At 36.1% G+C, this 72,089-nt stretch overlaps 1 protein-coding gene and 1 long non-coding RNA gene across 2 annotated transcripts; one reads left to right on the forward strand and one right to left on the reverse strand.

Annotated features, from left to right (window-relative positions):
* Positions 1-366: 366 nt before the first annotated feature.
* LOC125228255 lies at positions 367-4,579 on the reverse strand. Its single transcript, XR_007177269.1, has 6 exons — positions 3,784-4,579; positions 3,368-3,484; positions 2,943-3,064; positions 2,747-2,816; positions 2,210-2,284; positions 367-524 (listed from the first exon to the last, which is right to left on the reverse strand). It is a non-coding gene; the product is annotated as an uncharacterized LOC125228255 (long non-coding RNA).
* A 22,364-nt stretch (positions 4,580-26,943) lies between these two features.
* Positions 26,944-29,167, forward strand: LOC125228083 (catalase-like). Its single transcript, XM_048132532.1, has 2 exons — positions 26,944-26,973; positions 27,659-29,167. Exons 1-2 carry the CDS (start codon positions 26,944-26,946, stop codon positions 29,165-29,167), a joined length of 1,539 nt encoding a protein of 512 aa, XP_047988489.1.
* Positions 29,168-72,089: the final 42,922 nt, after the last annotated feature.

Here is a 72,089-nt window from a genome sequence, read left to right on the forward strand (position 1 = left end):
TCGAAGGGTTCTACTTATTCACGCTAGACGATCACAAGGCCAAATTTACGGGGTATATTTAAAGGAGGGGGGTTAGCTATACTGTTGGTTAGTCAAGTAAGTAAATAAGTAAGGAGAGCGGAGGTTTAGTTACATTTGGTGCCGTGACCAGGATCTAAGATGTGCTCTGTAGAACACATCTTGGATACCAAGGTTTATAAATAAATAATAGGAAGTAGCCGTTGCAAGGTTACTTTTGGTGCCGAGCAACCAGAATTTTAATAACCTTATTTTATTAGCCTTACCAGGCTACATTTGTTGTTGTGAAAACGAGTGGGTGTGCTGTATTTCTTGACTTATTTCATCTCTAAATAAAACTCATATACCTAATATTTTTATTCAATCGCTATTTCATAAAAACAAAAATAACTTTATTGTTAATAAACACGTCTGTAGTATTTTCTTCCATTGTTAATTCTTGCCGCGTTCCGAGCGAAGTCATGCATCAGTATAGAACCAATGATATTTTCGTTTTCCTTTGGTACCTGAAAAATAAAAAAAATAAAAATTAAAATAGCGTAGTAAACCTAGACAAAATCTATTTCCAGAAAATTAACTCATAATCGTAGTGGTTGAACTAAACATCGTCCCGATTTTACGGTGATTTCAGCACCATTCGGGTTGCATTGCTACGTAGCAATTGTTGGCATTGGCACATCTTGACGTTCCCTTGCGCCTATGCGTAGTACTATTATTTGTTTTGTGCCTTAACGTATGTTTTTCTAGCTATGGGATAGGCGGGGCTAGTACGTAAAATACTAGGTACTTATAGAAAAAATATCCATGTATCTAAAATAAAAGGAGGCGCGGAACTGTAACACTTTAGAAGAGTTTGCCACCTAGTGACCGGAATTGGAAACATAAGTGTGTACACAATGTACAATAGTAATAGAATTTCATGTTAAAACAAATAGTTCTCTATATGCCCAGTACATTTTCTTAGCAGGTACTGCCATTGTCAGGGTTATTTTGAAAGCTCACATCACGTTTGCACTTTACATTGGAGATCGGATAGCTTCGATGCTGTCTTATATAGTTCATGAACACTCTGATATGTATGTTCCTGGCAGGCGTCTGTTATTTATTGGCAGGATAACTACTAGTTAGGTCAGTAAGTAGGTCGCTAACATAGTCTAGATGTAAGATTATTTTCCTAAAATAACCTAGGATACCTAAGCCCTAGATTTAAGACCTAGTAATACAAGAAGATAGGCTCTAGTCTAATTGCTATGGGGGCGCAATTATTCATTGTCGCGCTGAAGTACAATATTATATGGGGCGTCCCGCCATTTTTCTATGAATACTGAATAGCTACACGCATGTGGTATTATGACAAGTACATCCTTCGATGGATGGCTTGTTTGCATTTCAGTTGTAACTCTATAATCTACAAATTGGCTCACAGGATTTCATACATCATACAATAATTTGGCATATTGTTTGTACGGTTTGTACCAAATATTGTCACTGTAGTGCAGCCGTGAGAAGAATAGGTTTCTGTCTGTTAAGATATAGGTATAAATCATATTAGGACTAATTTTAGTTCATTAGCTTATAAGTCATCATATATTTTCATATTACATCCGTAGTAAACAAGCATACGTCCCTCTTGATGGTGAGAGGTCACTGTAGCCTATATCTGCCAATTATTTCAATAAATTAAATGCACTGTACGAATTTCAACTTTCTATACGTATATATTTTTACTGTAGTAATACAAATAAGTATGTATGTATAAACAAGATTTTCAATAGCTTCATATGACATGAGTTCGTTATCTCACATGGTAAGCTGTAGGCTAGTCTAAAATAGTAAGTGTAAAACCATACAATTATTATGTTCGGTAGATTGGGTACACAGCTTTTATACAATATTACACAAGTCAGGAGTATGCCAACATACTGTACTTCATTACAACCATGTCAAACATATCCTACGAAATATTAGCATTACCAGCATCTGGGAGGTCGTACCTTGCCATACCTTAACTCCACCACTGCTTGATCATTGTCACAATTGCTTAATGAATTTCATGAAAATTGATTGAAATTTGTAATATTCCTGTTAAGTAGGCATAGATAATAAGCACTATTATCTTTATAAAACCATATTTTACTGAGGTTCAGAAATAGTATGTGGTATGTGGTACACATTAAGTATGTAAACTTACCTAACATGACCGGGTCCAGTCTGATTGTCGGATTACTTTGTTACTGGTAGTGCAGATTAGTGAGTCCTCAGTACACTGAAAGGAAATAGTCAGACATTAGAAATATTCATATAGATAGTGTAAGAAAGGGGTATTGTTTAGAGTAAGGTTCTGCCAAATAGGGTTCAATATTATTTCATTTATCTATTCACGGGGGCGCGTCGCTTAGTTTTGGAATTCTAAAACACGCCCGTGAGAAATATTGTGTCAGAAAAAACAACGCATACAACAAAATTTACAAAAGGGAAATTAAAAATAAAAAAGTTTGAGAACCCCTGCCTAGCAGTTCATATCTACATGAGCTAGGACATAAATTAGTAATAAGTTTGATTAGCCAATAAAATGATGATGAGTCAGTTAAGTTTGATTTTTATCCGGTCGCTCATGCCTCACCGCTTTGGTTTACGCTTCACTTCAATTTTCTAGATAATGATGCCATGAGCTGTTCACTTTTAAATTTAATAATTAGAACGTGTTATTATAATAAAACATAAGTACCTTTCATTTATATGAAGTCAGTAGATATATGGAAGACGGTCCAACTGAAGCGTGGCCTCTCGGGTAAAACCTGAAATTGTACATATTGAAAGATTAGTTAAAAAAGGGTGTATGTATGTTTAAGGAATCTTATTTATAAATACGTATCATTAAGATTGTTTATATTTATCTAGGGCAATCATGGTTAAGTACTTACTTGGGAATTGTGCTAAGACGGAGTACAGTCCATAAAAAGACACTCCGGAAAATTCCTCAGTCAACCTGCACATTGCCGACAGCTGGTTGATGTTCTTCAATGATGATAATCCATTTCATATACTGAAAATTGATACACACACTATTTAAACTCATTGTAACACAAACAAAATCTATGCTAAGTCTGGATTTTTAGTCTACATAATTTTATTTAAGTATACAAAAATACAAAATTAAAGTTTGGACAAGTTACAATGCCTATTTTTAAATGCCATAACATTCATTTGAGGTCCTACAAATATTGCTTTCCATAATCCATAAGCTTGAGAAATTTTATTGGTTGGAACGGAAACAACATTACAATTTCCAAGAACAGTTAGGTAGCCTAGATCAAATAAATTAGTCGAACATATTTTTAATGCTTACCGTTTAACCAAGGTATGTTCAGTTTCTATAAATATTGATTTCCATAAATTTGTGGCAGATGTGTAGAAATATCGGACATTGTAAACTTTCCAGAGAAATTCCAATTAGATGTTGAAACTGAAAAATCGAACAACCATGTAAACCTCATTGAAAGTAACAAATATATTTTGTTAGTTAGGACTATTTCACGTACATTTAGAATATTTAAGATCCTCTTAGGCAATGTGAAAGTCAGAAAGTACGAGTAACGTGGGGAAATTTACTATCAATAACTTATCTGACGACAGAACAATGAAATAAGCAACATTTCACCATATATATTCGGTCTAGTCGTTGTAGTTCGCAAGTATGTTCTGCTGGGTTTCGAAAACGACGACTTGTTTGAAAACACATCAAATAATAAAACAAAAGCTTACCTTTCATGCAAAACTGCTTTTGAAGTAGGCAATTAGTTCACTTTATCAATTGAGGCATAGCCCGATAAGACATCCTTTGCATGGGCTGTTTGCTCATTAGATCATGAGTATGAGCACTAGATTCTTCTATTATCTTGATGAGAAACACAACAAAACACATGTCCATTGCATTGCATTCACTAAATGTCATGTCAATTTCATAACCTCACTTTCGCTATCGGAAAATTACATTGCAATTGCAGTTCGGAGTTCAGTTTGATAAAACAAGATCACTTTGTCGGCATTCGGCAATATTATCTGAGAGTAACGCGTGTTTAGGGCAAATAATGTTTTGTTTGCATTTTCTTACTTAAAGGACAAATGACAAAATGGCGAATATGGACGGCTCATGCATGACCGGCGTCGGCGCAGAATTGCCTGTCGTATTGTTTAAGCAGATTAAAATGAAGCGAATATTTAAATAATTCTAATTGCAGATCACGTAATTAATAATGAGCTAAAGAAAACAAAACGGATCTGCCATTCTTTCGCGAATAGAGCGGTTTGGCGATAAACATGACATAGATTAGAGAAAATAATTTAACCACAGATAACATATATCTCCGCCAAAAGGTGTTCTATCGGTGACATTACACAAACTATCATTGTTTTTAAGTTGGTACGTTTGATCGGTCATACAAATTTTGACAAAAGATATTCAGTAATTCAGTAATTTATTGTCCGGTGTTGTCATTTACAAAACTTTACTTCACTTTTCTCTACTTCATTATAGTAAAATTAATACAATAGATGTATTTAAATACAAAAGACTTTGTTAATTTAATTTTCTATTGCTTAAATCACATCAAACTATTCAAGTTGTGTAGATTCTGAACGGTATTTTGTAAATAGGGCCTAACACATGTCCCCTTACAAGTGCGGTCCGACCGTCTGTTAGATCCTTAAAGAATCTCACAATATATTTTTAATCTGGTCACACTTTTGTAAACCGATGCGCACACGCAATTTCCTACGCATTAAAGCAAATCTACACGATAGTTTTCGTTCGATTTCATTAAATTATGAAAAAAAAATCAATTATATATTTCTAATAACTAGTCAAATATTTGAACATTATGATAGGCTAAATTTATGATATCAAATAATTGTTTTGTAAATAATAAAATACGCACAAATCAAACCTGGTTCAAATATATCTCCATTTAATGTTTGTGACTACACAAAACACTTTAGTGTGTTTACAATGAAAATACGCCCATGAGGACAATTGTAAAAGAAAAAAAAAACGGTTAAGGATGACAATATTGACAGTGACAGTTCCTTATGAAAAAAAAATCTGAGCGCGAAGTTATTAAATTTTATTTAAGAAAACGATTTCACAGAAATTACAGTGTTGTGTAGCTTCCAATAATTAGTATAGTTGATTGTGTAGAAGCACGTGTGATTTTTAGTGACGTCTTATTATCAGACGAAGAGAAATGTGAACTACGGTTTGAAACGAAGAGCTCTGTTAGTGAAAACATAGTAATTTCAATTAGTTTTAGGCCATAATTAGTTAGTTAAAAAAGGTGTTAGTGCAATAGTGCAAGACTTGAGTACATGGAGACAGAGTTAGCAACAGTTTGGACGCGAAAAACATGAAGTGAACATTGAGATATTTCGTGGGACGTTCGAGTTGAAGTACCCGGCTTTTGATGTCAACTAACGGAGGAGTAAGAGTTTTTGAGCCTGGTCTCATACCTGCTCATAGGACCAATGTGTTACTGAAGATTTTCAATATGATTATGTTGTTAGTAGTGCCATATTATGCCACACTAAACAGAAGAATGGAACAGAAAATGCCGATCAAGAAAAATACATATATGTAAGTGTTCAAAACCCCAGTTAATTTACCCTATTCTAGTTTTATTGAGCAAACAAGACGGAGTTTTATAGTCTGCAGTAATTTTTGAGTTAGAAAAATTAAAGTCACTTAGCGATCAGACATCATACTTGAGAAAAAAAAAAAATAATAATAATAATTGTAGGTGAACGTAAATGAGACGTACGTCTCATATGGTTAAAGTACCTAGATGGTCCTGCAACCTTAGTTGGCATATTTTTTTTGGAAAATATTTTAACGCTTGTGATTTTTATTTTATCTTTCCCTCTGTTTATTGGAAGTCTTTAACTTAACTTTAGTTTTAACCTAAGATAGATTCTTACCACAGCACTGTTCTGTCATTGAACATAGTGGATCAGCGAGGACGGTGGAGACATGCGGTGAAAACTTCAGTGTGTGTTTAAGTGCATGCTTAGTAACGCTAGTGAAATAACAAGTGTTTATGATATTCGATTTATGCAATATTTTATTTTTTGACCAATGATTGGACAAATAAGGACTGGCCAACTTTAGAGTTGAAGAAATATTCATTGGTTTCAAGTTACTTGCTGTGTTCAAAAATAAGTAACTGGATCTTTTGCGGTTATGCTGATTGTGATCAAGTGTGCAACGTGTCTTCGGAAGAGGTTTCATGGTGTCCTGGGTTATGACACCGACTGAGAAGAGAATAGTTTGGAAAATTTTGAAATATTACCAGGAGGCCAGCAGGATCTAATCATCATCATTAGCTACTCAAGAACTCATCATAGAACTAGCCAAGTATGAAAAGAAAAAAAAGGAAGAGAGACACTTTAACCAAGTTCCTCAGCCCATTGTCGTGTTTGTTAACAATTTGCAAAGTTTGCTGCAGTTGCAAATGTAATGAAGAAGGAATAAATTGCCCGAGGTTACAAAAGACTTTCGGGGCATGTTATACAATATTGAAGACATAGAATAGGACAATACAAGTTTTAAGCTCGTTTCAAGAAAAATTCATTATTTTGTTATATTATTATCCAATCAAATAAAAGTATTTTGAACCTACTTATGACATCATTTTGTATTTTATCATAAGGCAATTAAAACCAAAATAAAATTTTGCAGATAGTTTGAAAAAAAAAGGGAATATATTTTATCAAAACCACATCAAATTTGATGTTACATTATATTTTACAAAAAATATCAAAACCATATTTAAATAAATATATTTTGCGGAAAAAAATTGAAAATATGAAAACCACTTCAAAACTGCAATTACTTTTTTTTTTGCAAAATTGTATTATGCGTTTATTATGAACATTACATGATGTGTAATGTAAATTCTATGAGTACATTGGTTACAAGTCAATGACCTTTTAGTAAAAAGTTTTCTTTCATTGCGGCATACTTATGTGGAACATTATTATTTTTCTTTCTTATCATCATCATCATTATCATTATTTGAAATGTGTTATGAATTCTTGTAAATTTTATTGGGATTCAGTGTTATTATTATAGGGGTGGTAGAAGTCAAAATTTTGTCTGAAATTAATTTTATTTCTATAGTGATCTGTGTGGTAAAGGGCGTTATTGGCTAGCACATCGTATAGTCTCTCTGTCACTTAGTAGTTTTGTTCCTAGGATTATAAAATGGTGTATGGTGGTTGTAAATCTATAATACGGATTTTTTTAATTATCTAGATAAAGATGTCGGTTCATTATGTGGACAACAATTTTTTTTTTTATCTTTATTTTGTATGGAGAATGTATTGAACATTCATTGTATGGTTGGATTCTTTTAATATAACAATAAGTGGACATATAGTATCTAGTCTACCTGGGGTAGACATCAGAAAATTCAGAGCGGTGGATAAACTATTTTTCATTTTAGTTATTACAGTTAGCAGTGATATTTATTATTTATGCGTTATCATTTTTTTACATTATATAGGGTGGTATACTGTACAATATCGGTAATCACCAGTGCAGATCCTCGTTTCTTATCATAACTCGGTCAGTATTTTGTTCTACAAAGATCGGAGTAGGGAGGGCCACTATTTTGTTTAAGTGACTGTACTTACTTTTATAAATTTTTTGCATTTTATGCTATCAATTTTGCACTGAGGAATGTGATAATGAACAAAAGACAGGGAAATTGAAAACAGGGTAGAATCCTTACAGTGATTGACTGTGAAATAAAAGATGTTTACATAAAATGTAACATTTTGTCCGTACGAACATTTTATTTTTAGTATGTGCATCAAACAATTTTCACACATTGTCAAATTGTTTGCGGTTAGTAATTATTTTATAAAATTAAATATGGATGTATAAAATGAAACCTATCATAAATAAATTGAAATTTTCTTTGCCTTCGAGTCAGGGTAGAGTGGAGTAAAATGGGATACGTAAACTTTTGAAGTTATTGTGTAATTTTATTTCCATTTTTATTCGTTATTTTGATTACTTTTTAAAAGCGTTGGCTTTCTGTTGAGATCGAGTGAAAGAGCGAATGAGGAAGTAAGAATGGTTACATTGTGTGTGTGTGTGTGTGAATAATTTAGAGATGATGAATGTTTATAGATGTAAGAATGTTTTGAATGGGATGAATGACTGAATGATGTGTGTCTTGAATGATTTTTTTTATGGAATGAGTGGATTGATATAGACAGACAGCGCTGGAAAGTGGTCAAAACTAGTTTGGTCGGAATTTGCGGGGAATAAACAGCGGGGGGCCGAGGGAAACACATTAGCCATAAAAAGCTTATCGGTTAGGTTAAAATCCATTTGGATTCGACCCATTTCAAGGGTAGTTTTTCGTGGCTACTCACTCTACAAGGTAATAAGACCCACACTGAATCCACACACCTCATCTTGAATGGGATGTATTTGACAATCGACATATTTAAGGGCCGATATCGTCTAGTGAGAACGAGGCTCTTTTCAATATTTGTGTCCTTGTTATTTGTTCAAATATGTGAAGTTTAGTATCATCAAATCATTTCTTCATTTGATCAAGGATGTGGTACCAAGTTGAGGTACATGCTTATGTCATTTAAGGTTTGTTTTATAAAAAAAAAAAACACACTCAAATAAACTTTAAGTCTGTATATTTTATTCAAGTATGAGACATGCGCCAAAGCATGTGGCTGGGAGTGATTAGGTAGAGGAATTGGTTTGAGTTTCGACAATGGAGATTGAAGGCTCTGGACTTATAATGAGAGCTCTAAAGGTTTCTTCGTAATTGCGTGGGAAGTTATTGTGAACTCGTTGAAATTATTACGATAATTATTCCGGTCCAACAGTGTGGATGGAATGAATATTCGCCGCGACCGGGGAACGAGCTAGCAAGAACGGGTTAATAGGACCTATCAGATTCACAACCTGGTATCCCTGGCGATGCGTGGACTCTGAGAAAGGGGTTATCATGGTTCATTGTCGAGATTCTAATGAGCTGATTTCAAAACTGAGTCGCTAGCAGTTGCATAGTATTGGAATACACACCACACGATTAGAAATGGGGGATATTTCCGACTGATCTAGAAATATTTTTCTTTTATTCTTTTATTCAGTTTTATTGCTTCTTTTGCTAGATCAGATTGCAATTTTTTACAAAACTACTTTGTAATTTGTAAAAAATAGTCAATCTTGGGGGCGAGTTGTAACAGAACAAGCGTCTATGACGAGGAAATGGACTCGTTATTACATATAAAACTTACGGCGAATCAACTTTTCCTTGACCAACTTTTTGGTGCATATTTCCTTCGGGATTTCATTGAATATTTTAACAAATAATATCTTTGATGGTTAATCACATGTTTAGTTACGTCATCACTGATAAAATTCACTATTATTAAATGTAAAACAGGTTGGAAAAACATATTTATCAACAAACTACATTCACATGGACGGAATACTGACACTGACAGTTGTCAGCTGCGTAACGTTCCGATATTATGTCTGGATTTCATTTACAAGTCAAAGAAATAATAATGACTAATATTGGTTATTATGCTTCCTGAGTATATCATTCAATGTAACATTTAGTAACAGATAAAATATTTCATTGCGAAATTACTTACAAAATAAATAAGAATGTTCCACAAAATAATATTTACGTAAAAATATTTGCGAATCGCTCCACTATTGGACTACATAGGTATCAATATCAATAGCTCTGTCTCTCTCTAAAACACGTGTACTCGGCACGTGTTGATAAGCAAACATCCGTGTGTTAATCGTGAACTCTAATGCATAGGGCATAAGACTTAGTAAACAAAGCACACGATTGAGTAGCCATCTTGTCGGAAGTCCGATGTCAGAAGTCGGAAGTCGAATGTCAGAAGTCGGAAGTCGGATGTCAGAAGTCGGAAGTCGAATGTCAGAAGTCGGAAGTCGGATGTCGGAAGTCGGAAGTCGGAGATAGAATCTATAAAAGGGTCGGAGCGAGCCGACGCGCGTCATTCTTACAATATCCACAAGACTAACAGTGTCTCTGGCTTTCGTGTGTTATACTGGTGAGTGAAGTAGTTCTGCTATTATTTCTCTGTTTGTTTTTACTTGGAAATTATTCTAAGTGATTGTAAACTTTGAAATTGTGTCTCTGTTTGATTGTGCGGGGACAATATCGTCGTACAGTTGAACTTAGACCTGTGGTGGAATTGCTTTACCGTCAGTTGTGGGGTTATTTTAGTGTTCTATTTATAGTGTAGTGTTACATTTAAATTGATGTGTATAGTGAAGTTTTCTGTGCTTTGTTTCATGAGTGCCGTTAAGCAATATAAAGACTGGGTCGATGTATGGCTGGTGCTTGGAGATAAGTCTGTGTTTGGTTTTGTAGGGAGTAATTCTTGCAAAACTAAGCTTAGATTATAGCACGTAAAGGAAACTTCACTCGTTTGTTTAGTTGGTCAGTAAAATTGAATTTAGTAATTTTCTATGGGGTTATTTTATGAAAGTTATAAGCCAGATCATTGTTTGTGACAGACTGTTGTCCGGCTAAGCGCTTTATACCTTGCGGCTGTTAAACATAAGGCGTTTAGGGGTCTTTTTGTTCCAAGTGGGGGCTTGGACGCTTTTTTATACTTACAAAAGCGTATTTTCTCACCGGTCTCAAAGAGTCCAACTGTTAGATGGAAGTGAGGACTTTCACGATTGAAGAAAGGCATTAGGAGTAATCCTTGCTCACTGAAGTCGGCAGTATTTGAGGCTGGGGTCCTATATATATTTATATTTATTTACTCGGTGCTCTAGTCCATGCTGGCGTTGGTCGCTGGGGATTTCGGTTGTGATCGATCCACATCTAAGTAAAGTTGATCGCAGCTGGGTTTCCCATGTGGCTGGTACTGGTGTGTCCTAGAATACTGGATATATACACGGATAGGGCGATCTACTCTCTGCTACCCTAGCCCGCGGGCAAGAGCAGAGGGGGGGATAAGAACACAAGCCTATAGGTTGCCTATCTCAGCTTCGCTGGCTGAACTGTACAGCTTATGGTAGGGATACACTTGTGCATATTTTGAACACAAGATCTATGGTAAGTGACGGTCTGTGTTTCAGATATGCTAGAGTAGGAAAACGATAGGATTAGGGTAGAGTCACACACTATTTCTATGAAAGTAGAGTTCTTTTATGATTGGTCTTGGAATATAATTGGTCAACGTGTATTGTGGAGAAACAATTTAACTACTACTATTTATATGGTTTAAATGGACTTTAAATGTGGTGTTTACTATCTTAAAATATGTGGTAAAACTGGTAATTTATAAAATCTCTTATTGCTTAATTTGTTTGAGTGAAATTAATAATTGTGGTAGCAATTTCTGATTTTTCGGTGTGGCTGCGGGACACTTAGTGTTGCTAACTGGTTTTTCAAGGTAAATTCTATCAAGTTGGTTAGAGAAACAAACTATTCTTTGGAATAAAAAGCATAGGTTTGTTATAGGGCCCAGTGGCATGCGAGCGCCGTCCACTGATGGAAAGTCAAAAGCTTAGAAAAGTTAGTAGACTTGCTTAGTTCTTATAAAAGTTAGCGACTGCTCGGTGTTTCGATAAAACATTAGAAAGATCGAGAAGTTATGGTCTATTAGCAGTATTGGGGAAAGGGGGGTTTAGCTAGGGACAAGAAACAAAACAAAAAGGGGGTTAGTTTGTAGATAGATAGCCCTTCAGGCTTACTTGCTTAGGATCCTGATAAAGTGGTTTGATCAGGTCAGGGGTCCCATACCGTATCGCAAGCCCTTGCCCAAGCCGGGACCACTAATAAGGCGTAGCGGATGATTACCAAAATATTTTTTAATATTTATTTCATGTATGTTTCACTCACTAACTTTTATTCTAAAATTTCTTCATCACGTCATTAATTTTCTCACATATAACTTTCTAGGCCTAAATCTGATAAAACACTCTTCTATAACACTATCTTATTATGCTACACCAACCTTTATTCTTCTTTAAAATATAATTAAATAAAATTTTAAAAATTAGTCAAAAATACAGCTGATACTCATTAAAGGATCTAGGTTATCGCGGTTCACATCGAAGGGTTCTACTTATTCACGCTAGACGATCACAAGGCCAAATTTACGGGGTATATTTAAAGGAGGGGGGTTAGCTATACTGTTGGTTAGTCAAGTAAGTAAATAAGTAAGGAGAGCGGAGGTTTAGTTACACTATTCGACTGTGGAACTCTCTCCCAGTAGGCCTAGCACATGATGGCCGCGGGAGTATGTCGCCGCGAGATAGATGAGACGTCTTTGTCTAATTGTATTAATGACATAAAGACAGGTAGTCTATCTCGCGGCGACATACTCTCGCGGCCATCATGTGCTAGGGCTGCTGTTGAGTTAAGACGTTCTCAATCTATTGCCTCTTTTAAATCAAACCTTAAAGAATACTATCTTTCCCTTCCTTAGATTTTATGAATGACACTGTTGTTTGTTTCTCTATGAATATAAACCTTTTTATATATGTATTTATGTGTGTATGTTTATGTATGTTTATGGTTATACTTATTTATGTATGTCTATTTGAATGAGTGTTTTGTGTTGTTTGGTTGTATTTAAATTCTACTTCTCATAATTTTTAGAGCCACCTACCATATATTTTGATTATATTAACTCCAGTACCCAAAAGTTGTCTGGAAGAGATCGCTCTTAAGCGATAAGACCGCCTGTTGTTACCTCTGTTTAATTTGTTTTGTTTCTTGTGTGTTACTTGTAAACTATGTGAGATGTGCAATAAAGAGTATTGTATTGTATTGTATTGTATGTTTAGTAGTTCTCAATTAATTACCAAAAAAGAAACTACGTTGGAACCATGATAATAAAGAGCCTAATTAAAATAGTTCGTTAGACCCGTTTAACCTTTTTAAAGTCGTTCCGATAAAATCTGAGTGATCGACAAACTATAATTATATATACACAGACCAGAATGCAGACCAGAAACCTTTATTATGACACTGACAAATGTATAACAAAGTCATCAAATTCATAATTATTACTACAAATCATTGTCTAGAAAAGTCTCAAATAACACACACGCGCGTCAACACACACATTTCAAAAATCACACATACATATTACTCACACACACACGCGCGCACACACTCATCCTATTTTCTTGCATTTATATAAAATTTAACTTTAGTTATTGGTGATAAATATTTTTTCAAAATGTCTAAAATATTGTAACCTTACACCTGATTGTAAACGGGAAGAAACTGGCTCTTGAGACACAGGGAGACCTACTTTGAGAGCCAGGGACCGTTATTACAGTAAAAATATGATTCAAAATGTAGGTGCCATGATAAATATTACCAGCACCTTTCAAGTGCGTTAAACTTTGCACGAGCCACGGAAATTGCGTAATGCATATTTAAGTACCTACTCAATTAACGAATAAGTGCAAATAAGCTTTAAAACCTACTTTAGTATTTATTTTTGGACTTATTAAAAACATTTAAGTATTTAGGTACATTCTAAAAATTAAATGATGATACTTATTTCAATCCGATTATAAATAAATGAGTATTATAGGACATTTTTACATCTTAGATTGATTGAGTCCCACAGTAAGCTCAAGCTAGAGAAGGCTTGTGTTGTAGTTATTCAGGCCACGATATATATTAAATATTAAATAATTTTTAACCACTTATAACTCCTAAATATGTTTAAGAATCCATAAAGACTGTATCGTTAAGTATGAAGACAACTTTGAGTAGCCGTATTTATTTGCTATTATATTTTTTTCTTATAACAAGCCATGGGCTTAATAAGACACATAATAAGGTACACATTTTGTCCTAGAAACTCGACGTAAAGCATATGGTTTAGACAGTATTGACTTAATCCTCCCGAGTAACAATTACGATTCCGGACAAATGCTACTAGAAAATTCACAAAGTGCGTAAAAGACAATACGATTGCGAAAAAAAATTGTATGGTGCGAACCTCAACAACACATGATCCACAAAGCAGAATATCTGGACATAGTCTAGCCACTGTTATTTAAAAAAATATAGTTCAGGATCTGTGTATGGCGGCCATTTAGAGAATGTGGCATGGTGCTTACTCTAACTCCGACTTTGATGTCGAATTTGACTATCATACATTGTTTATATCGATCTGGTTTAAGCACTGTTCAAACACCATGAATGTCAATTAGACTTTGGCCTATGGCTAATTTTTTTATCTGTTTCTCTCATCCTGCTAGCATCAAAAATTTACGGCAATCTGGAACGTTGCTCAAAATTGCGTTTTTTTAAATTATATAAATTCGCCGCATTTATTCTACAAGTACCCAATTGGAAAAACCATGAAGAGGACTCTTAAAGAATATATTTTGGCAGCATATTAACCTTTGTTTGTTGAAATCGTACAAAGAGTCATTGAAATATTCTCAAATTAAGCCAGATAGGGGTTGTCCGAAATTTATTTGCTAGACCTTAATGAAAGTACCATAAAGTCCCTAAAATAAAAAAAATATCAGACCTTCTTATATCAAATAGTACTTATCAATACCTTAAGATCATACTCTCGGAACATAATAATACAAAATTATGCACATGTCAACATTTAGACGAGGTTTGTTTTGTCCTTATACTTAACGATACAGTCCTTAATAGTATAAATGGGAAAGTGTGTGTGTCTGTTTATTTGTCCGTCCTTCGCGGCTAAACGGAGCGCCGAATTGTCGTGATTTTTTAAGTGGAGATAGTTGAAGGGATGGAGAGTGACATAGGCTACTTTTTGTCTCTTTCTAACGCGAGCGAAGCCGCGGGCAATAGATAGTTCAAAATAAATACATACATCTACCAAGAGACCCTACAAAAAACATAACACAAGTCGAAGATCCGACTGGAATAACCCAGGAGCCTTTAAAATATGTTAAGTAGATAAGTGGTCGCAATCTCAGGCGTATTTTGATTTAAACGGTCCGCGCAAGAAGCTTCATTGTTTAAAACACGAAAAACATGTTCGGATTGACCAATAAACCATTCAGTAGTCAACGCCGTGACAGTGTGGGGTCCACCGGTCCAGTGTCAGCGAGTGTCAGGGTGACTTCCGCGTCGCAGACGATGCGTAAAATTGTTGTTTCATTACCAGAGATCGGACAACTGGGCGTCATTTAACAACATAAGGTTCATTATTCCGAAAACGTCATACAAATGACGCTCAACTGTCCGATCTCTGTTCATTACACATCATCGGGTAGGAACTCTGATAAAATGGCGCTTCGCTCCTCAATGCGCTGATACTTATGTAGATTAATTTATGACGTTCTCAACTAGGTGAACCATATTGTCGCTAAGCACTAGAAATTTACTCGTATCTTTGTAAGAGTTACCTGTTAGAAAGTCCTTATGCTTCAACAACAATGTGGTCCTTTTTGGTTAAGGACGGCACTGTTAGTGGCAACACTGGATTCTCAACTTGTCGTACTTAAACCTTAGTATAATAGATTACACGCTATAATAATATCATTCTCGTTTAAATGTTAAATGTGTTTTGAGATTAGAAAATTATAATTCAGGTAAATACCTAAATAATTAAATATGTTATCCTTGTGACATATTGCTTAAACTGCAATGATATAATATATAGTAGTTCATGCAAAATGTCCCAGCAGAGCTCTGTAAGATGAATCTTAAATCTATAAAAGAAGAGACTGACTGACTGACTGACATATCACCGCACAGCTGAAACCGCTGGTCCTAGAGATATCAAATTTGGCACGTAGGTTCCTTATAAGGTGTAGAGAAGCACTAAGAAAGGATTTTTCAAAATTTACCTCCTAAAGGGGTGAAATGGGAATTCAAATTTTGTATGGGAAAACAAGATTAAATTAGTACGCGGGCGAAATTAGGGGGAAAAATGTTAATGTTGATTGAAAAGTATTATATATTTTTCAATCAACATTAAAACATCTTTAGGTTGCATAAAAACAAGATATGAAGATTATGTGCTTGAACTTTTTTCCCGGTACCCGCCAACACTGAAGCCCCGCCCCGAACAATTGACAAACGCGCGGGCGCACGTAAATCAAACACCTTCGCCGCAAGGTGAGTGACGCTCGTGACTTGTCTCCTCGCTGATTCACGCACTGAGCGAATTCTGAGGATGTAACCCGACTGAATTTGCATGGACATCTGCTGCTCAACGTTTATTAAACAGTGAAAAATTCAAAATGGGATCATAGCGACCAAGCCCGCTGATTCAATCGCTTTTTCTTTCGTGTATGATATCTATTTCAGTTTACAACATTGAAAAAATTTGAGAAGGCACGGTAGAAAACTGCCAGTTTTATGAATAACATTTACTTTTTATGTAAAAATACATTCAAAAATAGTAAAAAAAAAAATTTTTTTGGCAAAATTTCCTCAACTGTATATTAGAAAAAACTCTTTCTTTTGGCCCCAGGAATGCGTGGTTTAATTACATATTTTCCTCATGGGCACCTTGTACTAATCCGCCTTGTCTTACTCGCATATTTTTAACCGCCGCCTCAAATCTCTCAAAAGAAGGTGGTTCTCTATTCGTCTGTATTTTTTTTTTATGTTTGTTCCTCGATAGCTCCGTCGTTACTGGACCGATTTTGAAAAATTTTTTTTTTTGTTGAATGTATATGCATACAGATTAGTCCCATTATTCTCAAAACCCAGTTCTGATGATGGGATCCTGGAGAAATCGAGGGAACTCCTCAAATCTGAAAGGCATACATATGGTGATTTTTGTGTTTTTAAAGGAACAGCATGCACGTACGGAACAGTGACATTTGGTGCAGTGGAAGTGCACGATGATGGTCAGATCCGAACTCCTCAAATCTGAACGGCACGCTTATAGTGACTTTGGTATTTTTATAAGAACAGCATGCATTTAAGTTCAGAACAGTAACATTTATTTAGTTATGTATGTTAAGCATATTGAGTTTTCAAGTCAAATTTTGTCAAGCTTCGATTTCTTATAATCGGATTCATGAGGAATTGAGGAAACTCCTCAAACCTTAACGGTATACGTATATTGATTTTTGTTGCCATCAAATAATTAAAGCATTAAAAGCAGTTTAAAAAAATACCTACACATTTCTACATAATCCAACATTCGCAAGTAGCTTTCACCAGAACCCCAAAGGCTGCGGTTTTTTTTTCTTAAAAATTATCTCTTAATGCGTCAGTTTGGAAATATAGACAGCACTATAAATGTTTGATTTTTTTATCCTTAGGTAGCATCCTAGTCAGCAAAAAAATGCACATCTCAATTTGGTCAGATTATAAACACTTTGCGAAGGGATGCCGAGTGCCAATGTCTCGTATTAAGCTATAAGGAAAATTGGCAATCCAAACCAGTGTTTGACACACATGCGACATTTTCAATGTCTTTTTCCATATGTTACTTTTGTATACAATACTTAAATAAAATATGGACTTTTAAGCAGTTGTATATTATTACGTTCAATATTCAATTGAAACGTCAAAAATATGAGTAAATATTTTATTGTAAACGTAAAGCTATAAACTATAGTAAATGGCCAATGTGTCAAACTTGTCAAAATTATACAATTTTATGTGAATAAGTCTGTACCAATGAATTATGGTCCTTCGAACCGGATTCAATCGACTTGTTTCAATACAATCGATTGTGTCGAAATACAAGCAGATAAGTTGTTTAAAATACACACAATACAATACAATATAGTACAAATATTCTTTATTGCTCACCAATATTATTAATTTTAAGTATAATATATCACACCTATACTTTTTATGAGTAATTTTGGCGGTACGATGGTAAACTTACCCTCAAATTCGTACATACAAACAGACATTCAAACACGTACAGTGTGCGTAACCGAATGCACAAACGCTCACTATAATACCTCTTTCATAGCTATCTACACATCTCTATCGCTCTTGCGTATTGGCGTGACCGAGCCAGACTACATTTTTGCGGCGTTTCGGTGGCGTTTCGCGTCGCAGGAATGCCATTCGGCAACCCCCCTGCCATCAAACAAAGTTATACTTATTTAGCTGTCAGATATGCACTAGCACTATAAGTATAATAGTACATTACGCTAAAAGTGCGGAAAAAAGTAACGTAACTCGTGTTGATTGAACACTCCCTTCGGTCGTACGTACTACGTAGCCAAAGTCACAAACGCTCACGATAATATATCTAGCTTTCTCTATCGCTCTTCAGTATTGGCGCGACAGAGCCAGACTCCGTTTCAATCGACGTCTAGCGTCAACGATTTTCATTTCAGCTAGGCGTGCAATTATCGCAAAAAAAGACAGACTTAGGCACGCCACAGATAATCTTAAAAATTCATAATCTTAGAAAAGATTTGTATGCAAACTGACACTGACAGATCTGTCAGTGTCAGTTTGAACTGTCAGTTTGCATACAAATCTTTTTTAAGATTATGAATTTTTCAGACTGTCTGTTGCCGGCCTTAGATTGTAAATATAAGACACATCAAGACAAAAAGTGGCCAAAATCGATAATAAAATGTCAATGCGCAACAAAACTGCTCATTTAAAAGGTCTTAAGTACAATCAATTCTCTAAATACACGTACATATTGCTGCCTATCTCTGTTGGAACAAGTTTCATATTTACATACATGTTTATATAATGCAAAATACAAGGTACTTTCCTAGATTACTGTGGGTAAATGTCAATATAATAAATGTGTACACGCGAATCGTTAACTACCTCCTTATCTACCTACACCTAGGGATAAGTGACCACAAATTACACTACTGGTATATTTTAGTGGGTTCCGTACTTCGAAAGGAAAAAGAACCCTTATAAGATCCCTTGCCTTTGTTGTCTGTCCGTCCGTCTATCTGTATGTCAAGACCCTTTTTAGGGTTCCGTAGTCAACTAGGAACCCTTATAGTTTCGCCATGTCTGTCTGTCCGTCCGTCCGTCCGTCCGTCCGTCCGTCCGTCCGTCCGTCCGTCCGTCCGCGGATAATCTCAGTAACCGTAAGCACTAGAAAGCTGAAATTTGGTACCAATACGTATATCAATCACGCCAACAAAGTGCAAAAATAAAAAATGGAAAAAAATGTTTTATTAGGGTACCCCCCCTACATGTAAAGTGGGGGCTGATATTTTTTTTCATTCCAACCCCAACGTGTGATATATTGTTGGATAGGTATTTAAAAATGAATAAGGGTTTACTAAGACCGTTTTTTGATAATATTAATATTTTCGGAAATAATCGCTCCTAAAGGAAAAAAAAGTGCGTCCCCCCCTCTAACTTTTGAACCATATGTTTAAAAAATATGAAAAAATTCACAAAAGTAGAACTTTATAAATACTTTCTAGAAATTTTGAACTTGATAGGTTCAGTAGTTTTTGAGAAAAATACGAAAAGCTACGGAACCCTACACTGAGCGTGGCCCGACACGCTCTTGGCCGGTTTTTTAAGAACGCATGGAGGTATCAAGCTGGAATGTATGGCCGGCAACAGACGAGTCTTAATTTTCATAATCTTAAAAAAAAATTGTATGCAAACTGACACTGACAGATCTGTCAGTGTCAGTTTGAACTGTCAATTTGCATACAATTTTTTTTTAAGATTATGAATTTTTAAGACTGTCTGTTGCCGGCCTATATCATATACTTAGGTCTCCTGTCCCTTGGAGCTGTGAAAAAAGCCAATGCAATCAAAAGACGTTTGTTTTATTTTTTTTAATTATCGACACTCGCAAGGGAATCAAAATATACCGGGTACTTCCCGTGAAGTCAGAATCTTAAAAATTTAGTACCTACGAACTATAAAATCTTATAAGTAACACAGATATAGGAAAAATTGCAAAAACCCTTTTTTTTTGTTAAATCATAGAATGAAAATATTTTTAATAATTTTAAACTTTTTACAGAACCCTCTGTGCCCAAGTCCGACTCGCAATTTTTTTGAGACATGATTAACGAGGTGTGATTTTAATGTTTATTTCATAAATGTCATCAAGTCAAGGTAGATCTAATTGTCTATTGTTATTGCATTCACAGATTACGGCTTGCCACAGACAGTCTTAAAAATTCATAATCTTAAAAAAAAATTGTATGCAAACTGACAGTTCAAACTGACACTGACAGATCTGTCAGTGTCAATTCATACAATTTTTTTTAAGATTATGAATTTTTAAGACTGTCTGTGGCAAGCCTACTTCTTAAATAGATATGTCATTGATGCATCAGGTGGCTTATTTACCATCTGTGCTTTTGATACGCATTTGGCTTGAGCCAAATGCAGAGTTTTGCAATATAGGGAACTTGACTGTAGTTAAAATAAAATATTTTATACCATGCACGAAATAAAGCATCAGATAATTATAAGAAAAACATGGACAGAAGTTATTTTTGAATCCAATGTCTATTTAATAAGTCAGGTATAAATATATAAAGTAACTGAGCTGACCGTGACGTCACTCAATTCGATTTCATATTAAGTAATGCCATATTAGCAAGACGTTGAAATTCGCTTTGACAGTTCTTTAAAATAAGCTGATTTGACTCGGATGCAATTAAGTAGCCTATTCTAGAATATATACTATCCCATCTAGACATTTTTAACCCCTGATGCAAAAACGACGGGGTTTTATAAGTTTGACGTGTCTGTCCTGCCTGTCTGTCTGTCTGTCTGTCTGTCTGTATGTGTGTCTGTCTGTGGCATCGTAGCTCCAGAACGGATGAACCGATTTAGTTTTTTCCCCTCACTAGCTCGGAAACACGTGTTTTGTCCTTTAATACCAGTGAGTAAAAATGCATTTTATCCACTAGTGAGTAAAGTAATTTGACCTTGAATAAAGTCAAATTAACTACTTTAAAATTGATAAAAGTAGTTGAATCTAGTAATAAAGATGATTTACCACCTGTGAAACTACTGAAGCAGTGATAAACGCAGTTTTTGCGTTGTAGTGTCCTCGCTATTGTGAGGAGAAAAGTTTTGTGTTACACTCGGGTGCAAATGTATTTTACTTCTCGTGTGTTTAAAAAACTCGCAAGTTCAGGATTCTCGCTTCGCTCGTGGTTCAACTATAGAATCTTTTCACTTGCTCGTTTTTCAATTCCACACTCGGCGTTAAAATACAACTTTGCCCCCTTGTATAACAAATAACTATTGTTTGAAAGCTGAATTAGTCGGGAGTGTTCTTAGCTATGTTTCACGAAAATCGGTCCACTATATCGGGGTTTTTTCAAAATTTTAATGTTGTGGTTAGGTTATGAAAATATTAGCGTGAGTGTATTGTATGTGTTATAAACTTATTAAATAAAACTCTGAAAACAAAGACATGATCTACAACCATTATTCATTAATACATGACAGTATTAGCTCGCGGAACAACATAATGTCACGGTCGCCGGCCAGTTTAGCTGACATTTGGTGTCACTCACGCCAGCGCCGATGATTAGGGGTTTTTTTGTTCATTTTCATAATAGATTCTGATATAAGTATTCTCACCACACCAACTGTTAAAGGCTTACTTTGCTATTCGAAAACAGATAGCAAAATTGCATTTTATCCACAAGAGTGCAAAGTAATTACATACAAAATTTAACTTGATGTCTTAAGCTGGCTGGTAGAATTTACTTATAAATGATGATTTTGAATCATAAATATTGAATAAATTGATGGATTTGATTTAATTTGATGTTTTATAGTTAGTATTTTGTTCGTGTTGGTGTGGTGAAAAATTTTGTGTTTCACTCGGTGGCAAAGCTTGTTTAACCTTCGTGCTTTAAAACCCTCGCAACGCTCAAGATTCCACTTTTTGAACCACTCGCTACGCTCGCAGTTCAATATTGGAATCTTTCGCTAGCTCGGGTATCAATATCGGCACGTGCGGTTAAACAACTACTTTGCCCCCTTGTAAAACAAATACATATTGTTCGCTAAGAATGCACCAATAATGCGACAGAAAGACTATGAAGTCTAATATTGTACTTATATTTATATTGTACCAATAATAAAACAGCAAGAATATCTTCCACTTTTGCCAATTTTCGCTTTAATTAGTCAAGGTTAATAATGGCTCTATCGCGTCTAAAATATATCGCGTAAAAAGTGTCAATTTCAAAAATTTGCAGGCAACACATTGATTACTTTCATGGATTTACTTTTTATTATTTATAATTTATTTTTAGCACTTATATTACTGTTTTTTATGGTTTCTTTCATTATTCTTTATAGATTATACGCTGTTAACTTTTACCGAAATTCATCCGAAATTCGTCAAAGTGACAGTAACACTAACAGAATATGACAAGAAGCAAGTTGCCGTTTAAAAAAACTACTGGGTTTAACTTTCATTAACCGATCACCAGACTCTAGGTACCTACATACATACATTGTAGGTGTTATACACCGTGTTTTTCTTGTTTTCCGTTAAATTCGACACGTTGTTAGGTTCATTATCAGGAACAATCCTGTATATCACTTTTAGTTAAATTCGCAAAAAAAATGTTTTCATCGTTTTCATACATAATAAATGAATTAATCAGTGTGAGAGACCTTAAGGACAACAATCAAGGTAGTGTCAAGAGATTGACGGCACATGTCAAAACAAATAACATTACAAAGTGGTAAAGGAATCGTTTTACTATAAGAGCCTGCTCCACCCATAATACTATGTATAGCTATACCGATATCTTTCATCAAAAGTAGGTATACTAGTTATGTAAACACGATTAGAAGTACTTTATAATTAAGTTTTTGCATGCATTTGTATCAAAAAAATAATTTTGTAACGTTTTGTACTTAAGTAACTTATGTTACACTAGCTTAAATTTATAACTTTGTGCATACTTTTATAATAAGTGTTACCTATTAGTGAAAACTTCATTGGCTTATGATCCACCTAAATGTACGATTTACAGATGTACTATATACTGCTGTTTGTTTTCCTTAATAAAGAAAAATAAAAATAAAAATAAAAGGCTGTCACACACATATTCAGTAATTATTTTTATTTTTTTAATAACTCGGTAACCGGTTAACTCGGTTTCTTAGACAAATTAATTGTATTTGTTCTAAAGAACCTTCCCTTAAAGTTAACGGAATTCAATAAAAACACGGTGTATAATAAACCTTACAAAAACAATTGAACACAGAAGTGAGAATAATTGCATGATTTAAATCATCAAACAGGAGCAAGAAGCGAGGAAATCGTCAATTTATTAAACGCATGTGTTGATAATTTAGTAGGGAAATCAACGCTGTCGATCGCTTATTTCCGATCACTGCTCATTTAAGTTGTGTAAATGTGCAACATAAAAATGGGCCAAGTTATAGACAGTCAACCAAATCTTGGCACAACAAAAACAAATTTGTGGCCAAAGAAGTGGCCCGCCGAGTTCCTTGCCGGTCCCATAGTGGATACCCCCCTCCCAACTGAGGCGGACTGAAATCTTCTCGAGGCGGAGGCGTAGGGTTAGAGCCGGCGTAGCTTTATTTGGCGTTCATATGCGCATCGTAATATGCCTACTTGAAAAATAAATATTTCATTTTCATTTTTTCAATTTCTATGGAAATTAAAATTTCGCCCTTACATTTTCAATCAATTTATAAGTGTTATGCCGTCGATGATTCAACCAACGTTAGGGTTTAAAGGCTAGTTTCCTATACTTAAAATAATAGTTATTTGTTATACAAGGGGGCAAAGTTGTATTTTAACGCCGAGTGTGGAATTGAAAAACGAGCAAGTGAAAGGATTCTATAGTTGAACCACGAGCGAAGCGAGTGGTTCGAGAATAGAATCCTGAACTTGCGAGTTTTTTAACACACGAGAAGGAAAATACATTTGCACCCGAGTGTAACACAAAACTTTTCCCCTCACTATAGCGAGGAAACTACAACGCAAAAAATGCGTTTATCACTGCTCAGTAGTTCAACAGGTGGTAAATCATCTTTATTACTAGATTCACCTACTTTTATCAATTTTAAAGCAGTTAATTTGACTTTATTCAAGGTCAAATTACTTTACCCACTAGTGGATAAAATGCGTTTTTACCCGCTGGTATTAAAGGACAAAACACGTGTTTCCGAGCTAGTGAGGGGAAAAATATTTTATGCAGTGCACGAAATAAAGCACCTCATAATTAGAAGAAAAATATGGACAGTAATTATTTTTAAACATAATTTCTATTTAATAAGTCAAAGAGAAAGATATAAAGTAAATGAATTGATTGTGGCGTCACACCCCAGTATTTCATAGTAATTCCATAGTTCATAGCTGAAATCGTTTGAGCCCTACATTTTTCAAACAGCCCCAAAATTCATCAATTCATCTGTAAAGAAGCAATGTTGATTTGAATTTCATGTCATAGGGTGGCTAGCCGAATGGCACAATCGCTAGAAACCTCACGAAACGAAGCGCTAGTAGGCGCCGTATTGGCGCGACAGAGCCAGCGGCGAGCGTCGGAGAAATGCCATTACATACTTTTCAAATTTGCAATGTTACGTAAGGGGATGCCTTTTTTAACCGCCGCCCCAAAATCTCAAGCAAGGTGGTTCTCAATTCATCTGTATGTTTTTTTTTAATGTTTGTTCCACGATATCTCCGTCGTTACTGGACCGATTTTGAATTTTTTTTTTATTGAATGTATATACATACAAATTGGTCCCATTTTTATCAAAACCCTGTTCTGATGGTGGGATCCTGGAGAAATCGAGGGAACCCCTCAAATCTGAAAGGCATACATATGGTGATTTTTGTGTTTTTATAAGAACAATATGCATTTATGTACGGAACAGTGACATTTGGTGCAATGGAACTGCTGATGATGGTCAGAACGGAACTCCTCAAATCTGAACGGCACACTTATAGTGACTTTGGTATTTTTATAAGAACAGCATGCACTTACGTCCAGAACAGTGACATTTTGTGCAGTGGAACTGCTGATAAAGATCAGAACGGAACTCCTTAAATCTGAACAGCACGCTTATGATGACTTTGGTATTTTTATAAGAACAGCATGCATTTTAAGTTCAGAACAGTCACATTTATTTGTTAGGAGATTTGTTCTGTTTGTTATGCTTACATGTTGAATTTTCAAATTTTGTCAAGCTCGATTTCTCGGATATCGGATTCATGAGGAATTGAGGAAACTCTTCAAACCTTAACGGTATACGTATATTCATTTGTGTTTCCATCAAATAATCAAAGATTTACATTAAAAACAGTTTTAAAAAATTCATACACATTTCTATATAATCCAACATTCAGAAGTACCTACCTTTCACCAGAACCACAAAAGCGGCGGTTTTTTTTCTTAAAAATTATTTTAGTGCCAAGATTAGGTTGACCGTATATTTTTGGCAGTAGGTAGTTGAACACTCAAAATCAAAAATATACTGTGCCGATCGGGTGATTCTGTGAGTGTGCCTCCAAAGCGAAAGCGGATTGTACTGAGGGACTCGAAGGTCACGGAGTCAAATCATTTTTATTCGCACCTGGGGTTGAAATGGTCAAAATTTTGGTAATTTTTATATGGCTGGTGGAAAAATCAGAACCCTTTTTTTTTGTGTAAATGTAAATAAGGGCTGGTTCAAATAATTTAATTTTAAAAACGTTTGTAAACTTTATTTACTTGTAAATAAATCCGGCAGCAAAAAATTTGCATAAATAATCCTGAAGGAACACCAATAGGTCACGTTGGCACATAATGTCAATATCCGCCATATCCTCTTTCTAACTTGGCCAGTCTCACTGCCATGCCTCTACATAAGTGTATGTAAAACTAAATATAAACAACAGGCCAAGTTTCCAATCATAAAGCCACAGCACAATGTGGCGAATAGTTCCATGTATTATTTACGTATTGGTACATAAAGTTGTTGCTATCAACTACCATAATGCCACCCTGGATCCCGCTTCGAGACAACTTCTGGACTTTAAATTGATGCATCCGGTATGTTTTATAATATTATTTATTTAGTAAAAATTATATGAAGTCATATAACGACGACGATAAGTGACGACCGGTCTGGCGCAGTCGGTAGTGACCCTGCCTGCTACGCCGCGGTCCCGGGTTCGAATCCCGGTAAGGGCATTTAATTGTGTGATGAGCACAGATATTTGCTCCTGAGTCATGGATGTTTTCTATGTATATAAGTATTTATACATTATATTATATATATCGTTGTCTGAGTACCCAAAACACAAGCCTTCTTGAGCTTACCGTGGGCCTCAGTCAATCTGTGTTAGAATGTCCTATATAATAACCAATGATGTGCACAGCGTTACGAAGCGCTGGTGGCCTAGCGGTAAGAGCGTGCGACTTTCAATCCAGAGGTCGCGGGTTCGAACCCCGGCTCGTACCAATGAGTTTTTCGGAACTTGTGTGCGAAATGTCATTTGATATTTGTCAGGTGCTTTTCGATGAAGGAAAACATCGTGAGGAAACCGGACTAATTCCAATAAGGCCTAGTTAACCTTTGGGTTGGAAGGTCAGATGGCAGTCGCTTTCGTAAAACTAGTACGCCAAATATTGGGATTAGTTGCCACAGCGGACCCCAGGCTCCCATGCCGGGATAACGCAAGGAGGATGATGATGTGCACAGCCTTACAATCGGTATTGCAAATAATCATGGTCGCACCTCTAGCGGATTTGATAGAAGAGCATCGCCCGCCTTTTTGCGCGTTTCATAGTAATTCCCCAAGATGTGTCTGTTTCTCTTAGTTTATTGTATTAAATCCTTGTATTTGATGATGATGATTGGTATTTTAGACTAACAGTAGCTTCGAGATGTAGTCTCGAGGATGTCGTAAAAGTCGACTGTGGGATATATTTAATTAAATCATAGAAGTAGGATGACAAAGAACAACGGTCGAATATCAAAAGTGAGACCAAAACTGGACATATGTAAAGTGTCATTGGGAATATTAAATTCAGAAATTATGTATGATAACGTTATGCTTTTCTAACTGTTTAATCCAAACGGAAATTACTCACTGTATCCTCTTAATACAATTTTTTGTACTGAAAAGTACGATTAATCCGTTAACTTAAATTGAGTAGGCTGCCTATCATCAAAAATGGTCACGTTTTTTCATTTGTAGTCTCCCTCTTTTGCACTCATAGGATGATCATATACGTGAAAGCTTCTCTTTTGCACACTTCAGCAGTCTTTAAGCGTAAGCGAAATGATAGGTCTGTGAGTTAAATAAATTGTGGCGTAGGCGAGAGGCGTGCAACCTGCCACTGCAGTATCACAATTTCATTTTCTTTCGACCCCTTAATTGTCAAGAGTGGCACTGAGACTTCATGTGCTTTGTCTACCCCTTTATGTCACAGGCGTGATTGTATATAGATGTATGTAGTTTCGGACGCAGGCCGATATTAAACCACGTGAAGCGCGTTCTCATGTCCAGCAATCCATGACCTACCGATATTCGACCCAAGAGCTTCATAGAAGGTACCCACTACTCCCACTAAGCCTATCTAATCGTCACTTAAAAAAATATAAAAATGACTAAGTACCTACTTTAGCGTTAAAATGTCTCACATATTTGGATAATATTTCAGCGGCCTATAGGATGGTGGCGAACGAGCGCGGGCTCTCTAGTGGAAGTGCGGGACTCCGTGACCCTGAACACGGACATTTTCCGCAGCCAGTACTTCTGGGACGAGCAGTCCAGCGCCGACCACGAGCGCGTTCCCGAGCGCGTCGTACACGCCCTCGGCATCGCCGCGCGCGGCTACTTCCAAGTCACCAACGACGTCTCTAAATACACCAGGGCCGACGTCTTCAACGGAATCGGAAAGACCACAGAGATACACGTCCGATTTTCCCGCCAGTCTCAAAACAGGGGCGGCGCTGACCTAGTCAGGGAAGCCGGAGGAATGGCTATCAAATTCTACACCGACGACGGAAACCTTGACATGCTATGCCGATCCCCCCCAATGTTCCCCTACCGAGCGGCAGGCGACTTCACAAAGGTCGCCCACGTCGGAGAAAGGAACCCAAAAACGAATCTCATGGATCCAAACTTACTTTTAGACCTCTTAACTAGAATGACTGATCCACTTAACGAATTTCTATATTTACAATCTGACTATGGCCTACAGAACGGATACAGAAAGATGGATGCGCACGCAATACAAACGTATGAAATTAAAAACAAGCACGGTGACAGGTATTTCGCAAGATTCCATTATATAACTGAGCAAGGATTAGAATTACTGACTAATGAGGCTGCGAGAGTCTTGCGCTCCAAGGATGCCGACTACGGCACAAGAGACCTCTACAATGCGATAGCCGTTGGAGACTACCCCTCCTGGAGGCTGGATATGGACGTCATGCCGATACACCGGGCCGAGAAGCTCGACTACAATCCATTCGATGTAACTAGAACATGGAAAAACGGAACTTATCACACCGTAACTATTGGACGCCTGGTTTTAAACAGAAACCTTGACAACTGGTTTACACAAGCAGAAGAAGCCATCTACAATCCCGGCAATTTGGTCCCGGGCATTCCCGGCCCGGTCGACGATATGTTCCAGGCACGAAGATTCGCATACCGAGACACGCAAACGCATCGTGCAGGTATAAACCACAACAGAATAGAAATTAATCAACCAAAGTATAGGCCTAAAAATTATGACCGTGACGGGACCCCACCCAGTTTAGACAATATGAAAGGTGCGCCTCATTACTACCCGAACTCGTTCCACGGCCCAATCCCACACGTGGATGAGACTCGGCCGCGGGAAAAAATAAAAATATATGACCGTAATGCGGTGGATCTGGAGCCGCTCTCAGAGTTCTATAATACTCGTGTTACAACAGAAGACCACAGGAGAAGAATGGCAGCGAATATTGCAGAATTGTTGGTGCAGTGTGTAGAGTTAGTTCAGAAGAACTTCCTGAGGCTACTGTATTTGGTGGACCAGGACTTGGGCCACCGCACGGAGCACGCGCTGGAGGTTGCTCGGAAGGAAGCCGTCAAACGGCGTCCGCAGCTCTTCGTGGCTAGCCCACACCCAAGGATCCTTGACATCCATGAAAATCGATGCCCTGCTCGCCATTAAAACATAAGCATTATTGGCTTAATGTCTTTCACATGTATTGGTACCTCTAAGTTCCAATCTACCCATGCTTGTTATTAGATATTCAATAAAAGGATTCTGTTCTAAAAAATCATTTCATTGTGTGTAAATAACGTTTTTTTTTTTAACTTTGTTCGACGTGATGTTAAAAGCCAACGTAAAATGCCGTAACACTGACGTAACACTCGTAACTTCATTAACACGCGGCGAGCGTACTCTTGTTTGTTCGCCTTTATAGCCTTTACCTGCTTTCAATTAAATTCAAGTATGGTACACTAGGCACAGTATAAGTAGCCAAGAATGTAATTCAATCTGCTATCGTTAACGATTCGCAGCGTATCTACCGTAGTTATCTCTCTCTGACGTTCGTCCGCCATAGGAGAAGAATGGCAGATGATGATCATAATGAGATGGTCGGATGCTGCGAAGAGGCTGGCTGGTGGCGGCATGCAGTGCGCAATACACATAGCGGATGGCCGCACGCTGCTGTGGAAACGCTGCATAGGTGGCGATCCTCAGCAATTTATTTACTTATTTTAAATAAATAAATAAATGAGGGACCGAAGAAGAAGAACGAACGTTCTTGATGAGTCGGAAACATTTCGCCACGGAAATTCATCATTCGCCATGGAGAGTCAACGATTGTACTCCTGGATAGAGGCCCCGGTACTCTTCGTGAGCGTATCGTATCGTAGCTTGCCCTCCTTACCGCTCTTCCATAGTGGCGTGACAGAGCCATCCATATCCAGAATGCAGTTCGATCGCCAACGCCACGTAGCGTCTAACTCCCTTATTCATAAACGTTCACTAAAGTTATCAAGCCGATAAGTTCGTTTGTCTCTTTCTATCACATCAATACGTCGGAAAGGGACAAACGAACTTTATCGGCTTGATAACTTTAGTGAATGTTTATGAATAAAGAAAGGTTATGAAAGACTGCAGCTTCGACTAGGCCAGGCCAGGACGAAAATATTAAATTCAATTCACATTTCCGGTAAGTATTCAATCGAACAGGTCAACTATTAATATGCACGCTCATGTGTATTCCTGTAGAATGGAACAGTAATGTAGTAACAGAGGTGTAAAGTTAAAGATAAATAAATTCAGAGGCTCCGTTTTGCTCCATTTTTGACTCCATTGTACGCGAATGCAAGCTAAGTGTGCCACCAATCTCGCGCGATGAGCGCATTCTGGCTTTAAAAAAAGCGGAAATTATAAAAGGGCTACATCGTAGTGTCGACCCGATTTCTCACAAATCGTCACTACTTTTAAAAAACTTGTATCTTCGTCTGTCAATGAAAAGAAAATTGAAGTAAGTATGTATGGAATACATATAGACTTACTGCGTTTTAACTTTGAGAAGCAGCGTTAGATACGAGATTTTTTCAAAGTAGTGACGAAATATTGATTTGAAAGGGATGGCACTACGATGTTGCCACTTTTTGATTGCTACTCTTTTTAGTCAGGCCATTTCGAACACTGGCGATCAAATATATGAAGGAGGCGCGTTCCTAGCAGTCCTAGCACACATTCTAAGCTCGTGTAGGTGAACGCGTACAGTCAAGTGCAAAAATACGTATCGAAATAATCGTCTCATAAATATGGTACTACGCTCTTATTACACCGGACTAAGATGCTATAGGACATATTTTTGAGTAAGCTGTGTACACCCATATTTTTACACTTGACTGTACCATGCTTGTATGAGTGAGATATGACAGGTCGACTGTTCGCGTTTTTGACAGGCGGTAACTGTGAGGTAACCGAGAGAGAACTGTGAGAGAATCACTTGCAGCGGGGAGCGGGAGTGGCCATACTGTACGATAGTAATCTTTATTATACTGTGGCCAGGCTGTAGAGTGTAGATACTTAATAGTCATCCCAATCTTATTGTAGCATTCCATCGAGACGCATCATTCGCATCAATCAAAAATATTCAGTTGGAAATTATACCTATGAATTACCTTGTAAAGCTCCCAATTAACCTCTGGAATGCTCATGTCCAAAGTCTTATACGGAATTGATAACGTTAGAATTTCCAAATAAAGTCCAAATTGTCTGTGACGGATACGGGACTAGGCATTCGACGGTTAATTTATTAAATAAGAGGCTTTTCTTACAAAAATACCAAAGTCACTATGAGTGTGCCGTTCAGGTTTGAGGAGTTTGGTTCTGGCCATCATCAGCAGTTCCACTGCACCAAATGTCACTGTTCTGGACGAAAGTGCATGCTGTTCTTATAAAAATACCAAAGTCACTATAAGCGTGCCGTTCAGATTTGAGGAGTTCGGTTCTGACCATTATCAGAAATTCCACTGCACCAAATGTCACTGTTCTGGACGAAAGTGCATGCTGTTCTTATAAAAATGGCAAAGTCACTATAAGCGTGCCTTTCAGATTTGAGGAGTTTGGTTCTGGCCATCATCAGCAGTTCCACTGCACCAAATGTCACTGTTCTGGACGAAAGTGCATGCTGTTCTTATAAAAATACCAAAGTCACTATAAGCGTGCCGTTCAGATTTGAGGAGTTCGGTTCTGACCATCATCAGAAATTCCACTGCACCAAATGTCACTGTTCTGGACGAAAGTGCATGCTGTTCGTATAAAAATACCAAAGTCACTGTAAGCGTGCCGTTCAGATTTGAAGAGTTCCGTTCTGGCCATCATCAGCAGTTCCACTGCACCAAATGTCACTGTTCCGTACCTAAATGCATGCTGTTCCTTTAAAAACACAAAAATCACCATATGTATGCCTTTCAGATTCGAGGAGTTCCCTCGATTTCTCCAGGATCCCATCATCAGAACTGGGTTCTGAGAAAAATGGGACCAATCTGTATGCATATAAATTCAATCAAAAAAAAATTTTCAAAATCGGTCAAGTAACGACGGAGATATCGAGGAACAAACATAAAAAATAAAAAAATAAAAAAAAAAAAACATACAGGCGACTTGATAACCGTCCTTCTTGAGATATGAGGCGACGGTTAAAAAGAAGAAGCTGACTGACTGACTGACTGACTGACTGACTGACTGACTGACATATCAACGCACAGCCGAAACCGCTGGTCCTAGAGATTTCAAATTTGGCACGTAGGTTCCCTATATAGTGTAGAGCAGTGTTTTTCAAAGTGTGGGTCGCGACCCCCAGGGGGGTCGCGGCATCTATCCAGGGGGGTCGCGAAGTTCAACTTTATGATAAACTGGTTACGTTTTTTTTTTAACCTTAAAAAACTATTTTTATGATAAATAAATAAATTGTGTTTATTTGTTGAAGACGTCAGCTCGCATAAATATGAAGTAGCAAATGGAATCAAAACTTTAAGGGCTTCTTTTACTAAATGCAGCCATTCTTTTAACCCAGAACGCATCAATTGAAATGGTGCTTCTTTCACCGAGGCGTTGAGATCGGCCAGCTCAACGGACTTAATATTTAAAAAAATATTCAAAATCCAACTTTCCATCACCAATCAATGTTTCAGTTGAGAAATAACTTTGGAGTTGGTTTTTTAAACTTTGCAAGCTCTCCACCATATCTGATGATATTTCTCGAATGATTTTAGCCATGCAAGGGAAATAATCAAACTGCATACGCATACGCAAACTGCATGCTGTGTTAAAATGTAGTCCACAACTCAATTTTTGCTAGAAATCCGTTAACTTTATCTTTTTCTCTAATTATGTTTTCGTCCCTTTCTTTGCAGACTTGCGATCATACCATTTAAGTGGTCAAAGATACCGGCAAGATATGCTACTTTCAATATCGTAACATACTCAACAACAATAATGTAAAAATATTAATAATTCTGATTGAAGCTCTATAACGCGTGTCAAAACCCTTCCTCTCGAAAGCCATCTCACCCCTGAGTTATAAGTGATAAAGTACACCCATATCTACGCATACTATTCGCAATAGACGAGTTTGCGAACTTTTATTTATAAAAGTTGTAAATTCGATTCGATTCGATGTGCTGAAAGATGTATGAATAGTAGGTACATTACGATACAAGTGCGTAAGAAGGAAGCTCGAAACGAGTGGCGATAAATTAAAACACGACCGAAGGGAGTGTTTTAAATCGACACGAGTTACGAATTTCCTTTTCGCACGTGTATCGTGCTACGTTTTTCAGTACAGATGAGCCTCCGAAGTTTCGACCTGGCATATAATGAACCACTTCTCGAACTAATGCGTAAAAAAACGACCATCTGTACTGAAATAGTACATTACGATACAAGTGCGTAAAAAAGGAAGTTCGAAACGAGTAGCGATAAATTAAAACACGACCGAAGGGAGTGTTTTAAATCGACACGAGTTACGAATTTCCTTTTCGCACGAGTATCGTTCGACGTTTTTCAGTACAGATGAGCTTCCGAAGTTTCGACCTGGCATATAATGAACCACTTCTCGCACTAGTGCGTAAAAAAAACACCATCTGTACTGAAAAATTGATTACATCGTTTAGCAGTAAGTTATGGGTAATATTAGAAACGAGGTATGGGGGTCGCGAAAAAATTTGAGAGGTCATAATGGGCCGTGGCACCATAAAGTTTGAAAAACACTGGTGTAGAGGAGCACTAAGAAAGGATTTTCCAAAATTCACCTCCTAAGGAGGTCAAATGGGGGTTCAAAGTTTGTATGGGGAAACAAGATTAGTTTGACTAATTTATTCGAAACTTCACAGGAAGATTCCTTAAGACATATGACTGAATACGTGTTTCAGGTTTTTTGAAAATTTAACCCCTAAAAGGGTGAAAAGGGGGTGATAAAGTCAAAAAATCAATATGGGTATCGTTTTTATGGTTTATCGGGTCGCTGATCACGATAAATACAACGTTTTTAAAATCTAACGAGGCGGAAGTGAAATACCTTCTCCCCTGTAGTGGTGCAATGGGGTTTAAATATCAAAAAAATATATAAAAGAGGATATTGACTGACTGACCGACATATCAACGCACAGCCGAAACCGCTGGTCCTAGAGACGTCAAATTTGTCAAGTAGGTTCCTTATATAGTGTAGAGGAGCACTAAGAAAGAATTTTCCAAAATTCACTTCCTAAGGGGGTCAAATGGGGGTTCAAAGTTTGTATGGGGAAACAAGATTAGTTTGACTATTTTATTCGAAACTTCACAGAAAGATTCCTTAAGACATATGGCTGACTACGTGTTTCAGGTTTTTTGAAAATTTAACCCCTAAAAGGGTGAAAAGGGGGTGATAAAGTCAAAAAATCAATATGGGTATCGTTTTTATGGTTTATCGGGTCGCTGATCACGATAAACACAACGTTTTTAAAATCTAACGAGGCGGAAGTGAAATACCTTCTCCCCTGTTGTGGTGCAATGGGGTTTAAATATATAAAAGAAGATATTGACTGACTGATTGACATATCAACACACAGCCGAAACTGTTGGTCCTAGAGATTTCAAATTTGGCACAAAGGTTCCTTATATGGCGTAGAGGAGCACTAAGAAAGGATTTTTCAAAATTCTCCTCTTAAAAGGGTGAAATGGGGGTTCAAAGTTTGTATGGGGAAACAAGATTAGTTTGACTATTTTATTCGAAACTTCACAGGAGGATTTCTAAAGAAATTTGACCCCTAAAGGGGTGCAAAGGGGGTAAAGTCAAAAGCACAATATGGGTATCGTTTTTATGGTTTATCGGGTCGCTGATCACGATAAATACAACGATTTTAAAATTTAATGAGGTGGAAAAGAAATATTCTCCCCTGTTGTTGTGCAATGAGGTTAAAATATCCAAAATAGCCATAAGTATAGCTTTAGTTTTTATCTTTACTTCTGGTTCAAGAGATTTCAAATTAACACGGAAGTTCCTTAGAGGAGCACTAAGAAAGGATTTTTTATAGTTCACCTCCTAGCATGATAATTTGACAGGGGCAAGGACAGGGACAGGGACAGGGACAGGGACAGGGACAGGGACAGGGACAGGGACAGGGACAGGGACAGGGACGGAACGGGATAGGGTTAGGGATAGGGATAGGGATAGAAATAGGGGACGGGGACGGGGATAAAATGCAGGTGGCTCAGTGGGAAGGTATTAGTAAGTAGGCATCGGCGAGTATCCTGCATCCGTAATAACTATTACATTCAATGTGCTGTAAGAAGATCGTTGTTTGCTTGCCTTTTATATGTTTACGTTTGCTTATGTATAAGCAAAATGGAAAAAATTGTAAGCGATAATGCAAGGAAGTACTTTCTACCCTACCGACCATAGCGTCGAGATACTGGCTATGTGGGTTGTATGAAGTTTCCCCAGTATAAATATTTAAATAGGTAAAATACATACATATTCGTACCTACTACCTACGCTGTGGTCGCTTTGTAACAATTCTACAATCATTGCAAGAATTTATTTTAAAGCAATAGTAATATGTGTAAGGTACAGTCAGCCAAAACCGGACCGTACAGCAAATAGATCAGTTACAATGGCCCTCCAGTCGAGAATTGCCCCGCTTTACCTTAATCGAAATAATCGCGGACAGATGTACCTACAAAGAAACCTACGGATCCAAATGAAAATCTTATTTTTTGTAAACGTTTCAATAAGAATACTTTTATTACGCGGGCGAAGCCGCGGGTAAAAGCTAGTTCAAAATAAATAAGAGCAAGATGCAACAAAATGTCCTAAAAAACTTTGTGACAGTCAGCAATTAATTAACCGATCGCGTACATGATATGATAGTCCTCCTCTACGTCCAAACAATCTTTGCAATAAACCGTTACCGATGACCGGACTCACAATAAGTGCAATAACAGTGCATTTTATTGCTTTAGCACGTTGCACCGACAATACGTGTTGCTATTGGCAGTTTGTATTTAAAAATGGCACTTCTTAATTTAAATTGCGCTTGAAAAATCAGGAATGTATCAAAATAAACATTAAATAAATGTCATATACAAAGAAAAACTAAACGATGAATACAGTATGGGGTTCTTCAAAAAAGGAGTGTACAAGTTTCTAATGGGTCGGCAACGCGCATGTGACACCCCTTGAGTTGCAGGCGTCCATAGATTACGGTGACCGCTTTCCATCAGGCGGGCCGTATATCAGTTTGCCACCGACGTGGTATAAAAAAAAAAGTGACCAAGGACTCCAAGTGTTGATTCAGTTAGGAGGTCGAACTAGTTTCAGTTCTACCTCAAAGATGGCCGGAGGCGCCATTAGCCTTCGGTAATTGTGTCATGGAAATTTCGACCCTTGCTTTCGTGATCCGATGGCCGAGTGGTTTTACGGGCATCCGTCCGGTTAACGGAGTACGCTGGTTCGATTCCAGCTCGGAACACTTGGAGGCATTGGTAATTTTTTTTGTATATGACATTTTTTTTATATTTATAGTCAATAGTAGTATTACTAGTTTACTACTTAAAAATAGAAATTAAAATATGTTCAAATGAAAATAATTTGATTTGATCTAAGATGTATCAAAATAGTTTTGTTGCTGAAAACCCAACATGCCATACAGGTCGCGCAAATTATTTAGTAAATTTACCGAGAGATGGCGCTATACCTATACTTCTAGTCACGTCTTTAAAGTTATATTAAGAAACTATGAGATTATTTTAACTGTTGAAAGTTTGTACGGATACGGAACCCTCGGTGGGCGAGTCCGGCTCGCACTTGGCCAGTTTTTTTTCCTTTGTGTTTTCCTCTCGAATGTGATGAAGAACATTGTGTGTAACTCAGGAGGTAAGGCTATTAAAAACTGCGGCAGTCGTGAATAATAACACACGTTTTTAATGTCCCCCTTACCTCCCTTGTTGCACAATGTACTATAGTGGTTGCTACGAAACGTGACAATAATGCTATAATGCATTAAAAAATGATGAAAGGTATTTTTTATTGACCTCACTGTTTAATTGATCCACTATCAATATTGGATCAATGGAGTAGGGTAATTTGACTCATTTGATTCTATAGAACCTACATATAGCTACGTGAAAAATATGTAGGTGCATCAATGCCTACGTGTCAGTTTACGCACAGGACTTTATCTACCCAGTTAGGTACAGTCACCGGCATAAATAAGTGACGATTCCTGTACCTTGTCGCATTTTGATTGTTTGACAATTTCGTGACATTTCAAACAAGACGTTAATATGACAAAGTATAAAAATCATCACATATTTATGCGGGTGACTGTACTATTTCTACCTAGGGGAAGTATGGTACTCAGTACTCTCTCAGATCCAGTATCCGGGCCTTGTATTTCAACCCCAAATGATCTGCGGAAGCCATTTTTTTTTACATACTACGTCGGTTGCAAACAAGCATACGGTCCGCCTGATGGAAAGCGGTCACCGTCATCTATACGCCTACAACTCAAGGAATGTCACGTGTGGCGGCGTTGCCAACCCATTAGAAACTTGTACACTACACCTTTTTGATGTTAAGGTACGTACACAGCAAAAAAGAGTGTACAAGTTCTACGGAGGGTTTGGGTTGCCAACTTGCCACCGACTCAAAGGACAATAGACGAAACAAATTAGTTCAATAGGTCCTTCCGTCACCAGCACACCACACCCTCGTTGAGCTCTGGCAGCCTTACTCACCGGCAGGAACACAACACTATGAATGAGTAGGGTCTAGTGCTGTTTGGCTGTAGTCTTCTATAAGGCGGAGGTACTTCCCCAGTTGGGCTCTGCTCTAGATTCGAGCGAGATGATATCCGATGTGCTGTGCCCTACCACACAAAGCGGAATATCATTCGCTATGCCCTACCTCCTACAAACTTTTCCTGGTATACTCGTAGTGCGTAAATATTTTCTTCGTATTTTTACGGAAACATAAGAACTTGTCATGAATCATGAGTACTTACAAGATGAACTGGCAGTGTTAACACTGTCTGAACTAGCATGGCGAATGCGAACGTTTCCGTAAAAATACGAAGGATAAACTTTCCGCACTACCTACACCTTGGCGTATAAGCATTTTCGTGCCATAAAAGATATGACAAGATAAAACATCAGGCCGTCCCTATCGCACTATTTGTAAGTGATGTTTATGGCGTGACTATGCTTACCTGCCCTGTAAGCTTTTACAGTAAGTATTATCTGAATTGCTTCAGGAAAAGGATGGTACGGGCGTGCCTCTTTTTGCTCGACTTGGCGATGGCAGATGATATGCAGTGACCACAAGTTGTCTTCATAAGTTAAGTTCCATCTTGTAGTTAAACTGATGTGTAAACCATCGCATAGCATGCGCGTGCGCAATAAATAAAGTTAATAAAGGGATTGAGACGCGAGCATTATTTATTATGTCGCAATCGGATAATGTCATCTGCGGTTATTCCGACTTCTGTTCGAATTGATTAATACTTTAAAACGTTGGTTATCTTGAAAACGTTTATATGAGGAGTAAATAAACAAAGAATGTAGGTACTTCCATCATTATTGGGCGATATCACCTTAGTGGGCATTTTCAGAATTTGAGGACAGTTAGCAAAAGTTGTTAACAAAAATTAACTCGCTGTCAATTTTGTGACGACAAATTAAGCATAAAATCTCTAAAAATTTAATTTTTTCACATTCTGAATGTAGAAACTTAGTAATTCATGTGCTCTGCCAACCCCTGTGTGTGGGCATGTGATTATATGTGTGTGTGTGTGTGCAAAACATAACGATCGACTCTGTTTCTATAAACGATAGTTTAATAATCATTTATTCGCTGATAGGCGACATCACTAATACTGGAGGAGGAAGCTGTTTTATTGTAATTATTTCCTGTATTACAAATAACCTAACCAAAAATTAAAATTTTGAAAAAAAACCCCGGCCGCGACATAGTGGACCGATTTTCATGAAACATATATAACTAAGAATACTCCAGACTAATTTAGCTTTCAAACAAAAAACTAAATCTAAATCGGTTCATCCGTTCGGGAGCTACGATGCCACAGACAGACACACACAAGACAGACAGACAGACACGTCAAACTTATAACACCCCGTCGTTTTTGCGTCGGGGGTTACATAGGTTATCACTTTAAGTGCTAAGTATACCTACAACACTGATTTATTGACCCTGCCACTGGATCCCATCTCACAACTTCATCATAATAAAATTTCTAAATATCATATCAACTGACATTTTAAAGTAGAACACCTTTTGAGAAACTTAATTGTGGCTAAGTGGAAAAATTACCATATGGCAATAAAACGTCATAGATAATGCAAGCAAATTAAATATGATAAACAAAAACTTCACAATAAAGTTCGTTAATAATTACTTCTGGTTTTAATAAAGTCTACGCCAAATCTAGGTATTAGTTGCCAAAGAAGACCCCAGGGTACGTATAGCCAAATGGCACAAACGCTCACGAAACGAAACGCTCGTAGATATCTATCTCTATCGCTCTTGCGTATTGGTGTGACAGAGCCAGACTACCTTTCGCGGCGTTTCGTTTTCGTTTCGCGTCGCAGAGATGCCATTCGGCTACGGCACCAGATTCCCAATGAGCCGTGGTGAATACCGGGACGAAACAAGTAGGAGGACATGTTAAATATTTGACCTACCGAAGTCAATACAGCTTTTAATCTTACAACCGTTACGAATTTTCGTTACTATTCGATGTACAGTCAACCAATTGGAACCCTAGGCAACTCTACAACCATGTCAAAATAACAAGCAGTAAGAGATTTCTTACAATCTGACTTATAACGTCACTATGATATAGTTCTACAGTGGCCTAGCCAGGTTCCAACTGGTTGACTGTACAGTTGTACAGTCAACAACACAGCTGTGAATAAAAAGTGCCAAAAACATGTATCAACAACAACACAACAATGTCACAGTTTCGTTTTCTTTCAACCCCTTATTTGCCAAGAGTGGCACTGAAGCTTTAGTAGTTTCATGTGTTCTGCCTACCCATTTATGGGATACAGGCGTGATTGTATGTATGTATGTAAAAACATGTATACAGAACTTTATTGCCTGTGCATTAAGGTGTGTATACATATCGTCACTACTTTAAAAAAAACGTATCTTCGTCTGTCAATGAAAAGAAAATTGTAGTAAGTACTTATGTATGGAATGCAACTACTGCGTTAAGTACTGCGTTTTAACTTCGAGGATCAGCGTGAGATACGAGATTTTTTAAAAGTAGTGACGAAATGTTTGGCACATTGTCTGTATAGCTGTGTGGTTGACTGTACCCGGTAGCATCATTCCATTTTTTTTAATCAATTTTGCAAACTTAAAAAAAAACGATGTGCGAACAAAAATGTTCATTGCATTGAAGTTGGCATTAAATTACAGTAATTGCACCATATAAATATTTTAGTCCACATTTCTTGACACATCTATAAATCTTTTTGCCAGTCGAAATAAAACCTTACTTATTAAACTTAAAGAATATTTCAAAAGTTATTAATAACTTAGTTACAAGAAGTTTCTTAATAGCTCGCCCCCGATTTAAGTCGTGACGAGCAACGTGTTATAAGCAGGAAGATGACTCTACAATTAAGTATAAAATTTAAACAATTATAGAGCAAAAAGCTTTTAGTTTTGTGTAATGTATGGTTCAAGCAGGATTTAATTAAGTTCATAGCAATTTTGAAAGTACGATTCTTATTTACCAATATGCGAGAACAAGAAATTAAATGAAATGAAATGAAATGAAATGAAATGAAATGAAATGAAATGAAATGAAATGAAATGAAATGAAATATTTATTTTCCAAGTAGGCATATTACAATGCGTTTCAATGAACGTCAAATAAAACTACGCCGGCTCTAACCCTACGCCTCAGCCTCGAGAAGATTTCAGTCCCCCTCAGTTGGAGGAGGGTATCCACTATGGGACGAAGAAACTATAATACTTCTTTTCAAAACATTATCTTATATTTAACATGCATTAAAAAAAACAAGATACAATTCGATAAGCAAAAGTATTCATAAAAAAAAATATTAACACAAGAAATTATACAAAGTACAAAGCTATTATGATTATTAATAAGAGATGTTAGAGATGTATAGAGTCTCTAAGTGTCAAAGTACATCTAAAAAAATTATACATGAAGAAAAAAACCGAAAAGTTAAAATCCCAGAAATAAAACACACAGCTTTATATACAGGCTGTTTCAATGAACGTAATACAAAATAAGTGATTCCGGATCTATTAACGACGAAGACTATAATGAATGTATCCAGGTATTAAAATTCTACGTAACTTAATTTTAAATTGCTAATTTTCTTACAAAATAAATAAATCAAATTCTTGAAATGTGGTCACTCATTGTGACGTCATGGCATGACGTCAGTTGTAGGTGTTGATTATTGTGACAGGTAACATATCAGAATGCATTTTATTCATAAACTGTGAGTCTAGATAAACAAAAAGGTGAGTTTATACTACAAAACTAAGTTCTTTTTTTCTCTTAACATTACAACCTAGGTAGGGTAACCATGTTGTGACCAAAATAACAGGATTTAGGAAAACAATGATATTAATGATTATTAACTAGTTTAACAACACGCGACCTAACATAGTGTTTTAGCAATAAGAAGACGAGTTTGAAAAACATGTTTTGTATTACTTTACTAGAAATAAAAGGTACATTGTTGCTTGCAATACCGATATTTGCTCGTATCGTAACCATAGAATACATATATCGTAACGAACTACCTGATGAACCTTGGTACAAGAACAACATGGTACCCTTTGCTCGAGTCCGGAGCGTCACATATGGTCTTAAAATGTCATAATAAATTATACGCAAAACAAAATGTGGTCAATAAGCATAATTTCACACTCGCCTCGCGGCGTTCACAGCTTTCCTCGGCTAATTACTTTAATTACCGGGTCAGAAAAGAACTTAATGTCTCAATTAATAAATTATAATTGTGTAATAAAATTTTTAATGCACTCTTACTCTGCATGGTAAATTATAAGCTAATTGCTCATAAATCATACTGATGCTGACAAATTGAGGAAATCCTTTTATATAGTTAATGCAGATTTTTTTTATGTAGTGTAGTATATTTTTTTTCTTTTATATATTTTTATAACCTTATTTAGTAAAAAAAATAAAAGCCTAACTGCGGGTGTAGCTTTAGAATGAATACATTAAGTACCTAGTAGCACAGAATATATAACTAGTAGCTTATTAAAAAAAAAAGAAAAAAAATTAAGTATGTATATAAAAGTATATGTTTTTATAACCTTATTTATCCGATTCTTTGATTTTTGCCTTTGAAATCCTTCTTACATCCGATATCGGATTAGATAGTGTGAAAACGTACCTACTAACTCTGTACTTATATATCTTTTAGAATGGATACATTAGAATGTTATTTAAAATTTAAAAAAAACCGGTCAAGTGCGAGTCGGACTCGCTCACCGAGGGTTCCGTACAAACTTTCAATAGTTGAATCATCAAAATGTTATTCATAGAACTCTACAGATTTGACTAAATCCCTCAAGACTCAATTTCCCACATAACAAGTAATATTTTAATATACAATTTTATTGTTAGACAACGTCCAAATAAAATCAAGACTATTCGACTTCAATAGTTTACGACTTACGACATGTCGCAAGGACGCTCCTAACCGACCTCATTATATCAGGAAAAACGAGATGTAGGAAATGAGCGTTCAACGTACAGCGACATCTATCAGCAAATTGAGTAAACTAATGCGCGAGCTAGTATGGAAGATGATTTTTATGGAATAATTGTTTATTGCGTGAACCAATTTTAACTATTTTGCCTCTATCTGAAAGCAGGTAATTTCATTGTTATTTTGTTAAAAAATACAGGTACAATAAATACCCGCAAGGGTGTTGAAATTGAAAATGTAAATCTGAAAGGTTTTTTATAAATAAATAAAAAGTTTTCAAGATACGTGTACGATTTTATTTTTCCTGTAATATTCATTATAATAGCCATGTTTGGTGAACATTTCATAAATTTATGTTCGTAAACTTCGGAGATAAGGGGGGGGGGGTATTTTTTTACATTATCCTTCAAAAAACATTTTTTTTTGCACAACCAAAAAATTATAAAAAATAGTTTTGATATGTACAATTTGAGCTCTTTTTAACGATACCCCACTTGACCTAGTTACTTGAAATTTTCAGTTTGCCCCCCTTTCATTTTGGCCATTTTCTATAATTTATATTAATTAATTAAAAAAAAATACTTTCAACTTGTAGAGGTTCACAATGTTTATAACTATTCCAAATTTCATACCGATATCATAAGTAGTTCTCGAGATATTTAACAATGTGACAGACGGACAGACAGACGGACAGAATCGCACCATAAGGGTTCCTGTTCTACCTTTTTGGTACGGAACCCTAAAAACCATGTTTAATTTTACATGAAGTTTAATTTTTACTAGATCAAGAGAAGTCTATTCTCAAGGATGAAACTTTGGGACAAGAATTCGGCTTAATGTGTGTAGTTCCGCCCATTTTTGATATATGATACGCAGGGACCTATAACTAGACCGTTTGTAAGCAGCCAGACCAATCGGATGGACCCAACCATCCGCCAGACCGACTTAAAGTTTCGATATGAGCATTAGTAGAATTGAAATATTCCGGGTCTATAAAAGCTAAAAACTTGAATTTTCTACATTAAGCTACGTGTATATTGTATACTTGACGTAATAAGCGACTTTCAAAAATTTTACTTCTAAGGAAATAAAAAAATGAAAGTTTATATGTGGTGCAAGATTAATTTTAAGCTATGAATTTTATTTACACTGCGTAAGTACATGTGTATTTTATTATAAATATATAACTTTTACCAGACGCGACAAAGTTGGCAAAAAACAAAAAACGACTCTAACTTACCTCATTTTCTCAAGCCTGATTTTGATATTATGATACGCAGGGACCTGTAACCAGACCGTTTGTAAGCAGCCAGACCAATCGGATGGACCCAACCATCCGCCAGACCGACTTAAAGTTTCGATATGAGCATTAGTAGAATTGAAATATTCCGGGTCTATAAAAGCTAAAAACTTGAATTTTCTACATTAAGCTACGTGTATATTGTATACTTGACGTAATAAGCGACTTTCAAAAATTTTACTTCTAAGGAAATAAAAAAATGAAAGTTTATATGTGGTGCAAGATTAATTTTAAGCTATGAATTTTATTTACACTGCGTAAGTACATGTGTATTTTATTATAAATATAACTTTTACCAGACGCGACATAGTTGGCAAAAAACGACTCTAACTTACCTCATTTTCTCAAGCCTGATTTTGGTATATGATACGCAGAGACCTGTAACCAGACCGTTTGTAAGCAGCCAGACCAATCGGATGGACCCAACCATCCGCCAGACCGACTTAAAGTTTCGATATGAGCATTAGTAGAATTGAAATATTCCGGGTCTATAAAAGCTAAAAACTTGAATTTTCTACATTAAGCTACGTGTATATTGTATACTTGACGTAATAAGCGACTTTCAAAAATTTTACTTCTAAGGAAATAAAAAAATTAAAGTTTATATGTGGTGCAAGATTAATTTTAAGCTATGAATTTTTTTTACACTGCGTAAGTACATGTGTATTTTATTATAAATTTAAAGAAGAAAAGTAAATCAACTTTTTTTTCGGTCGTCGAACAAGGTGGTTTAAAATTAGTTTTAAGATCGATCCTTTTTAATTTGTGGGCGAGGGACCTCACACTATGTATAAAGGCACTATGTGTATGTTGCATATAATGTCAAATCCCTCGCATACTACAAAAGTTATTTAAGCATTTATATAAGTTCAGTTAAAATGAGGTATAAGTGTATATGTTGTGTACACACGTAAAGTATTCTAAACTTTTTATAACGGCATACATGTATTTGAAGAATGCCAAAAATGTATTCGTGTCTGAAAATTCAGCATCTCCGACATGGGTTATAACGGGGTTGATGATGTTCGTATTGAGTACAAATGTTTAAACTTCCTAAACTTGTAATTCTAAAGTTCGTCATTTAGGTATGTTACCATGTTTTGTAGGAGAAAGGAAATTCGTTTAGTTATATACCGTTGTAACATTGATTAACTTTCATTTTTTTATTTCCTTAGAAGTAAAATTTTTGAAAGTCGCTTATTACGTCAAGTATACAATATACACGTAGCTTAATGTAGAAAATTCAAGTTTTTAGCTTTTATAGACCCGGAATATTTCAATTCTACTAATGCTCATATCGAAACTTTAAGTCGGTCTGGCGGATGGTTGGGTCCATCCGATTGGTCTGGCTGCTTACAAATGGTCTAGTTACAGGTCCCTGCGTATCATATATCAAAATCAGGCTTGAGAAAATGAGGTAAGTTATATTTATAATAAAATACACATGTACTTACGCAGTGTAAATAAAATTCATAGCTTAAAATTAATCTTGCACCACATATAAACTTTCATTTTTTTATTTAAGGTGACGGACCCAATCATGGACAGTTTAAGACAAATTTTCGTCTGTTTTTGATATTTCACTGATAAATGTAAAAATTCTACCGCTAAGCGTGTTAAATTTTGAATGTCCTGTCCTTTTACATTTCAAGCGTATTGCAGAATAGACACTCCTATTGGTTTCTTCACAGTTAACAAATTAAAACTAGGTGTTTTTTCTCCAATTATGGACGGCAGATCTCCAGTAATGGATCCCCCATTATGGACAGTGAAATAAGTTTAAAATTTTACTTTTAAAGCCAACTGATACTCAATGAGTCAATTTTATATATCATAAATACAATTAGTTTGGGTTATTTTAACATAGGATTGTTTCTTGTAAATTTTGGTTTTGTAAATTGTTCCTTGTCCATCATAGGAGGTACGCAGTTTTTCGGTTCCAGTAATGGACAGTCATTTCTTTATATCTTTTGAGCAACAAACTAGTATGTTTTATACCTTATCTCATGCTTAATGCAGTAAGTAAAACGCATTCAAGTTTACACCGAGTATTATTTTTTTATTATTTTATACATGAACTCAACTCTCTTAGCAACATTACTAAGAATTCGTCTTGATATTTTTTTCAGTAAACTGGTGACTTTCATCTTGTCGCCAAATCCTTCAGAAATAACCGAATTAATTGAAACTTCAAAATGAAACAGCTCTACAACTCTAGTTTATGGTACTTAGCCGTCAGTTTTTAGAAACTAATTTTAGATACTTATTTTTAAGTATTTGTGTTTTTTTGTCCTTAATGGCATCACCGTCCATTATGGGGTATTTTACCTTATAAATACACGGCATACATTGATGCTTTAGTCAAAACCAGGATCATTGACATATAAGTTAAACATCAATGGATGCTGTCCTTTCGGGCTGAACTCTTCAATTACCCCTGTCAACGGAACATCGTCAATTTGGTGAAATTATTCGCGAAAAACAGTTCGTGTTGATATTTCCTTAATTTTATAGGTATTCGCTTAAGTAATATGTTCCGTTTACAGTTTAATTTTGTAATTGCGTAATTGTTCGAGTGATTATATTTATTATGCTATAAATCTGGCATCTTCGAAAATAAGTTGAAGGATTCTGTCTTGTAAAGCAGGAACAATACAGTTTTTTTTTATTGCAAAGTGTCTATGAAACAATATGTTTTTTTAATAATATATGCAAAGTCTAGAAAAAAATGGGCAAATATAAAAATGTAGGCGTGAACGTTTATATTTATTAGCATGAATAATTTGAATTTCGCGCCTTTTCCAGTGATACATTTGTTTGTTATAAGTATGTGCTTACTGTTAGTGATTTTTTTAAAGTTGTTCTCTAGTGTTATTTAACAATGTTTTACAAAAAAATACAAGATCAAGTTCAAAGACAGCAACGATAGGTATGTCAACTGTCATCCGTGATTCAACCAGCGTCCTCTGTTATGCATTTCCTTAAACTAAAGACAAGCAGGAAACTTTCTCGGCATATTCAGTAAACACAACATACGATCTCTTTGGCTCCATTTACAGTTATATTGTGAATAAATTAGTCTTCTTTAATTTTTATTCCACTCTTGAGCATAAACTGCTTATTCTGGCGACAAATTAAAATTATCGTCATCTGAAACACTTGCAGTAAAGTTGTTTTTATAGCGACCAATAAATTCGCTAGAAATATGTATATAAGGATTTCTGTGTAGGCTTTTTTACGTTTTTAAGCTATGCTGGCTTAAAGTACTTACTTGTACCAGGGCCATAAATTAAAAAAAAAAATCCCCTTGTTCCTCGTAGATAACCAAGTTTGATAACTGTTATTGAAATAGGATTTTTTATTTTTTGCAGTCTTCTACGAAGAATTTTTTTCTTCTTTGCTTACCCGGTTATGAAATAGGATTTTTTTTTCTCGTAGAAAACTATTATTTTTTTTTATTTTCTATCACCATTTTTTTTCTTCTCAGCTTTCCTGGTTTTAAAATGGGATTTTTTTCCTCATAGTATACAATTCTTTTATGCAGTATTCTACGAAGATTTATTTTTCTTCTTAGCTTACCCGGTTATGAAATGGGTTTATTTTTGTTGTTTGTGGAAATCCGTTATTTTATTTGGGATTTATAAGGGGAATAGTTTATTCTTCCCAGCCAACCCAAACGGGACTTCTTATTGAAAAATATATATATAACTAGGGTAAGCTTAGAAGAAAAATAATCTTCGTAGAAGAAACTGCATAAAATACTGGGTTTCTTTGAGGAAAAATATCCAGTTTTAAAACGGGTAAGCTGAGAAGAAAAAAATCTTTAAATTTATTTAATGTTTAAAAAAAATCTTGATAGAAAATTGCAAAAAATAATGATTTTCTACGAGGAAAAAAAATTCCATTTCATAAACGCGTAAGCAAAGAAGAAAAAAAATTCTTCGTAGAAAACTGCATAAAATAATGGTTTTCTACGAAGAAAAAAAATCCTATTTCATAACCCAGTTAGCTAGGAAGAATTATTTTTCCTCATACAAAACCAGTTATCAAACTTGGTTATCTACGAGGAACAAGGGTAAAAATCCTGGGTACGTAGCCAATGCACAAACGCTTACAATAATATCTTATTTCTATTGGCGCGACAGATCCACTGTGAATACCTATCTCGCCGCGACTGTCCGACCCGTCCTTAATTTTTTTTTTAATACCGGTATACGGTATACAAACAGGTATACGGCCCGCCTGATGGAAAGCGGTCACCATAACCTACGGACGCCTGCAACTCAAAGGGGTGTCACGTGTGCGTTGCCGACCCATTAGAAACTTGTACACTCCTTTTTTGAAGAACCCCATACTGTAGTTCATATGTCATTGTATGTTGTAGTTCTTATGTCATTAATAAAAAAAAAAAAATAAATAAATAAATCGTTTATTCTCAAAATAAACCCTTTTTTAATTACATTAAATCTTCTGCCAAACTGCAGGACAGTTTGTTGGCAGAGGGGACTCCCTTACATAATCTAAGTGGGTAGAACTATCTAAGTAAGTTTACGCTAGGTACAGTTTTGATAATAATACTTAATACTTACATCTAGAAAAATACTGACTTGCCAGTCATTGTGCTAGCCCTGCAGTGTAATGTTTGGTTCCGTAGAAATTTTACTTTTAATATTTTAATAAAGTGTTTTAAAATTTTATAGACGCTTATTATAAACGAGTCATACAAGTTAATTCGATCTCTTGGTATTTACTTGAGCGTCTTTAAAACTATTACTTTCGGCTATTAAGTTTCACGGAAACAACCGTAAATCCTGTGTGACGTCACGTCGAAGCAGATTTATGAGTAAAATTTTATTTTATTGAATTAAAAATTCATGTCCGATAAAGGCATTATTGAAATGAAACGAGATACATAGTTGATTGCTTATTTGTGGTGGAAGGATTTGTTTATTATGGGAAAAATATTTTTTCAAAGTTGTCCGTCCACCCCACTTTTTTTTGGATGTGGAAATTTTTATGTGGTTTCCACTCAGAATCGTAAGCTCTTTCAATTCTAATAGGAGAAAAAAAGTGTCCCACGGTTTTTTTCCCATTCCGTTACCATTTTTTCATACATTTTGTATGGCGGTAACGGAATGGAAGGTTCGCAAAAATGTACGTACTTATGGAAATCTTGGGACATTTTTTTTCTCCTATCAAGATCGAAAGAGCTCGCGACCACCCATGAAATACCCATGTTACAAAAAAAGTGGGGTGGACAACTTTGAAAAATATGGCCCATTAATTTCTTTAAACCGCAAGGTTTTCCAGCATACTTCTCAGATGGCGCGCGCGTCTTTCCATAATCTTCTTCAATGTTAATAATAATTATTATAATCATCAGCCAGTTACAAAGAATGCTGTTAATATGGAAACTTCCTCGAGATTCTATTTACGTGCTGTTCTACAGTGATATCAAGCTGTACGATTGTTTTTTAAAGAATAGGGATTTAAATTAATTTTTAATCATTATTATTTACTTAAACTTAATCACGTATGGTACGGAGGGACGGGGGGAGAGGAAATTGCCCCTTTGTACCCTGGTAAGTTTATAAGACGCAACAGGAGCGGTCAATTCTCCATACAAAAGCTCTCGACTATTTATTTCCTCCCTGGTTTTTGAAACTAGAGCAATGGGTTTTTATCAACACAGATTATTATTATTTTTATCTGTGTTAGACAGTTGTGCTTTTTTTGATATTCTTATTTTTAAAAGCGCTAGGGCCCAACAAAACTTTCCAAAATTGGCCAAATTAAAGCCGCAAAAAAAGGTGTGATGTTCAAAATTTATAACAATTGCCTAGCCAAAAAAACGAAACGGTCCGACACAGATTTATATCATTGTTATTCAGATTCACAAATTTCGCTCCGATTGGTGGTTAAGTTTTGAAGGAGGAAACAGTCGAGAGCGGTACCTCAATTTTAAAGATTTTTTCGTAATATCTTTTACTTGAGTGGTCCTTAAAGCACTTTTTTTTAACAAATTAAGTCAGTAACACGAGTATATTTAACTAAAATTCCCAAATAGAAGTGGGGACTGGGGACAATTCGATCACTGACCACTGACCAGTTCACGGGAACGATGTCATCCTCGAAACGTTCGAGGTAAATGTAAAAAGTACCTACACGTTATGAATTCCTCTTTAGACATTAAGTTATATTATTATGCCGCTCTGTATAACACAAATTTTATTGTTGTTTTCAACAGAAACTGAAAGATGCTACGGTGGTATTACTGACTGTACACAGAGAGACATGATCACAATACACGCACAGGCAGAATCCCGTTTTGTTTCAAGCCCACAAATAAGGACTGTGACATTTCGCACGCAATAAAAATGCTTTATATTCCATTTCGATACTTCTGGGTATTTAGCCAACGTGACGTCGCAATCTCGCAATCGCTTGCGCTTCGTAAGCGTATATCTCTATCTCTATCGCTCTTATGGGTACGTCTCCGAATGGCACAAATGCTCACGAAACGCTCACGAAACGAAATTCTCGTAGATAACTATCTCTATCGCTCTTGCGTATTGGCGCGACAGAGCCAGACTACCATTTGGCTACGGCACTTGTACTGGCGCCTTCGTACAGATCCTGCGTTTCGATCATTCGACAAAGAAGAAATGTCAAATATCGAAAGTGAGTCCAAAATTAGAAGAATTTCAAGTGTATTTCATTGGGAGTATTTAGAAATTATACATGAAAACGTGAATAAATTTGCTTTTTTTACTGTTTAATCGAGACGGAAATCACCCACTGTATGCTCTAAACACAACTTTTTGTACAGAAAAGTCCGATTAATCAGTTAAACATAAATTCAGCGCTCAAAAACGGTCGCGTTTTTCCATTTCTAGTCTAGGATGAGAGCTTCTCTTTCGCACACTTCAGCAGTCTTTAATCGTACGCGAAATTTGTGCTTTAGATCGCCGCGTAGCGTCAAGGTTGTCACTTCGGCTAGGCCTGCTGATTATGACAACCTGTGTCCGTGTTAAAGAAGAGGATTTATGACTTAAATAAATATTTAATATGTATTTGTATAGCTTCATTCATATTTATGTTTGGGGTGATTAACTTGTTAATGGATGGCCGATTCTGCATCAAAAAAAAAATTAAAAACAAATTGTCAGTGTAATTTGATTTTTTTATTGTGGCACTGGAACTTGAGTGCTTTCATGTGCTCTGCCCCTTTTTATGATACAGCCGTGATTGTATGTATAGTACAAATTTCGTTATTTGATTTTTTGTAAGAAACAATATACGTTAGCGATCTTCAATATCATTACAAAACAAAATCAAAGCTATAAACAATTTATCAACTCTGAACCAGTTTCCAATCTGACGAATAATGGGAGATCGAGATTCTACTGTTATATTTATTAGTTACTTATTTTTAAACTTTAGGTTTATGGTTTTTCTAATCATATAAAGATTATAAAGTATCATAACTTCATAAGTTTAGTCATTTACATTTATAGCGTCTAACTAACTGCACATAATATGTGTTTATCCTTTTTAGGGTTCCGTAGTCAACTAGGAACCCTTATAGTTTCGCCATGTCTGTCTGTCCGTCCGTCCGTCCGTCCGTCCGCGGATAATCTCAGTAACCGTAAGCACTAGAAAGCTGAAATTTGGTACCAATATGTATATCAATCACGCCAACAAAGTGCAAAAATAAAAAATGGAAAAAAATGTTTTATTAGGGTACCCGCCCTACATGTAAAGTGGGGGCTGATATTTTTTTTCATTCCAACCCCAACGTGTGATATATTGTTGGATAGGTATTTAAAAATTAATACGGGTTTACTAAAATCGTTTTTTGATAATATTAATATTTTCAGAAATAATCGCTCCTAAAGGAAAAAAAAGTGCGTCCCCCCCCTCTAACTTTTGAACCATATGTTTAAAAAATATGAAAAAAATCACAAAAGTAGAACTTTATAAAGACTTTCTAGGAAAATTGTTTTGAACTTGATAGGTTCAGTAGTTTTTGAGAAAAATACGAAAAACTACGGAACCCTACACTGAGCGTGGCCCGACACGCTCTTGGCCGGTTTTTTAAGTACATAAAAAAATATTTCACTCAAATACGCAAGAAAAAATTTAAAAAAAAATCCATAGTAGGCATGTCTTGTATACCTTAGTAATCTACTACCTTATTTTTATTAAATTACTAGCTTTTGCCTGCGGCTTCGCTCGCGTTAAATTCGAAAATTGCGGAATGCTCCATACAAACTTCCGCCCCCCCCCCCCCCCCATTTTAGAGAAGAGGGGGGTTAAAAAGAGACGAAATGTAGCCTATGTCACTCTCCATCCCTTCAACTATCTCCACTTAAAAAATCACGACAATTCGTCGCTCCGTTTCACCGTGAAGGACGGACAAACAAACAGACACACACACTTTCCCATTTATAATTATATTAGTATGGATAAGAATTCAGCCTGAATTTCCGAAAGACAATCCGCTCATGATTGAAGCGCCTTAGCATAATTTTATTGTTTACTCAGTTCCAATATCAACATTGTAAAATTCATATCTTTTTTGTCTTGCCTATCACAGCGGGTATATGTTAACCTTTCGGAAGAGGCCTTCAGTCCGGTAATCTTCTGCCAATTCAAAAACTTATGCATGAACGGTTGACAGGGCTCAATTTTATTTAATGGAAAAGTCATCAACATACTATGAAACCTTTTTATGTGAATTTATTTAATAATGGCCTCAATAACATCATACAAATTTACTGACAAACAAGGTAATCGTATTTTAAACTATAAAGCGTCCAATGATCTTTTTTTAATTGAAAATGCCACAGACTATGAACCGTTCTGTGACCGGTTTGAGTGTGTATTGGCGGTTTCTATTTCGTCTATTTTGTTATTCTTAATTGCCAATGTGGTTTATTAGCTTTCTCGGTGGCCAGTATTTACGTAGAAAACAAGAACAGTCCTATGACTCTATAGTCAGAAAAGCTAAGGGTAGCGGTTTTAATAGGTACAGCACAGACATGTTGACAATATCATAATGTCATAGATACCTAACACTTCCACATCTACAGGCTCTGCCAGAATATCTTCTATTTCTCTACATATTTTATAGAAATCACTGCCAACTACTTAGATTAATCTCTCTCTAATGTTATTTAGGTATTTTTAAATTTAATCTATTGAGGTTATTAGTGAATCGATTGAACTCATTTATTTTAGGTACTTGGACAGCAATTATTTATATTTCGTCTTTTTTAGAAATTGATAATTTGCTTATATACGTAAAACATTGTTAAAAGCCGTTTTATACCACAATAATTCGCTTCGTTTCGAAAAACACAAAATGTAAAAATTGTATTTACTGTAACGAACGTCTGTAATAGCCTTTAACTCGGCGTGTGGCCCGTGGCTAGGAGTAATGTTAAATGCCAGCAAAAAAATTAAAAACTTTGATAAGATCGTTGATGAAGTGTATATAATTGTGGGATAATATTTTGTAAGGCTATGTTTAAAACATTTTGTAGTACAAATAAGTAAAGTACCTAAGTCATATACATACGTAGGCATAAGTCATGCAGTTGTTTACTAAAGGCGCAATAAATATTTTTCCTGCAATTTACAAAAATATTTTGTTTGATTTGCATGTTGCTGCAGTAAATTAAAACAGCATGTTTTAATGTTTATTAGGTACGATGAGGTACGCTTAAAAAATCCTATTAAAAAATCGTTCAGTCGTAAGTAGTAATGTAAGTACCTACGGTTATTATCCAAACTTTATAAATTATTTACCAAAAAAAAACAAAAAAACACCCCACACAATAATACAAGTAGATAATTATCCCACTTACCTCTAAAGAAATCACCAAACCAAAAATCACAGTCACTTCACCGAAAAAAAAAACAATTCGAAAACTAAAAGCGTTCTAAATTCAAACGGCGCGTGTCAGAAATGTGTCAGTGGCGCGTCGCGGCGGCCGGCCTAGCACACAGTGCGTGCTTGGACTCCGAAACGCGACGGAATCGATGGGTCCCAAATGAAAAAAAAAAAACTATTTTTGTTTTTGGTATCTTTGACGCGGCTGGCGCATCGGCGGCGGTGTTTTGAATGGCGGGACTAGCCACGCAGGACATCGACTTTATAATTGACTTTGTCCATCGCTGGTAACTGTAACTGTTTGACGTTTGGAGATGCTAATTAGCAGAGGGCGGAATTGCTCATGGCAAAAATCAAACGTCAATAGAGTTGGAACGTTAAATTTTATCGACATTTTCAGCTATCGATAAAAACAGTCACCTTTTAAATTTCTGCCTTTATTTGACCTCTGATTAGCTATTCGACCATTTGATTTTGACCTCTTTGACTAGATTAAAAGTAAATTGTATAACATTTGAATACCATTTTTGTCACTAGTCCTCTTGCAAAAACGTTTGAAAAAAAATGGTTAATCTAAAACGAAAAACAGTCAACAAATGGATAAAGAAGTATCCTCGTCTTACTTACGACGAAAACAACTCAATATACTGATAATTTCAGTTCAATCGATAGTCGATAAAATTTAACGTTCCAACTTGATTGACGTTTGATTTTTGCCATTAGCAATTCCGCCCTCTGCTAATTAGTGACACATCTTTAAGGATTGTAAACATATTCGAATTTTCAAGGTCTATTTGCGAAAGTAATATTTGCGGAAAGCGTGAAAGGCTCGACGACGACAGTCAGCATTTTTTTTATTTAACGTGGCTAAGGTTTTCTCATTAAACTAGCTTTGTTTATTGACCGCAGCAACAGCAGTATGGTAGGTATACCTAGTATGGTCAAATGAATTTTAACTATTTACGTCTTGTATGGTCTTGTATTATGATTAGTACCTACCTGAGCGAACGAGCTTCGCTCGGAGCTATGTTTTATTATAAATAAAAACGCATGAGAGTTAGATCGATACCTAATAGGTCTTACCCCCGAAAACCCCCACATAACATTGGTCAAGTGGCCCTTAGATAGATAGATTATATCCTTATGCAAACATATTTTCTCAAACATGCAATGAAATATTGTCTTTACGTTCCTTAAAATGGGCTGGGAAGTATCGCTTTTTGGGCGCAACAACTCGAGAGGACTGTAAAGGGATTTCATATTATTTTTCAGGCCTAGGCCTGCAAAGTAACTTTTTCCACGTTTTGTCATTTCACTAGATTTGTTTAGGGATTTGATAAAATCCCTGAACCACGTCAGTAAGTTGACAAAATGAGCTTATAACGTCAACTAGTTTTATCATTTTGCTAAACAAGTTCAGCGAAAAGACAAAATGTTTTGATAAATATAAAAATAATTTAAAATGCTTTATAAAAATAATTTAAGCTTTGTTTCTTCATTTATTCTATTTTTTTTTATTTATAGAAAACCAAAAACTCTTAAAAAAGGATTCAATTTTACCATTTCACTAATCTTGGCTTTGTCATTTCACGAAACCAATTCAGATGTTTGATCAAATCACCAGTTGAGACTTTATCATTTCCCTAAATTTGTTTAGGGAAATGTTAAAACTAGTTGACTTTTTGATTTCGTTTCGTCAACTCACTGTCGCGGTTCAGGGATTTTATCAAATCCCTAAACAAATCTAGTGAAATGGCAAAACGTGGCGTGTCTATTGGCCGATTTTGTGATCTCACTAAACAGAGTTAGGGATTTAGTCAAATGACTGAAATTTTCTAGAGAAATGATGAAATGGATTCGCCATTTTGACATCCTGCGTGATTTGATCAAATCCCTTAGAGATTTGATCAAATCTCTGTTTTGGCCATTTCCCTGCGACATATACAATAATTACTATTACCAATAATTCGGAATCATAGTCGATTTAAAATAACTGAAATTATTGACTTGATTACCTCAGATTGCTGACTGTCACTTTGACACAAAAGTCATCATGGGTGTCGTAAAATAGGTTTTAGAGGGTGCTGATTCCAAAATTAATGACCAATTTGGAATCTGACATTGCTGACTGTCACTTTGACACAAAAGTCGTCATGGGTGTCGTAAAATAGGTTTTAGGGGGTGCTGATTCCAAAATGAATGACCAATGTGGAATCTGACATTGCTGACTGTCACTTTGACACAAAAGTCGTCATGGGTGTCGTAAAATAGGTTTTAGGGAGTTCTGATTCCAAAATTAATGAACAATGTGGAATCTGACATTGCTGCAGTGGCGTAGCGAGGGGGGGGCCGGGGGGGCCATGGCCCCGGGCGGCACATGACAGGGGGCGGCAAAATCGGCAATTAAAAATTATAACATACATTAGAGACAGAGTCGCACCATAAGTGTTCCTTTGTACCTTTTTGTTACGGAACCTAATAAATAAAATTGTTAATTATGAGACCAACATTTTTCAAATCGCGCTGAGAAACGCGCCAATTCTCTGTTTTGTGCTGGCGCCGAATGCACCACGGCTGCGAGGGACGCGGGGCGGGGGCGCGAGCGGCCGCGCGCTGCCGAGCAGCCGCCGAGCTTCCACGAACTATAGGCGAATGATCGAAAAACTATGGCGAAAGAGCTTAAGCGGCATCTATATTACACGATAAAACACCTTATCGTCATACTGTTAAGCCTTACTTTGTAATGAATGGAGTTTTACATTTTTGTACTTACGACAGATGAATACTTGAGTTGTGCAAACAAAATTCGTCATTTTGTTCCGAAGTTTCGATTTTAAAAACTGCAATTACTTATTTTCTTAGTGCTAAGTTTAATAAAATTATAATTGGAAAATATTACATTTGATTTTTACATTGATATTCAATTCACTTATTGTCAAATTGGGTAAGTGTCTATTTTAAGTATTTTGGAATTTGAATTGAATGTTGAATAGTTTTGTTCCAAGTTTGAAATATTTCTCGTATGTTATGTGCGTAAGTTAACAATAATACTTTAGCTTTGTGCTAAGGCCACCGAGTAATAATTAGACGGTAAACCAAATTTAAGCACTAAAAAAATAAAACCGCCTTCAAAAAAAGCGTGTTACAAAACACGGAGAAACTAAAAAGCCAAAAATAATAAACCTTCGAATTCAGATTTCTTATCGGATTGCAATCCAAATTATAAACAAATCAATTATTTTTGTAGTCGGTTCCAGACCTGTTCGTCGCCTTGCTATTTCCTGTTTGCCCCACCCACCCATACGCAGGCTGGCCCCGACTCCAAAAATAATTGATTTGTTTATAATTTGGATTGCAATCCGATAAGAAATCTGAATTCGAAGGTTTATTATTTTTGGCTTTTTAGTTTCTCCGTGTTTTCTAACACGCTTTTTTTGAAGGCGATTTTATTTTTTGTTAAAAAGTTAATTTATTTGTTGATTTTTAGTGGTTCCTAGTGATATTATATGTATCAGTCCGAATATATGTACAATAGTGAAAGAATTATCCTTTAACTCCTAACCGTTGAGGAGTTGACCTTCCATCATCAGCTCAGCCACATAAAATTATTACCATCAGACGTAAATACTGGTGTACCTTTGAAAAATACATTAAAAACATTACATGTGCCTATAACATTTGAAGAGTTCCCTCGATTTCTGCAAGATCCCATCATCAGACCCTGACTTGGTGTCAATGGGACCATCTCGGGGTTATACTCGTTCGATCAAAAAAAAATTTTGAAAATCGGTCCACGATTCTCGGAGATATCGAATAACATACATACAAAAAAAAAAAAAAAAAAAAACATTCAGTCGAATTGAGAACCTCCTCCTTTTTTGAAGTCGGTTAAAAAACCGGCCAAGTGCGAGTCGGACTCGCCCACTGAGGGTTCCGTACAAACTTTCAATAGTTGAATCATCAAATGTTATTCATATAACTGTACAAACTTGACTAAATCCCTCAAGAGTCAATTCCCACATAAGTAATATTTGAATATACAATTTTATTGTTAGACAACGTCCAAAGAAAATCACAACTCGACTTCAATAGTTTACGACATGTAAGGACGCTCCTGAAACGACCTCATTATATCAGGATAAATGCGATGTAGGAAATGAGCGTTCAACGTACAGCGATATCTTTCGGCAAATTAAGTAAACTAATGTGTGCGAGCTAGTATGGAGGATGATTTTTATGGGATAATTGTTTATTGTGTGGACCGATTTTAACTATTTTTCCTCTCTTTGAAAGCAAAAACTTTCATTTTTATTCTGTAAAAAATACAGGTACAATAAACACCTGCACTAGTGTTCAAATTGAAAATGTAAATCTGGAAGGATTTTTTTATAAAGTAAAAAAAAGTTAATTTTTTGCCTGTGTGGTGGCGGGTTAAGAATTTCACCACCCCCTTTCTTCCCGTGGGTGTCGTAGAAGGCGACTATGGGATACGGGTTAAATTGTGGTGTAGGCGAGAGGCTGGCAACCTGTCACTGCAATGGCACAGTTTCGTTTTCTTTTAACCCCTTATTTGCCAAGAGTGACCCTGAAGCTTTAGTAGTTTCATGTGCTCTGCCTACCCCTTTATGGGATACAGGCGTGATTGTATGTATGTATGTAATTTTTTTTTCAAAAACATTTTTTTTCCACAACAAAAAAAATATGAAAAAAAATAGTTTTGATATGTATAGTTTGAGTTTTTTGTAACGATACCCCACTTGCCCGAGTAAATTTGAAATTTATAGTTTTCCCCCCTTTTATTTTGGCCATTTTCTGTAATTAATATGAATACATTTAAAAAAATATACTTCCAATTTGTAGAGATTAACGATGTTCATAAGTATTGCATATTTCAAAGCGATAGCATAAGTAGTTCTCGAGATATTAAATAGTGTGACAGACAGACAGACAGACGGACCGAGTCGCACCATATAAGGGCCTTTTATTTGTACCTTTATGGTAAGGAACCCTAAAAAGGCGCGAAATTTAAATTTTCTATGAGAATTTAACCTTCGCCCCTATATTTTCAATATTTTTTTGAAGTGTTAGAATATGGTTCGTCGATGATTCCGCCAACGCCAAGGTTTAGGAAGGCACGCGTTTCAAGAAATTAACTAGCCGCTGAGCCCTCTATTTTTAAATTTGCCGTTTTTTTAGTACCAAAATTTGGTTGACAGTCTTCTTTAGTAGGAACAAAAGACAAAAGCTATTGGTTTGGATTACCTCAAAAAGGAAAAACGGATCCCTATAGGATCACGCGTGCGTCTGTCTGTCCGTCTGTCACAGCCAATTTTCTCCAAAACTACTGAACCGATTAACTTGAAATTTGGCACACGTATGTCCTGTCCTGTGACCCAAAGACGGACAAGCAATTTAAATTAAGAAAATTTAATTGTAGGGGTCACTTTTGGTTGGTAAAAATGAAAATTAAAAATTAAAGTTTTTTAAACTCTATTATGTTACATATTAAATGAAAGAGCGTTTTATAAGTATTTCAAAAATATTTTCTCAAATAATTATAAGTCAAGTAAGAAAATAGGTAAAAAAATCACAGAAAAAATACACGAGATAACCTTCAATCTATGGATTACACAGGAAAGCCTATTATAAATCTACAGTCAAGCGTAAGTCGGACTTAAAAGAAAGAAAACTCAAATTTCACTCTTTGCTGCTGAAAGGAGTTACCAAATCTCTTGAAATCTAACTAAATTAATTTCTGTTTCGTTTTTTTTAGAAATTGTTCAGAATATCGATTATTCTCAAAAATGATTTAAGTGCCTTCAAAAAACGAGGCGCTTAAGCCCTTCTTGTGGTGTACGGAGCCCTTACAACGGTAGCACAACTCGCACTTATAATGACCAAGTAATCTAGATATGTTGATCATAAGAGGGGCGGCCTATCAGCAAAATTGGTGATCGGCCCCGGGCGGCAATCACAGACGCTACGCGGCTGCATTGCTGACTGTCACTTTGACACAAAAGTCGTCATGGGTGTCGTAAAATAGGTTTTAGGGGGTGCTGATTCCAAAATTAATGACCAATTTGGAATCTGACATTGCTGACTGTCACTTTGACACAAAAGTCGTCATGGGTATCGTAAAATAGGTTTTAGGGGGTGCTGATTCCAAAATGAATGACCAATGTGGAATCTGACATTGCTGACTGTCACTTTGACACAAAAGTCGTCATGGGTGTCGTAAAATAGGTTTTAGGGAGTGCTGATTCCAAAATTAATGAACAATGTGGAATCTGACATTGCTGACTGTCACTTTGACACAAAAGTCGTCATGGGTGTCGTAAAATAGGTTTTAGGGGTGCTGATTACAAAATTAATGACCAATGTGGAATCTGACATTGCTGACTGTCACTTTGACACAAAAGTCGTCATGGGTGTCGTAAAATAGGTTTTAGGGAGTGCTGATTCCAAAATTAATGAACAATGTGGAATCTGACATTGCTGACTGTCACTTTGACACAAAAGTCGTCATGGGTGTCGTAATATAGGTTTTAGGGGGTGCTGATTCCAAAATTAATAACCAATTTGGAATCTGACATTGCTGACTGTCACTTTGACACAAAAGTCGTCACGGGTGTCGTAAAATGGGTTTTAGAGGGTGCTGATTCCAAAATTAATGAACAATGTGGAATCTGACATTGCTGACTGTCACTTTGACACAAAAGGCATCATGGGTGTCGTAAAATAGGTTTTAGGGGGTGCTGATTCCAAAATTAATGACCAATGTGGAATCTGACATTGCTGACTGTCACTTTGACACAAAAGTCGGTATGGTTGTAGCGTGTGGCCTGAGTAAAGCACCACAGCTGCGACAGATGGCGCGCCCGTGTTTATTATTTTTGAGTGTTTGTAATTTAAAAACATGAAAGATTGCATTAAAATAAGCATCTTTTATAGAATGAAGTTGTTTGAAAAACCTACTTATTTAGGAGTTAGAGCAGTACGAAGTTGCGAATTTTCCCATAGTATTTACTAAGGCGCCAGAGATTTTTTTACCAATATAACCAATTTAAATAAGGATGTTTTGTTATATAAACTTTTTCTTCTCCATTAATATTTACTGAGATATTAGGGTTCTAAGATTAGTAAATGGCACTAGCACTTTAATAAAATTAACGCGTGTCTCGCAAACGGTCTAGGATACAAAATGACGACTTTTATATAGGTATAGGTTAGGTTCGTTAGGTATCTTCAAACGGACGAAGGCTCCTATTCTGTGCAGTTTCTGTAATAAGCGGGGCTCCGTCGATATCGCTTTCTGTCTCTGGCGCCTTAGTAATGCTACGGGAAAATTTTGCAACTTTGCACCACTCTAACTCCTAAATTAGTAGGTTTTAAAAAAACTTTAATTTATAAAAGATGCTTATTTTAATGCATTCTTTCTAATAAGAACAAAACACTATGCTAGAAAGAGTGCAGAGGAAGTTCTGTAGGCACATTTACAAACGACTGTACGGATATTACCCATATATGTATCCATCTCTATTCGTAACAGGAATGGTTGGTCTTCAAACTCTAGAAACCAGACGGAAACTGCTGCATATTATGCATTACCGCCAACTGTTTCACCATAGAGTAGATGACGCATCCGTGCTTGAGAGAATGGGGCTGCAAGTGCCAAGAGCGAATGTGGTGGTTGGCATGCCGGGCGCGGTGCCGGCGCGGCGGCGGCGGCGCCTGTTCGCGGCGGCCGGCGCACCGCTCGAGCCCGAGCTGCTCTTAATGGTCCAAGAGCTGGCAGGATTTTGGAGTAGGTCCTTGAGGCAACTTGGAAAGGTGCTCAGATGCTTCTCTGATCATAGCCAACATCAGGTCTGCAAGTCTGGCAGCTGGGGAGCGGGGCTTTATCGAGCTATGAATTTTTAAAGATTACATTTTTTGAGGCCCAAAAAAGGTGTTTGAGGCAACCTGGAATTATTAAAAAGTGAAAATAGAGTTCCTCAGAAGTCGCATGGTATTTATGCCAGATCATTTGGCCGGGTCCTTCACCGTGCCAGAACGGTACAAAGTGGTAAAAAAAAAATTCCAAAAAAGGTTCTTGAGGCAGTCTGTCATTTTTACCAGTGAAAGATGAGGGTCTAAATAGCCATGGAAAAATAATGTCATGACATGAGGTGGGGTCCGTACCCTGCCATTCGATCTTGAAAGTAAATTTTTTAGTTTTTCGTAAATAACTCGTAAACGGTGGCCCACAGCAAAAAAATATGTTAAACAGAAAATATCTACATAAAATTTCCTACAAGAAAGGTTATGTATGTTTTTTCGATAGGATCAATATATAAATGGATAATTTAGTAAGAAAGTTTTTTTTAATCGATTACATGCTCCGTTTTTCGTCAATACCTCGTAAACGGTGGCCCACATCAAAAAATTTTGTTAAACAGAAAATATCTACATAAAATTTCCTATAAGAAAGGTTGTATAAGTTTTTTCGCTAGGATCAATTTTTTAGTTGGAAAGTATTTTTAAATAGATATTTGGGCCGTTTTTTGTTGATAACTCAAAAACGGTGGCTCACAGCCAAAAATAATGTTAGACAGAATTAATTTACATAATATTTCCTACAAGAAAGGTTCTATAAGATTTTTCGCTAGGATCAATATTTTAGTTGGAAAGTATTTTTAAATAGATTTCATGGGCAGTTTTTTGTTAATAACTCGAAATCGGTGGCTCACAGCCAAAAATAATGTTATACAGAATTAATCTACATAATATTTCCTACAAAAAAGGTTCTATAATATTTTTCTAGAATCAATATTTTAGTTGGAAAGTATTTTTGAATAGATTTCATGGGCCGTTTTTTGTTTGTAACTCGAAATCGGTGGCTCACAGCCAAAACTACTGTTTCACAGAATTAATCTTCTTAATATTTCCTACAAGAAAGGTTCTATAATATTTTTCGCTAGGATCAATATTTTAGTTGGAAAGTATTTTTAAATAGATTTCATGGGCCGTTTTTTGTAAATACCTCGTAAACGGTGGCCCACAGCTAAATAAAATGTTCACGAGAATAAAATCTACATAAAATTTCCTGTAAGCAAGGTTCTATACGTTTTTTCGCTAGGATCAATATTTTTGTTGGAAAAAATTTTGAAATAGATTACATGGACCGCTTTTTGTTAATAACATCAAAAACGGTGCCCCATGTACCGGAAATAATATTAAACAGAAATAATCTATGTAATATTTGCTACAAGAAACGTTATGTAAGATTTTTCGTTAGGATCAATATTTTAGTAGGACAGTATTTTAAATTTAAATAGATTACACGAGCCGTTTTTTGCAAATAACTCGAAAACGGTGGTCCACAGCTAAATTAATCTTCAAACATAAAATTTGCGACAGTAAAAGTTTTGTACGTTTTTTCGCTAGGATCAATAATATTTAAATAGATTTATTTATTTATTTACACAAAGAAAATTACACAGTATGACAGTGTACAAAACTAAAGCACCGTGAATTTTAAATAAACATTACAACAAGTAACACAAAATTAAATATTAAATAAACAGCAAAATCAAAACATTACATACCATAACATAACTAATAAATAACAGATGAAGGCCTAGCATCCAATCACACACAAAACCTCATGCATTCGTCACGTATAAACGCCCATCTGCTCGCAAGAATATCAACATTAGGTGCCACGTCTAAAAACTCATTCACTATTTGCAGTGCACAAACTAGCGGTGACTTGCGGCAAAACACGGTTCGAGCGGCCGGCACCGCCAGTAGGGGGTGCCTACATTCACGAAAAGCATATTTCGTCACAGGGGGAACAAATAGACGTACCAGCTGGGATACTAAAACCGGGCAATCTGACTCCCCTTCAAAATACCACATGCAACAGACATCAGCACGACATTACGCCTAACTTCTAACGAGAAGAAACCCAACGTCCCCAAAAGGAATTTTGTTAGGTACAAGAATCGGTAATACCCGTACATTTTTTTATAAAAGAAACGCAAAAATGTTTTTTGGACCTTTTCGAGCAGCAGGATGTAGGGCGCTTCATGGGGATTCCAAACGGCTGAGGCTGTCTCAAGCTTACTTCTCACGAGGGCAGTATAAAGAAGCTTTATGTCAACAAACCCAAGCCTGCGGTAACAGTCTGCAGCAAGCATTGTCATGTGCTCATGAAAGTTAAGGTGGGAATCTAAAACAACCCTCAAGTCCTGTATCGATGTGACACGGGCGATGGGTTTCCACCCTAGGAGATACTGCCTACACAGGGGACTACGCGCTTTACAAAAAGTAATAACCGCACAGTTGTCAACATTGAACTGAAGTTTCAGAAGTTTGTTTACAAGACTCAATTCATAAACCCGATCAATATCACTTTGTAAAGATTGTAAGTCAGAATCTTCCTGGACCCTGTAAATTAGTTTCAGGTCGTCAGCATAGAGTAGGCATTGCGCATGCTTAGGCACCAAGGCCAGATCATTGACCATAACACCAAAGCATCCGTGCTGCACATATTGCCGTCTATCACGTAGATAACTAGCAAAAAGGCAAAGCAGTTCAGGCGAGAAACCAATGCTGCATAATTTGCTTAAGAGTACGTCGTTATCTACGCGATCAAAGGCTTTTTTGAAATCAAAGTACAGCACGTCCACCTGCATCCCTCTATCTAAGTAGCGCGAAACGGAATCAACCAAGGTTAAGAGGCCTTATTCCTAAAGAAGAGCGTTTTTTGCAAAATGTAACATTTTTCATTCAAAACTATAAAGATACTTAAGTGATTATTAAAAAACTGATAATGTTCCTAAAAGAACATATCTTAAGCTATAGCCTGTCAACCAAATTTTGGCAGTAGCAATGTACATCAAACTAAAGTATGATATCCCTATGAAACGTACAAAAACCAGCAATGTACGTCGAACAGCCACAGATATTTTTTTTTCAAGGGGCTCGCTCCTTCCTTACGAATTAGATAATGTATTAAAAAGGGACGGATATGTGCTAGTTATTTCTCTTTTTGGTAGGACGGAGATTTCCATAGATGATACAAATGACACGCGAACTTCCACCGATTTTCAAAACTAGTGTTGCTAGCCCGCGATTTTTCAAATTTGCCGCCTTTTTCTAGTGACAAGATTTGGTTGACGGTCTATAGTTAATCATAAGATAATATTTTAAAATATGTCTTTTTATTCTTAAAACAAATCAGTTTCTTCGGAAGACGTTTTTAAATTTCGTAGTGGGATAACTCGTTTAGAATCGTGATTGTGCTGTTAAATATGTTATTTGGGGTAATAAATGATCACAATCCTATTTGTTACATCCAGCACGGGAAGCATAAAAAAAATTCAGATTTTCAAATTTCGTTCCGATTGATTAAGTTTTAGAGGACGAAACAGTCGAGAGTGGCACCTCGATTGTTTTCTATAAACCTAGTTAATAAATAACAAGAGTATATTTAACAAATATTCCCTATTTGAACGGGGGACATTTCCATTTTAGCATTTTTTCGAGTCGATGATAATGTAAGGTTTGATGGCTACTAGAAATGTCACGAACCAAGGGTAATTCATTAATGCAAATGAAAATTTGCTTCATTTTGTAAGACTAACATGGACACATCTCTTTGTAGTTGACTGTACATTGCAGACCTTACGCGAGCATTTCTTTTTTTATTGACAACGAAAAAAAATTGATTGTTTTAGGAAATTTTAGGTCAATTGTACTCAGAAACACGAGTACTTTCAATCTCACTGGGAGACAAAAAGTGTCCCAGAATTTCCATACATTTTTGTTACTTTCTTTTGTTACCCCATACAACATGTACGGAAAATGGTAACAAAATAAGAAAAAATTGTATGGGACAATTTTTTTAACTACTAGGATTGAAAACTACTAATATACAATAAATGTTATTAATTAAATTAACTGCTCCACACGACCGGTCTGGAGCAGTCGGTAGTGACCCTGCCTGCTACGCCGCGGTCCCGGGTTCGAATCCCGGTAAGGGCATTTATTTGAGTGATGAGCACAGATATTTGTTCCTGAGTCATGGATGTTTTCTATGTATATAAGTATTTATAATTATATTATATGTATCGTTGTCTGAGTACCCACAACACAAGCCTTCTTGAGCTTACCGTGGGCCTCAGTCAATCTGTGTAAGAATGTCCTATAATATTTATTTATTTATTATTTATTTATTTAAATGTGTTAACACTAGTAAAATCGAAAATTCGTTACTGAACTATACTGTGATTAACCGTGTTACCCTTGTTAAGTCTGGTTAGCTTTAGTCTTAAATATTTTTTAGTCATTAGAATTGTTTCTTCAGCGTAGGAAAAGTAAATGTAATATGTAAATGGTAATGTTTGGACTGACTCCACGAGACAGGCCTAGCCTAGTGTGGTGGTCAAAGGTAAAATCTTTTGTAACACTTTTTGGCAAATAAACTATTTTTATTTTATTTATTTTAAAAAGCTAGTAATTCTGAGTAGATATAGCATTTTTTTTTTCAAAAATATCACACTTCATAAAAGTGGCAAAAAAAAGAAATGCTCACGCTATGGCTTGCGGGGGCGACGGTCGCGCGATGGTCGCGCGACGGAGATGCGACGCATACGAAATCAAACCTTATCGATATGGAAGTAGACGATGCGATGAGACGCGACGGCGACGGCCGCGCGACGGTCGCCCCTCGCAAAACGGTTTACATAGACTGTGGCGCCCCTATTAATTTCTACTCTTTTTTGCCAGACTATTAATGCGGTAAATGTTACCGGTTAAAACTTTGCCTCAAAAAGATTTCAAAAAAAGTTTAAGCGCGGAAATTTAAAAAATATACCTATGTTTGCTCGGATTTATCAAATACCTATACTTTTCAAATTTCAAAATGAGTTCAGACAAAAGTGATGTGGATGTGGATTTAAACTGTAGTAACCTATAACTGCAGTAACCTTTCTTATAGGAAATTTTGTGTAAATTTTTCCTCGTGGACATTTTATTTAGCTGTGGTCCGCCGTTTACGAGGTATTTACAAAAACGGCCCATGAAATCTATTTAAAAATACTTTCTAACTAAAATATTGCTCCTAGCGAAAAATCTTATAGAACCATTCTTGTAGGAAATATTATGTAGATTACTTCTGTATCACATTACTTTTGGCTGTGAGCCACCGTTTTTGAGTTATCAACAAAAAGCGGCCCATGTAATCTATTTAAAAATACTTTCCAACTAAAATATTGATTCTAGCGAAAAAACGTATAGAACCTTTCTTGTAGGAAATTTTATGTAGATTTTTTCTCCTGAACATTTTATTTAGCTGTGGGCCACCGTTTACGAGGTATTTACAAAAAACGGCCCATGAAATCTATTTAAAAATACTTTCCAACTAAAATATTGATCCTAGCGAAAAATATTATAGAACCTTTCTTGTAGGAAATATTAAGAAGATTAATTCTGTGAAACATTAGTTTTGGCTGTGAGCCACCGATTTCGAGTTATAAACAAAAAACGGCCCATGAAATCTATTCAAAAATACTTTCCAACTAAAATATTGATTCTAGCGAAAAATATTATAGAACCTTTTTTGTAGGAAATATTATGTAGATTAATTCTGTATAACATTATTTTTGGCTGTGAGCCACCGATTTCGAGTTATTAACAAAAAACTGCCCATGAAATCTATTTAAAAATACTTTCCAACTAAAATATTGATCCTAGCGAAAAATCTTATAGAACTTTTCTTGTAGGAAATATTATGTAGATTAATTCTGTCTAACATTATTTTTGGCTGTGAGCCACCGTTTTTGAGTTATCAACAAAAAACGGCCCAAATATCTATTTAAAAATACTTTCCAACTAAAAAATTGATCCTAGCGAAAAAACTTATATAACCTTTCTTATAGGAAATTTTATGTAGATATTTTCTGTTTAACATAATTTTTTGCTGTGGGCCACCGTTTACGAGGTATTGACGAAAAACGGAGCATGTAATCGATTAAAAAAAACTTTCTTACTAAATTATCCATTTATATATTGATCCTATCGAAAAAACATACATAACCTTTCTTGTAGGAAATTTTATGTAGATATTTTCTGTTTAACATATTTTTTTGCTGTGGGCCACCGTTTACGAGTTATTTACGAAAAACTAAAAAATTGACTTTCAAGATCGAATGGCAGGGTACGGACCCCACCTCATGTCATGGCATTATTTTTCCATGGCTATTTAGACCCTCATCTTTCACTGGTAAAAATGACAGACTGCCTCAAGAACCTTTTTTGGAATTTTTTTTTACCACTTTGTACCGTTCTGGCACGGTGAAGGACCCGGCCAAATGATCTGGCATAAATACTATGCGACTTCTGAGGAACTCTATTTTCACTTTTTAATAATTCCAGGTTGCCTCAAACACCTTTTTTGGGCCTCAAAAAATTAAATCTTTAAAAATTCATAGCTCGATAAAGCCCCGCTCCCCAGCTGCCAGACTTGCAGACCTGATGTTGGCTATGATCAGAGAAGCATCTGAGCACCTTTGCCTCAGGTTGCCAGCTCTCCGTCTCATCATGTTGGAGACCTGACATATTTGCCAGAAAAAATCATAGCCAGTAATAACCATAGTTTAACTTTAAGTGTGTTTGTTTTTATTTATGTCAATTTTTTTTATAAAATATTGTCCTTTAGAGCCCCTTTTTTTTTATTTCATTGTATGTTTGAGAAAAGCACTATACATGCCTCGGCGTGAAAACGGATTCCCGGCCTCGTATACCTATCCGGCCTCGCTCGCACGCTCGCTCGGCCGTATATACCCACTTGGCCGGAAATCTTCATTTTCCCGGCCTCTGATGTAATGTACTATTCCAGTAATTTGTAGACTACGTTTTCGAATGTCACTTTACAATATTATTCGTGAAATATATATAAGATGCACTTCATTTGTTTTTATTTTATTTCTTCGCTAAATTCCATCTTGTTCTTTTCAAAAAACAAAAAACTTTAGCACATTCGCTACGGTATGGGATTTTAAGGTGTGTCGGATGTCATTTGAAATGAAATTTATTTAATGGTATAAGTTTAGCGGAGCACATTCGGCGATGGCATCTACCGGTAATACTTGAAACCGGCGCCGGCGCAAGTGATGGGCTGATGGCGGAGGAGCGGGAAATATGCATTTTTTTTCTTGTAAGAGACACATACACAAAGCGAGTTCCACGGAAAGCTCAAAGAGGCTTGTGGGGATGTGGAATAACTTACCGTATTAAGGTGCACTGGTTCCCTCCTTGACCGAGAATGTTCACTGTGATTTGATTTTAGTTTATTCTATATTGATTGGAATCCCTTATTTATTTTGAATTAATCTTCTCAATATTATGTAATCGTTTTTTTCTTATTGACTTTGACTTATATGTCACTTCTTTTAAATTTTTAAACCTTGTCACAACCACCCAATAAGGAGGTCATAATGTCATAATATACTCAGAATATATTTTACTAAAGAAGTTTTAATTGAGGCGCACACTACACAGCTTGTATTGTAGGCACCTACTCAGACAACTATGGCTATAAATAATAAATATACAAATAAAAAATAAGCTAAAAAATAATAATATTAACGACAAAAAAAATATGAACATTTAATAAATGTCATATACAAAGAAAAAGTTACCAAGGCCTGAACCATCAGGTGCCGTAACCGCAAAACGAAACTCCGCGAAAGGTAGTCTGACTCTGTCACGCCAATACGAAAGAGCGATAGAGATAGCTATCTACGAGCATTTCGTTTCGTGAGCGTTTGTGCCATTCGGCTACGTACCCAAGCATCCGTCCGGTTAACGGAGTACGCTGGTTCGTCGATTGAGTCGATTCTAGCTTGGAACACTTGGAGGCCTTGGTCACTTTTTCTTTGTATATGACATTTATTAAATGTTTGGAACACTTAGGCCTTGGTCACTTTTTCTTTGTATATGACATTTATTAAATGTTTATAGTATAATAGAACTGAAACTACATAAAAAAATACAAATTAAAATATTTTCTATGTGAATAGTTATTTGTTTTACAACGGGGACAAAGTAGTTGTTTAACCGCACGTGCCAATATTGATACCCGAGCCAGCGAAAGATTCCAAAATTGAACCGCGAGCGTAGCGAGTGGTTCAAAAAGTGGAATATTGAGCGTTGCGAGGGTATCAAGGCACGAAGGTTAAACAAACTTTGCCACCGAGTGAAACACACAATTTTTCACCACACCAACACGAACAAAATACGGACTATAAAACATCAAAATAAATGAAATCCATCAATTTATTCAATATTAATGATTCAAAAAATCATCATTTATAGGTAAAAAAAACTATCAGCCAGATTAAGACATCGAATTAAAATTCGTATGAAATTACTTTGCCCCCTTGTGGATAAAATGCAAGTTTGCTATCTGTTTTCGAATAGCAAAGAAAGCCTTTACCAGTTGGTGTGGTGAAAAATAATTTAATGTGATCTAAACAGATTAAAAAATGTAATATGATATAATATAATACAATATGTTTATTCCAGAACACTAATATTATAGTAACCATTTTAGTGATATGGCCTTACCCAAGCAGCTTAACAATTTCAAATAGATACGTTAAAAATACCTAAGTAGTAGATTGTTAACCAAGGTAAGAAAACTATGAAAGCTACGCATATCAGTGGCGCTCGAATGACCCGAGGATAAAATTCTGCTAATGTCCGATTTAGTCTTTATTCCGAATACGAAGAAATAAAAATCCATACTAATATTATAAACGGGAAAGTGTGTGTGTCTGTTTGTTTGTCCGTCTTTCACGGTAAAACGGAGCGACGAATTGACGTGGTTTTTTAAGTGGATATAGTTGAAGGGATGGACAGTGACATAGGCCACTTTTTGTCTCTTTTTAACGCGAGCGAAGCCGCGGGCAAAAGCTAGTAACATAATAAAAAAGAAGCTTATTCAATATACATCAATTAACAATTTAAATATTCATGGAATTAGAAACGTATCAATTTCTTCACAACAATGCCCCACTATCAGAGCATAATTAAACTAATTCAATTTAAAGTATTTAATCTTATTTTTCTTTTTAAAGGAATAACCTTATAACTTAAGGCAACCATCAAAATATGCAAATAAAAGTAAGCTGTCGCGTTATCGTATTCGTCGGAACGAGGAGCAAATCTCCAAAGCTTAACAATGAACAAAATAACTCCACATTCTCCACAATATAGTTTATATCGCGAGTACAATAGAATGGGCACGTAAAAAATAACTAATAATACTAATTTAAATAAAAATATTACCCCCAAAAAACTCCAACACGCTAAAATGGTGGGAATTTAAAAGGTATTTGAACGGACTTTGTGCGTAGCCAACATGCCAAATGCTTACGCTTATTAGTGAATGCAATATTATGCAACGCAACTGTCACTATCGCACTAATGAGGAAGAGTGAGAAATACTTAATAATCTTAATATGTGTCTCGTCGTAGCGATTGTCACGTTGTGTAGATACCCTGGCTACGTAGCCAAATACACAAAAGCTTACGATAAATAAATGTTGGGGGACACCTTACACAGATCATCTAGCCCTAAACTAAGCAAAGCTTGTACTATGGATGCTAGGTGACGATATACATATTTACTTATGTAGATAAATACATATAAACATCTAGACTCAGGAACAAATATCTGTGTTCATCACACAAATAAATGCCCTACCGGGATTCGAACCCGGCCCGTCGCGCGTCGGCTTAGCAGGCAGGGTCACTATCACTACGCCGGACCGGTCGTCAATATCGATATCGGAAAATATCGGATATCGGTCGATAATATCGATATACAATTGACTTTTAGGAGGCAAATATTTTTTGTCCCCCGTGTTTTTAAACAATTTTCACACTGAAAATTGCCGTGACTAGTGTTGTATGTAAAGTAACAGGGCCTAGCCAAGAATACAATTATTGACGCTCCGTGCGAATCCTTGTTATCTCGCTCTATCGCTCCTTCCTATCGTATTGGCGCAGTCGTCGTCGGCTAGGCTGTCATAGTACTTAGTCTTGGCTACAGGACCAGGGTACATAGCCGAATGGCACAAACGCTC

Source organism: Leguminivora glycinivorella, chromosome 7, assembly GCF_023078275.1.
Source record: "Leguminivora glycinivorella isolate SPB_JAAS2020 chromosome 7, LegGlyc_1.1, whole genome shotgun sequence".
In the NCBI taxonomy this organism is placed as follows: Eukaryota; Metazoa; Arthropoda; class Insecta; order Lepidoptera; family Tortricidae; genus Leguminivora; species Leguminivora glycinivorella.

Bases quoted from the DNA above. Each gene is read 5' to 3' on its own strand.
- LOC125228083 (XM_048132532.1), top strand. From the start codon at position 26,944: ATGACAAAGAACAACGGTCGAATATCAAAA. The intron at 26,974-27,658 runs GTGAGACCAAAA...ATAATATTTCAG, and splicing joins ACAACGGTCGAATATCAAAA to CGGCCTATAGGATGGTGGCG.